This window comes from Vidua chalybeata, chromosome 15 (assembly GCF_026979565.1).
Source record: "Vidua chalybeata isolate OUT-0048 chromosome 15, bVidCha1 merged haplotype, whole genome shotgun sequence".
Lineage (NCBI taxonomy): Eukaryota > Metazoa > Chordata > Aves > Passeriformes > Viduidae > Vidua > Vidua chalybeata.
The window spans coordinates 7717904-7785484 of NC_071544.1; the positions used below are offsets into that span (position 1 = coordinate 7717904).

Below are 67581 nucleotides of genomic sequence, written 5' to 3' on the forward strand. Positions count from 1 at the left end.
AGGTGTGAGTGGCCTCCTGAGAGCCCCTCCAGCTGGATTTTCCGGTGGTGGTGTCCATGTCCCACTGGTGAGCCCAAGCCCTCCCAGCCCATGGTCCCACAGTGGCAGCAGCTTGCATCTCCTCAGAGACCATCAGTTTGGGGAGGACACACTCATCACTGGCCTCCTGGAACCTTTCAGGTTTGGGAGTGAAGAACTAAGGTGTTTCTTCAGAAAATAGTTTTTCTCATTAGTAAAGGCAAAAGCCTGAACCAGGCTTGAGCATTATCTTTGCAGAGTGAGGTGTGGCCCTGTGCACATTAGGTGCCCTGAAAGCAGTGCTGGCCCCAGCCCAGGCCCTCTCCACTGGGCTCCCTGCACAAACAACTGCTTTAGGACTACCTAAAAATTCAGAATATTTAAATGTCCTGGTGGAGAAGCTCGTCTCAGCTGGAAGAGCTCTGAGAGTGTTTGCTGGGGAGAAACAGAGACAACTTGCAGATAAGTTTCTCTAGAATCAGGAGCAGTTTTCTGGGTTTTACTATATATGTAGGGAAGATTTTTTTTTTCCTCCCTAAAGTAATGAAAATTGCTTCTTTCATACATGAAGGGGGGCAGAGAGGGAACTTTTCCAAAGAGCCTCTTTCTCTCAGTCCCCCTCCTATGGCACAGGACATTTATCCTCAGATAAATGGACAAGCTGAAATGTTTTCAGTCCCTGGGGCAGACCAGTAGTAACAAAGGCAAAGTTAAACAACTCCAAACAAAAGCTGCAGCAGAACAGGGGTGTGGTGGTGGAAATAACGCCTGGCTAAGTAAGAAACTTTAATGATGATACATGGAAAAAGTTAAACAATTAAAACTTGAATCAGTCTGGCCCTGGTCCCAGCTCATTTAGTTAATAAATGCTGCGCCTCATCACGGTGGAGCTTGTGCCTCTTTTTCCTGCAGAAGAGAGGAGGCTCCCGGTGTTGGGCGGGTCAGAGCAGCTGTGTGGGTAGCAGAGGGTCTGGTGCTGCCCAGGCTCTCTGTACCCCTCAGTCTCACATTGGGATCACCCCAAGGGGCTGAAGCCCCCCAGCATCAATGCCCGGGGCAGAGGGGCTGGGGATGGTGGTGGCTAAACCACAGAAACACATCCAACACCTGTGTGTGTTCAAGGGTGAACAGAAAAACCACTAATTGGAGAGTCATAACCATATTAATTATCTGAATATGTGTACAAATTAGACATAGAGTCACACAGACCCACACTGGAAACTTTTTCTTTCCCTTATGGAAACCTATTCTGCCACATGTGGATCTGCAGAGATTTTGTCTTTTAAATGTTTTAGGCACACACAGACAACAATTTCCATATATGAACACTTGCCAAATAAAACCTTTCAGGTTAAATATTGGAGGCACTTACCTCACACCCCTTCTGACTTTCCCATACACCAGTGATTTCAATCCCAATCAACTATTAAAACCAGACCCAGTGAGACTGAGCTACAGAAGCAAACATCCCTCTGACACAGCTGCTAACCCCAGCCTGCCCTCACCTCCCAATCCCCCACACTCCCACCACCCAGCGGGCTTCTGTACTCCAAGGGTCAGCAGGAACATCTCCTTGGGAAGGAGGCCCAGCTCACTCCAGCAGTGACAGCAGTAACACCCCCAGCACTGCAGAACTGTGGATCCCAGTCTGACCACAGCCTGGTGGGAGAAGGCTCCCTCGGAGTGTCACTGTGGCTGATTAAACATCACCAAAATCACTGATTCATCAGCCCTGTGCAGGGGCAGATGCAGCAAAGCTCTGGACCATCACAGGGTGAGCTGGGTCACACTGGTGGAGAGGAGCCAGCCACCAGTGGGGGATCACACAACAGGCAGAGACACAGTGGCCTTTCCCACGTCCACACCCGATAGGATGTGGGATCCCAGGAAGGTCTCAAGTTAAAAAAAAACCCACCCCAACTCCCCCCAAACCTCAAACAAGCTCTCAATTAAATGTGGAAAGCAATTCACATTTGCAATTTGCACGGAGATGCAATTCTTATCTCCAAGATGCTTTTTGATGTTTACCCAGTGTCCTTCTCACCTGGATACCAGGGGACTCCCACACATATGGACCAGGCAAAGGCCAAGTGATGTGAGACAAAACCCATAATACAATTTTATTTTTTGTTTCATACAAACAGTACCCTCCCCACATTTTACAGAGTTTAACAGCATTGTCTAGTGACAGAGAAGGTGACATTTGCTTGTAGCTGCTCCTGCAAGCCTCACAACAGGAACAGGGTGGCCTGAAGCCAGAAAACCATGTGCCCTGGGATGGGCCTGTGTGAGGCAGCTCCAAGTTCTGCAGGGGGATCAGGTGAATTGATTCCTCCTAAGACAGGGTATCACGAGATGCCATGTGGAAATACTGATTTGAGGGAACTTGGGATCATTAGAAGAACAGCTCCAGCATTCCCACTGGTGTGGCAGCCAAGCAAGACCACCAAGGATGCCCTGGCAGCATCCTGCTCAGCTGGGTGTTTAGAATGAGGGCAATGAACCAATTTATGAACTTCTTGGTGCTCCCTGTATCAGGGCTGCAGATTCCTGGCATCCTGCAGGACATGGCCACCATGCAGGTAGAGTCAAACGGGGACAAGAGCCCCAGGGAGTGACAAACAGCACCACTGGCAGCTCCAGCTGTCTGCCTAGAAAACAGGGAAAGGCATCCTGTGCCATTCAGGTTGTGAGTCTTCAATCATGCAGCCGAGCTGTATTCAGTCCTGGATTTCAGTGAAGCCTGAACTCTCAAGCTACAGGCACCAGAGCTCAAACCAGCAATGTATAAGGATAACAGAGGAATTCAGAATAAATGTTTCTGACAAGGCCAACCTAAGGAGCTCCAAGCAGAGCCCTGCAAACCAGGGCAGTAATGCTTCCCACCCGATTACCATGTCTCCTCATTTACACTTGTCCCAAACATTCCCTCCTTCAGAGGGTCCAACTGACCAAGCAAGGCCATGCAAATGTAAGAAAAACATGGTTCAGCATTGTGATAAAAATTTCCACGTTTCTTGTACTTTAATTATTAAAAATTCCTGATGGCAGAAGGAAGAGGAGTGGATGTCCTGCTGCTAGCAGGAATGCACACAGCCAACATCTCTGAGGTACCCAGCTGGAGGGAGCCCGGGCTGCTGGGAGGCTGCAGGGCAGGGGGCAGGAGCTGCTGTGTCCCTGTAAGGCACTGCATGAAGAGGTCTAGATGGAGACCAGTAACACCCTAAAATCCCTTCTGCGGTGCAGAACCTGTAGGAAGGAATGACCTGCTCAGCCCCAGCTAGGATCATGCTCCCAAGCCTCCTCCAGTCTCCAATTTTCCATCTTACGGGGACCCAGGAGGGAAAGGGGTGCTTTACCCATTACCCCATTTCTTATTTTCCTTTTCCATGGAAGGAACACAAGCACAAGCATTTCTTTTTCTCCCCCACATCCTTCCTCTCTCAAAGTGAGGAGGAAGAAGAGTGAGGCTATTGCAAAGCAGAAGTAACCTCGTGGTACCAAAGACACAGCTCCCAGCACCTTGCACAGGAGTACCCAGCAGCTGAGCAAGTCAACTCCCTCTCTCCTTCCTCTAAGTACTAATGTGAAAAAACCCACATTTCTCTAACAAAGAAAGATTTCAAGAGCCACAAAATCTCTTCTCTGTCAAATAAAGTGGATGATGGACCTGGCTGAAAGCACAGCCTTGAGAGACGGGTATAAACACAGTCCTGCTGCCTTGGGACTCACCCAAGCTCTGGTTATTCCCTAAGTGCTGGAGGGATTTTATCAACCCCTCCCTACTGGGAGGCAGACCCAGATAGCAGCAATCTGAGGATCTAAAGGACTGTAAAATTATAGCAAAAGCTGAGGAATAGTCACAATGGCCAAAGCAAAGGCAGCTGTGGGCAGCAATGTAGGAGGTGGGGATAGTCAAAAGGTGCTCCAGACTACTGCAGTGCCCTTTCAAGGTGTGCTTGAGTCATTACATGACAGAACCATTGAATTAGGAATAGAAGAAGGAAGAAAAAAGCCTCATCACACACCCAGTGTGAAATCTCTTGTGAATTCAAATCAGTCCTTGTCAGCCTCAAACTGCACTGCCCTGGTCCAGAGAGTTTCACTGTAATTACTGTTTTAAGAGACCACCCTTCCTTGGCACATCTGCTGGGATGCAGCTGAGTGAGGCACCCACTGGTATCATCCTGACTCTCAGGGGTTGGTTTTTAATCACCAGGGCAGCCACAGGACAGGAGATTAGGGTCAGGACATCAGAGACAGCTTCTTTTGTTAAAGTGCCTTATTTTCTTTGAGCTTTTAAAACATCTTCAAAAACATCTTCAGTAGAAGGAGGGCACAAAAAAAAAAAAGAAAAAAAAAGAATACAGGTTTTATATGAAAGAGAGTAGAGAATTAATCAATATTTACAGAGATCTTGGATAAGATTACAGCACAGACTAATAACCCAACACAGCAAAAAGCAGAGTGTCAAAAAGAAGGGCAAAACCTGTTTGAATGCTTTCAACACCATTCCCCAGAGATCCCAAGTGTAAACGGTTTTATCTAGGAAAAGGCATTTTAACTTGGGCTTTGGTAATCGGGGTTGATTAGAGCCCCGCGCTTGCAGCCTGCAGGAGGACGTGGGTGGGCCACCCGACCTCTCCAGAGCACAGCCCAGGCTTAGACGAGTTCAACTTTCGCGTTTGGATAAACAGCCACCACGTCATATCCTTCGGGGGGCTTGACCCTCTCCTTGGCGTGCGTCTCGCAGTACAGCTGCTCCTCAATGAAGAAATACCCTCTCTGCTTCAGGTTGAGGCCACAGTCGTCACACATGAAGCACTCGGGGTGGTAGAGCTTGTCCCGAGCCTTGACGATGGTGCCCCTGGGAGAGATCAGGAAAGCTCAAGTGAGGAGAAACAACGAGCATGAACAGCTTTTCCTGCTGCCACAAGTAAAACAGTAAGTGGAGGAAAGCAGCGTGCAGGGACATGTAAGGGTGTTATCAGGGGTTCTCAGCCCACCCAAAGCTGCCACCTCACTCCAGGTGTGGCTTCACTATGCTTCTGCGGGGAGGGATGCTCCACACCCAGCAGCACTGCTCCACAGCTTGATGCAAAACACAGACTTAAATACCTACGCTCAGCCCGGATCTGAAAATCAGGAGCCAGCATCCTGCAAGGACTGGGGCTGAGCACCTGCAGGAACCATGACTTGTGGAGCAGAGACCCTCACTCGCAGCTCCAGCAAGAATATGGTCGCAGGCATTTGCACAGCTCCCAGTCAGCCAGAAAATTTGGCTTGAGCAGGATGTAAATTACAGCAGAACATAAATTACAACAGGTCATAAATTACAACAGAATAAAGCAGAAAAACACCTATACTTTCTGAAATAAACATCCGTCTGTCAGAGAGTAACTCTTCAACAAACAAACAAAACAGCTCTCTTCTGCTCTACACTCAAGGTGTTTCTCCTACCAACCCTTGTAAGGCAGTGAAGGAGTGCTTGGTGCTATTCATAGTCCCTGGGCAGCTACTATGATAGGCAGGGCACAAACCATCCCATAAATCATCCCTTGTGAGATTCCCTTAAAAGGGGCAATCCAAACTGTATTGCTCAGGTTTAGGTATGGTTATAAAAATCCAGAAAGGGATTCAAGGTATGCTGCTATAAATGCTAACCCATGTGCCTGGCAGGACCCAAGCCCACGTGCCATGTCCCAGTGTCACCGTCCCCACTGCACCGGGGGCTTCGGCGAGGCATGACACTCACACGATCCCATTCCTGCAGCGGGTGCACTCGGGAAGCATCTGCAGCCCAGACATGGGGCCACCAAGCTTTGGCACTGGGGACTTGATGTTCCGGGGGTTGCTCAGTTTGTCGAGTTTTTCACCTGCCAAAAATTATAAAGACACAGATTAAAACTTGGCCTCTCAGGGCTGGTTTTTTTTTTCCCCCTCTTCTTCCTTTTTTTTTTTTTTCCTTTTCCCTTACAGAGTCAGACGAGTCTGCCTGTCATAACAGGACCTGCAACTCCCTTGGAAGTTCCAGGACAGCACCAGCTCAAAAGACATGGACCTTGTCAAAATGCAAAGCAGCTGTGATCTAGAGATGAGAGGTTCATTTGGCTGTAATACTGCTTCCTGAGTTAAGAATCATAAATAGTGAAGAGCTCAGAAAAGCTTCCCCCCTCCCCCCAAAAAAATTAAGGTTCCATCACAGCAACATTTAGGTACACTTGGCAGACCCACCATCTGTCAAGGAGATGTAGATGAAAGAATTTCAGAGAATGAGGCATATTGAACCAAACAATAATAGAATCACATGCACTTTTCTTCCTAGAGCATGCATTTAAACTCAAATAATCTAAACCAAAATACTGTGATAGAGGGTAAGGTCTTCTGAGGCACCAGGCCTTCTTTCATGAAGGTCCAACAACGGGAAAGGAAGCAATGAAGATTTTGTGCATGTGAAAAATATCATAGCAGAACATTCAGAGTTGCTCCTCCCACTCCCTACAGGCCATCTACAATCTGCCCTCCGATTCTGGACAACACCAACATGCTTCTTGCCAACTCCTGGGATACTTAAAAGCTTCCAGTATTGACTGCATGGTTTTCCACAGCTGACAACTGACTGGTCTGTTTGGCATATATTGATCTACAGTTCCTCTGTGATTGCCTAAGGTTGTAGAAAGGAAAAGCTCATGAAGAAGGACCAGTTGGCTCACAGTTTGGAAAAACAGCAGAGGAGCTCTTGGATAAACAAGTCATTCTCCAGAGTTCTAATTTGCCACACTCCCTGAACTTCCAAGGTGTTTCAGTCCAGGGTCCATTGTAAACATGTGCTTCAAGCCCTGATGCCCAGAAGGTCTCTGTAGGCCACAAGCTCTTTCTGATCGAGGTATCTGCACATACTCTGTGCCAGTTTTGGCAGCTTCAGAGCAAAATCCAGTGTAAGTGCCTCCCACGACTGCAGGAGCATCTCTGCCTTTCCTAAAGGGAACTTTTAGTGCCTGGAGCCTGATACAGCACTGCTGCTGGTTGCTCACAGACCCCGGGCAGGGTCACACCACAGATACATTTTGAAGGGTGTCACTGGGAAACGCTTCCTTCCATGGAGAGACCCCTGCTCCCCTGTCCAGCGAGTCTCAGGAGTGCTTATTATCCTGGGCCCAGATGGGAAGGAGGGTGCACACCTGACTCATCCCCTGGGGTGCACAGGCACCTTCACACCACAGCCCCCCTCTCCAGCCATGCCTCTGACACAGAGGCCAACGCTGTCAGCAGTTCCAGCCAAGTGGGTAAAACCAAAAGGACCAACTTCCCACCAGACCCCACCTCCCCAAAACACAAAACGGTGCCTGGCAATGCCAAGAGCTTTCATACATGCAAGGCACTGCCCAAGAGCAGAGCAGGGCTCCTCCACCCCACGAGTTCCCCCAGTACTTGGCTGGCTCCAGGCAAGCCCCTTGTTGAATCCTTCCGCTGCCTTGCTGGGAATAAACTGAAGCAACTGAAGCTGTTGGCTTCCCCCAGCGTGAGACACAGCGTGCTTGGACTAGACAGGCTCATCTGCCAACATTTAACAGTTAAGCTGTCACTGCCTCTCATGCAGAGTGCTTGGATAAGCTGCTTAAAAAAGGAAAGAAGGAAAAAAAAAAAAGGGGATTTTACAGCAAAATGAACCCTGCAGAGAAGGCTGCTTCCCATCTTCTTGAGCTGTGTATCATTTCCTTCTATTTATTAGCCCAGTCTCACGGTGATTTATGGTCTTCAGCAAGGCAGCAAAATGCTTTAACTCCACAGCCTCAACCATGCTATCCCCATTATGGCTGAAATGTTTGTCCTTTCTGGGTCATGGGTGCCTATAAGGGTGGGCACTGCCATTCCTCCAGCCTCCACCTCAGCACAAAGCATTCCTCCCTAAGGGTGTGGGATAGGGCTAAAATGCTTCCAGTAGGAACATATTCCATATAAAACAGGTCCTTGTCCAAGACACTCAGTTCCTTGGGAGAGGAGAGCTTGACTTTAAAAGGACAATGCAGATCAGGCTCAGGTCAAAATGTGTAATTTTAGGCTTAAGGAAAAAGGAGCAGGGATGGCAGCTGTAAAACAAACCCAGCAGGAACACTTGGGGTTGAAAACGTGCTGGAACATCACAGAGCTCCACGCCAAGCAGAGATGCTTTTCACCTAATTTCTCATCCCTTGTGAAATAAACAGAGTTGGAATGACCAAGGGTAAGTGAGGCTGTGCCTGCAGGCAGTCACACATCCCCTCCACACTACTGAGAGGGAGAATGGTAGAACCCAGGTGACAGTGACTGCTCCAGCCCGTCCCATACTGCTGGTACACGAAAGCAGCCTGTCAGGCTCCAGTCAAACACTCAGTGTTGCACTGGTGACGGGCTAGTGCCAAGAGAATGCTGATGAGCACACATCCACGACTGGCTGGACAGTCCCAGCACGTGGGCACCTCTTTCTTCCCCAGCCTTTTCTTTCTCCCTTCCTCCTAGCACTGGGTTCCTGCCAGCCCAGGGCTGTGGGATACAGGGGGAGGCAGAAGCAAACCAGCAGAGCTTGAATTTTGTTCCCTTTCCCTGGCACAGAGAAGGGAGGAAGGCAGCAGCATTACTAATTGGGATTAACACAGTCACTTCCCATTTGCTTCTTCCTGACAAGGAGACTGGGAAGCAGCAGATTTGTCCTTGCTCTTGGAGGTTTTGAAGGGCCTGAAGGTCCAACTGGGGCCTGTATTTAACATCAGTTTTTCTGCCAATCCAGGGGCTGTAATACTAATATAAAATATAATAATATACCCAGTGCTTCTGAGGTTGATCCTATCTCATGCTTTGTAACTATGGCTCAGTCCCACTGAGAAAACCAATACTGGTGGAATTCCACGATGATCAGAAGTTACCTGCAATTGTGCTTCTTGTGAAGCAAAAAGCAACATCCTTCTAGTCAAAGAACAGACCTCTCCAACATTTTAGACAAACAGAAACTGAAATGCAACAGCCCAACTCACTACCTCTCACGGCTCCATAATGAGATTTACAGCAGTTGGTATTTTCTTATAAAAGATATGTTCCTGGATTCACATGATTGGAGTATGGGGCCCTTGGAAGGAGACAAAAAGAGGAGTCTTGCCCTGTAAGACTGTAAAGCAAAGCCTAAAAATTTGAACATAAAAGCCCCAACAGACTTAACAGTGAAAGGGAAATAAAAAAAAAAAAAAAAAAAAAAGACACCGAAATGTATAGATTGGGGATCTTATTATTTAATGTGTTAACGACATGGGCAGGAAGCTGTGACAGACCTGAGAAGTGAGCCAAGAGCTCCTGATCTCTATCCCTGCCTTGCTGAGGACCATCCCACGTCCTTATGCAAATGCCATTTACTTAACCAGACCAGGCTCTCCAACAGTGATCTTACACAACTGCTTAAGGCCATCACATTTCATAAACCATCTCAGAAAACAGCTGCCACTGGTTACAAAGCCAGCTTTCACACAGTGCTCAAATCAGCCACAAAATTTGGTAAGCAGGAGTATGTGAAACGCTGGTTTGAGACCTGCCATCCCGGTGGTCTCCTCACAGGAGGGTGCTTGGGTGCCACTCTCCTTACCATTCTCACTGGCCTCCAACATGCCCTGTAAGTAGCGGAAGGATCCAGACTGCTTTGGCTCTGAAATGGGCTTTTCATAATCCTGAAGCATCTTGTAGACATCTGACTCCACATCAATCCCATTTCTGTTCCGTGGGAGAGACTTCACGGGGTCAATGCTGGTTTAAAGCAAAGAAAGAAAGGCTCAAGTCAAACAGAAACAGCTACTGTCAGCTCATCAGGGAGGTACTGAAATCTCTACATTCCCACAGATTCAATTAAGCACCTCTGTTCCCATGTGCTTCCCTGCCTGGAGGTATGTCTGGCACAGGAACAGTTGCTGAACCAAGGAGGTTAAACTTGTTCCCTGTTGGGCTCCAATTGAGCAACACAGCAAGGGCTGGCCCAGTTACCAGATGCCTTCAGGAAAGAGGGCAGCTCTTGCAAATGCTGTAAATTGCTTTGCCACCTGTGGAATTTATTGATAAAATGGGAAAAACATGCATTTCGTTAACTATGTAGGGCCAGGGCATGCACCCACCCCTTGTAAGGGCATCTGGAGAGTGTGTGCCAGGCAGGACACCAAAACCCCTCACCACCCACAAGTGCTTCCTGTGAAGCTGGTGTTACTGTAGGCACATCACAAACACAGACCACAGCTTAACTGAGAAAACCACCTGGGGAGGGGGACACTGGGGCTGCCTGTAACCCCCACCTCCAGCCTTCAGCCTGGAGCTGCTCCTGGTCTGTATGAGGAGTATTTGGGATGCACAGACAACAAATAGCAATTTAAACCATTATTCCACTCCAATACATCAAAACATGGAAAGCATGGTCTGGAATCAAATATATTTCAGGTACATGTTTAAATGTCCTACAGAGAAAAGCTGAATCCAAGTGTTGTTGTGCTCCAGAGGCCCCATCACACTGCACAGCTCCAGGGGAAGGGGCTCCTCTTCCTTTTTATAGAGCAGGTCATGAAGGTCATTATAAAACCAATAAAAAAACCAAGAGCCCTGAACTCCATCAGCTTCACATACTTTAGCCATCATCTGGATAATTTTCTCTACCAGTGTTATATTCATGTCTGCTTAAACAAATAAACAAAAGAAATAACATTCACTTTCAAAGAAAGAGAAAAAAAAAAACCCAGACAAAAATCACTTTCAAAGAATGGCTAGAGCTCCATGTTCTGGTAGAGACTCCCCAGCAGCTCTGCTTGCTGTGGGAGGTGAGGGCCAGCCTGGGTGGGGGAGCTGAGCCATGGACCCATCCCTGTGACTCCCAGCCAGTCCAAACCCCGCAGATGTGCTCCAAGTACTTCTCTACCACGCTACAGCTCACTCCTACATCAACTCACAGATTTTCAATGGGAAAGGGCAGGTTTTGGCCAGCTGTGTTCACGTGGCACAGCCTGGTTTGTTGTTAGTGGTGGGGCAGGGGGCCCACAAGGGGAGCTTCTGTGAGAAGCTGCTAAAGGCTTCCACCATGACAAAACCAATCTCTGATGGCTCTGAAGATGGACATGCTGCTGGCCCAATTAGAGATGTTGGCAGTGCCTCTGTGATGACATATTTAAGAAGAAAATCAAAACAATGCAGGGGCAGATTTTCCAGGGATGGCGAGGCCGCTGCCAGGGGCCATCCCTGGCGCAGCGCACGGCGATACGCGGCTGCCGCCATCTCGGCACGGCCCGTGGCGAGCCTTGCCTTGCCTGCCCAGCCACACCTGCCCAGCCACGCTGTGGGCAGAGGGGCAGGGGCAGCAGTGGCTTCTCCTTCCCCGTGCCCTGCAGGGAAGAGAGGCGTTAAACAGCGCCAGCGCCGCGGCCACCACTGCTGGCTCCATGGCGGCAGGGCCTGGCCAGTGGTGGAATATGGCCAGCGACTCCCCAGCGAGGAAGCTAGACAAAATCTACCTCTCAGTGCTATGGGATCTCCTGCAGGAATCTTTGAATTAGTGGACTTGTTTGCAATGGTATCTATGAGCAGCAGCTTTTCTTCTAGTCAGAGAAGAGGAAGAAGTGAGGACATTTGAGTGAAAACATGGTGGCACCAAGGGAAGTGGAAAAACAAGGAGGGGGAGGAGGTGCTCCAGGTGTTGGAGGTGGTGGTGAAGTCTGTGATGAAACAAACTGTCCCCCTGAAAAGCAAGAAGTCCACAGGGGATGCAGAGATCCACTCACAGCCCATGGGAAAGTGCTCACGGCAGAGCGGGTGGATGGCAGAGAAAGCTGTGATCCAGCGGGAGACCCGAATGGAGAGAGGGCTCCTGCTGCCAGAGAGAGAGAGAGAGGGACCTTGCTTCCAAACTAGAGCAGCCTATCCCAGAGGACTGCACCCTGTGGACAAGTGACCCAGGCCACAACAGTTTTGGGAACACTTGTTTGCCCGTGGGAGTGACTCACAGCATAGCAGAGGACAGACTCCTCTCCCTGAGCAAACAGAAAATCTTGAGTGGCAAACTGACCAAAACCCCCACACCCTGTCTCCCTGTGCTGTCAGTGGGAAGGAGGGAGGGGCTAGGGGGAAAAAAGGTGTTTTAAAGGCTTATTTTACTTCTCATTATCCTCCTCTTACTCTGTTAATAATAAATTTACTTTATACTTTAAATTTGAACCTGTTTTGCCCTTAAAGTGCTTTCTCCCAGTCCATCCCAACTCATGAGCCCTCCGTTATTCTTTTTTCCCCTCTCCTCTACCCAGCTGAAAGCAAGAGAAGGTAAGCAAATCACTTTAATGGTGCCTGGCATTTGGCCAGTGTCAAACCATGACACCAGCCCAGCCTCATCAGAGAAAATACATTCCAATTCAAAGAAAATACACTCCTGCCCCAATTCTACTCAAAGACTCAAGAGAATGTCCTGGCTTTAGGCTCATTTGCAGATAACACCAGATTTTGTTCTCTGTTTTCTGTGCAGTTCTCCTCTTTCCAACTTCAATAACTTTCCCGGAGCAGCACAGGGAATGAGCTGGCTTGCTGCATCACTGAAATACAGATTCATGCAGACAAAGTTCCCAAGCTGAAAAGAAACTCTCTTTGCATGTGATACAGACATTACTTTCTTGCAGGACATTTTGCCAGTTTGGAGGAACATAAATCAAGATCCTCATAAGCCATGTGAAAGCATCCCAGTCCACAACCTGGCTTGTCTCAAAGTCTGAGTTATTCACCCAAACCATTCTTGGCTACACAAAAGCCTTTTCTTTCCTAGGAGCATTATTTATTTCTCAGTCTCCCGGACAGCTGCACTGAGCAGATCTTGCACTTATAAAAATCCCAGTTACTAGAGTTCATCCTTTCAGCCAGTACCTCCAGCTTCTAGGGCAAGTATTGGCTCCTGGGTCTGTGGCAAGGTGATCCCCACTCCTAGGAGGGCAGCACCCTCTATCCTGCCTTGGAAATACACTTTGAAAAAACAAAAATATTGTTGTCTGTGACATTCACAGAGCCATGGAATTGTTTAGGTTAGAAAAGCCCTCTAAGATCATCAAGCCAAACCATTCCCCCAGCACTACCAAGGCCACCACTAAACCATGTCCCCAAGAGAATCATCTACATGTCTGTTAAGTCCTTTCAGGTATGGTGACTCCAACATTGCCCCAGGCAGCCTGTGCCAGGGCTTGACAACCTTGCTGGTGAAGAAAGTTTTGCTAATATCCAATTTAAACCTCTCCTCCTCTTGTCTTCCTTGGCATTATCCCCAGCTGGGGACTGTACCTAGGAGCCACTAATCTAACAACTCACATCAGCAATAGAAGGCTCTTAACAGAGATCTAGAGAATGAGCACCTTCACCAAGATTCGTACCTGAGCTACAGCATCGCAAGCTTCAATTCAATGCTGCAGTTGCTACCTATGTAGATGTGGTCATTTTGTTCAGAAATTGGTATCTACAGACCTTTTTAGCATCCTGATGGACTTGGCAGACTTAGGTCAATGGTTAGAGAAGATGATCTTGAAGGTCTGTCCAGTTGAAGTGAGTCTAAGATTCCATGATCTCAGGAGCTTCAGGAGCACAGAGGCCCCTGTGCACTCCCTGAACCTTAGTTTGCAGGAGCAGCAGCAGATGCAGAGCCAAGCCCTGCCCTGGCCCTACCTGTGGGCAGGAGAGATGTGGAGTCCACTCAGCTGGCCTGGAAGGGCCGACTCAGAGCTGTTGTTGGTGTAGAGCCGGGTTGGTTGGTGATGCTGCATGTTCAGCACCTGCTTGCTGTCCACGGGGCTGCCCCCAGATCCATGGGGCATCGACCTCCTGCTCTGGGCAGGGCCACTGTCCTGGAAGAGAAAGAAAGCAGAAAACCTGAGATTTATAGTGTGTGATGTACATGGAGGGGCTGTATTGGGACATGCAGTTTGCAGTAATAACATTTTATGTGTGCTGTGGAAAACAGGGATGTGCAGCAGGAAAAGGAAAACTCAGGCTTGACCCGCAGTTAAATTGTGCTGAATCTACACAGCTTCCCTTGGTCCCCAACCAAATGAATTTGCTGTTTCTCCTGGTGAGCGACTGCCAAATATTTTGCATTTATTTTTCCTGCATTCATTTTATATTTAAAAGCATATGTGCTGTTTCTTTAAAAGAAAGGCTGTGAGTCTACTTCTTATTCCACGTTCCATCACTCTGAGCACACTTGCTGTGCTCCTGACTTCAGGGCCATCCCTTCCATTTCTATCACCAAACAGGATAAATCCATGCTAGGCAGCTCCATGTGCAGGATGGGCAACACCTGAGGCCAAGGGACCAGTCCTGGTATTTTCACTTGCAGCTACCCTTGTCCACACAGATCCACATTCATTTGGGGAGGTCTTCTCCCCAAATAAGATTAGTCATTTACAGCGTGAGAAACACATCAGTCAAGGGTTTAGCTTGGTATTCATATTTCCATTTGCTTTTTAAGTCCCAAGGTAAACTGTGGAAATCTTTTTGTCATATGACCTCAAGTCAGGAACTCAGATGCCATTAAACGACAAATTTTCCACATTATTTTACCATTTTACCAATGTCAAACATTACCTATGTGTTATTCCACACACATGGAATTCCACATACATGGGTGTGCTATTAGTCAGTCCCATCCACACCCATAAACCAAGCAATACCTACTGCTAATGTCACCTGAGCCAGGCTTTGCCTGCAAAAACTCAATATGGGGAGAGGAGCTAACTCCAGCAAGTGGGGAAAGCAGCAGGAAGCTGGACACAGCCCATGGACACACGCTGGCTGCTATTTCCAGCCTGCGAGTCACAAACATGCCTGGACTGATGAAAGACATAGATGCAGTGTAAGAGGCTGGAATCTGTTTGACCTGGTTTAATTTGTTCTAGGGCAGCTCCCCAACAGAGCTGCTTTCCACCAGCTTTCAGTAGATTGAAGCTGATAAAAAGCCAAGCAAGGAAATAAAACACCATCCTGTGAACAAATAATGAAGTGTATATTGTGAGGCTCTGATACAAAGCTTATTTTTGACTAAAATAATCCAATAAATACTAATTAGAAACAAGTGTCTATCCCTGGTGCACAGGAGAATGCACTGGCACTCATAAACCTTGTAAAAACAAAGAGCTAAGAGAAGTAAAAAACAGATCCTGCTAGAAAAAGATCTTGAAAGTCCAAGTTCTTCAGTTCTTCCTAAGGCAAAATGTCCATTGATAAGACCAATCTTACTTAAGAACTGAAAGATGGTGTCTTCAAAGTTTTTTTCCTACCATCAGCTGAAAACCTGCAGCCTTCAGTAAGCTCCCAGCAACTTCCCCTGCCTCAGAAGCTGCCTGGAGCCCTCTTGGCAAAGTTCCCTCCACACCACACATGCACAAACACGTGGGGAAAACTGCTTCCAACATAGTAACTTCAAATTGTCTATTAAAAAAGGAATTTTGCTGCCAGGAATAATATAATTTTAACTGTTCCCCAATTTATGGTCTCAAAAAAAAAAAAAAAAACAACCCATATATATATATACACACAAGCAGGCTATGGGTTCCCAATTCCCAGATTTAGATTATTATTTCAAGGGAAATAAAGAAAACACTCAACCATGACACAGGGAGGTAAAGAAGAATCATAAACATTTTTTTTTGGGATAAAAGCAATGGCCCATATGGGTGGCAGCACTGAGAGCGATGCTTTTAGAAAGCCATTACCTTTAATTATCTGGGCCAGATCCACACTCAGTCCAGGGTGCCTGGAGGAGAGGGCTGGGTCCTCACGTGCTCCTGCACACTGGTGCCATCCAGAGCTTTGCAGGGGAGCATGGAACTGCTGGTTGTTTCCAGAATGGAAACCTCCTCCAGACCATCATCTCCATGGACTTGCTTAAATCCAGGGTAGTTTGTAAAGCGTCGCCTCTTTGTCCCTGTTAAGCTCAGCAATTTGTACATCAGGACCAAATGTTGCTATAAAGCTAAAACTTATTGCTTGGGCACTCTCCAAAAGGAGGCCCTTGATGGAAGGGAGGAAACAGAGCCCTTCCTGCACTGCTTGGCATCCCCATCTGCCACCAGATCCCTGTGCCTGTGGGAGGAGCATGTTCATGGTGGTGGCAGCTCACCTTTCCTCTGCTCAGCCATGTTATAAAGCCACAGGTGACCCAGCAGCATCCACAGGGATCAAGAGGCTCCTCCTGTAGCACAAAATGCTGTTCCCAGGCCAGAGCTCAGTCTCCTCTTCCTCAAAGGCTGTGAGACCTCTGCAAGGCTTCACTTTGTGCAAAACACTCACACATTCACCCTCAGAAACCCAGAAACAGATGCATTTCTTTCCAGTTGTCAAATTCAAGATCAGTTCAAATTTCCCCCCTTTGAGGCCTAATTTGCTTTTCTTTGCTGGATTTTCTTCCTGCTTTTTATGGCCTTTCTTAAACTGAGTTTGCAAACCCTTGTTACGAGCCAGCCTGTGAACTCTCACCAAGGAGAACTCTTTCAGCCTATAAACCAGAAACTCCCAATTTGTTTCTCATGCTTGGCTGTTTTTTAAATGCATTTTGCAAATTGTCCTATTTGTCCTCCCACCCTTTTTCAACTACAAGTCCTTAGCTCTAGAGACCAGAGAATTAGAGAACTTCAGACTTCATATTCTGATCCAAAGCAGTTAAAGTTCATTTACTTCAGTGTGTTATAAATTAGACTTTTAAAAGACAAGAAGTACAAACAAAATAACTAATATCCTTCTTCCCAACTAGGAGAGATTTTAACTGAAGATTGCTAATTTGATAGGCCAACATTGGTTCCTAGAACCTCCAAGCAAGCCCCTCCACCATGGCATGATTTGGATAATCCACGGAATTCTGTACTCTTTGGCATGTGGCAGCGAGATGTGGGACCCTCAGCACCAAGAAGACCAGATGGAAGGGAGCAATGAGACATTGTTGGGACCCTCAGATAGGTGATATGCTTCCATCTAACCCCTGTCTCTCTCTCTCTCCCCCCCACCGCCCACTCACACTTCTTTTTCTCTCTTTTTCTTTCTCTTTGCTTCTTTTACTATTAAATAAAAAATACATCAATTTTTTGGCACCAACCTATAACCTCATTTGGTTTTAATCTAGTTTTTGGGTATATTTTGAATCTTCAAAGTTCTTTGTGGCTTATACACAGGAACTTAGCTTTCCTCACTTTTCTGGGTTTAAACCGGATTGTAACAAATGTATACCACAGTCTGAAGGAAAACCTTATCCATCACATCCTTCTCACTACAATCCTTTCACAGCTGTCAGCTAAGTATCAAATTAGTATTTCAGATCTCTCTAAGTAAGAGACTAAACTCTTAAAATCAGATGATCTTTTTGTATGAAGGCTGCTGACAATGTTCACATGAAACATGAATCAAGCTGGAGCCTGGTGGAGCCCCAGCCCGCCCATATTCCCAGGACAGGCTGTACTGCACCAGGGCATGTAGTGACAGGACAAGGGGGAATGGCTTCACACTGACAGAGGGCAGGTTTAGATGGCATATTAGGAAGAAATTCTTTCCTGTGAAGGTGATGAAGCCCTGGCACAAGTTGCCCAGAGAAGCTGTGGCTGTCCCATCCCTGGAGTGTTTAAGGCCAGGTTGGATGGGGCTTGGAGCAACCTGGGATAGTGGAAGGTGTTCCTGTCCATGCAAGGGAGGTGGAACTAGATGAACTTTAAAGGTCCCTTTCAACCCAAACCATTCTGTGATTCTGTAGAGCACACATTTAACCCAGGGACAAATCTCTCACACTCAAAGAGCAGTAACATTTCTCCACCTTGGAGCAGCCATGTGGATGGCCATCAGCAAGGCTCCAAGGGATGTTTCCTCCCACAGCTCCAGGGAGAAGCTGCACCCTCATGTGAATTAAAGAGCTCAGGAGAGACTCGAGCTGCAATGCCAGGGCTTTATCCCTTAACCTACCTGGCTCCACAGCAGTCTCTTAAAAATCCACAGCAATGGAAAAAAGACTGTCAAGATTAAAATGTGTTTGCATTTATCTTGCCTGCACAGTGCAGAGAGCACATTTCTAACATCAAGTGTGAGAGGGGCATTTAGCCAGCAGACAGAGGAGAGCTCTGCATGAATGTCTTGGCAGAAGAGCCTTGAAATTTCCTCCTTTGCCCAGCAGCAGCAAGCTCCTGCCAGGTGACTACCTCACTGGAGCTAGGCTCAACAACAGTCTGAACCCTGGAGAGGGCTGTCCCACACCCCAGTGCTCAGGGTCACCTTCCAAGCTCAGGAACAGGAGGGCGTTGCTCAGTGCAGGTGTCAGACTGATGCCCTCCCCACCATGCACAGGCTGCTGCTGTTGGATTAACATTCCCACTGACAGAAAGTAATATCCACTAAAGCTGGAAAAAAAAAACCTGAAACCATCACAGCAAGTGCCCACCCGCCCTCCTGGCTGCCCCCTTTCTCCCAGGGAAGATGCTGCTGTTCCCATTTCAGTCCACGCTTCCACTGAATCACTTTACTCAGCATCTGGTGTTTGGCTGGCAGGACAAACCTGGTGAGCTTAACACTAACAGACAATGCCCTGACATCATGTTTCCCAGCTTACTGTCACTCTTCTCTCTCATTTGGGGAACTGTCGCATTTTCAGATGTTAACATATCACACTTTCTGATTTTCTTTCTATACTCATTATCAGCAGCTAACTGAAACTAGAAGTTTCATCAGCAACAAGCTAAGCTTCAGGCTACAAAAATATGACATGCTTAAAACCAAAAGGTGCCTACTCCATCAGCATGGCTTATCTGAACACCTCCTTCTGTAAAAGCCATGGTAAGGTACACCAGAAAACACAGCAAAAGCAACAGGATGAGATATTTTTTCATCTTGGAATGTCCCAACCTTTTGTTTTTCCTCATTAATTAAAAAAGATAAATTCAGGTAGATTCAAAAACATGCCTCAGCCTTTCCCAGCCCTCTGTGGCACGAGCTGCTTTAGGGGATGGAAGCAGCTGCTTCAGCCTGATCATCCTGAGGGACCACAGTGAGCATCCCTCCAGCATCCCTCTCTGCACCACTAGGGATGTCTCTCTCCACATGCTCTCAACCCCAGCAGGTCACTCAAGTGACCTCCAAGAGCAGATAATTCCTCTTAAGTGAGCCACAAGGAAAAGTGAAAGGGGATAAGCTGTTTTTCCTGATGGACAGGAACAGAAACACTGAGCTACACCTGTGCTTCCAAACACCTGGCACTTCAGAGTACACAAGCAGCAGTTTCCTTACCTGTGTTAATGGAGTCATCACTGAAACTGATGTTATCAAGTAAAATAACACAGTATATGTCTGTGTTAGCACTTAATCCAATAGCATTTTGTTTTGTCCTAAACCAACTCCCACTGTTATTATTTCAGTATAATTCCTCTGTACCTTCAATGAGAACAAATTATTCAAGTTATCTGGACAAAAGAAAAGACTGTTTTGAAGTTTCCATTTCCATTTCCCCCTCCTTTATCCTAATACTGTTTTTACCTCTTTCATATACCAGGACTATCAAAACTCACTTAAAGATGCTAATTTATCTAAGACATACTCAGAGAATCTCACACAAAAGGATACAGATTCAAGATGTTACAGTAGTACTCAGAAAAATCCTTTGCTTTCAAATGATGCAATATTATATCCCTGGCAAAAGTAAACACAAGTGCACATGCTATGTTTGTGTAACCTCTTCACCCAGTAAATTAGATTAGTGGCTTTTTGTAGTGTAAAACCCCAGTATCTGGGTGTGAAATGTTGTCTGAGCACCCGGAGCTCACGGCTGATGCACCCACAGTGGCTGTCAGGATTCAGCATGTTTCTGCTATTAAATCAGTCCTCAAACAACGAGCAGCGAGTTCCCATGGAAGGGAACCCGAGTTTGTGCCAGGGCATTAGCTCATCCTTTGTTTTCCCCAAGGCAGACATTTTCCCTCCTTCCGTCAGGAGAGGTTGGTGCCCCGCTGGCTGGGGCTGGGGGTCACAGCAGGAGCTTTCCCAGAAGCAGGCATGGCCCATCCTGCCACAAGAGCAGGGGAGGAAGGATGGTCAGTCTCCCTGAGAAAGGAAATTCCATCTCTCCAGCTAGGAGGCTTTAACCCCCAGCTCACAGAACTCAGCATGGCCTATGCCAGGCTTTTGCAAAGAAGTACATAGAAGTTTCCTGCTTGGCAGCAACCCACAGAGAACTTAAAACAAATACTACATCTAATTAAAGTTAACTTAAACCCATTACTCAGTTAATTAAATAAGGAGACATTCACCCTTAGTAGAAAAAAAATATATATAATCTAGCAAAAAGTAAATATGAGCATATTTAACACATTTTTAAGGGTGTTAACATCAGTTCTAAGGGACAGGTTAGCAGCCAATTACTCTCCCTGCTTTACTGTGGGACACCACTGCTGTCCCTGGGTGCCCAGAGCTGGGGCACCAGAGGCTCAGGCTCCCCTGAAGCCCACATGTGATTTCATTTATGTAATTAGGAGCAAGCACGATCAGCAGTGATACTATTTGTGAAGTCAGGGCAGGTATGAAAAACTCCCAGGAATGATGCTGAAGAGTCCACACTGGGTGGATGCCACGTGGAATGAGAGGTGGCAGGTCCTCAGTCCTGCAAACACACCTGAGCGCTGTGACAAAAGCAAATGAAGGTGTGTTCACCTTCAGGTTCACACCAGCACTGCCTGGGTTTCCTGCACTGCCTGGGCTAGGCTGCTCAAACAGTTACAGTAGAGGCAAGTTTGTCCCAGTTCCTCCTCTTCACCCCATTCTAGCTGGCATTTTCACATAGCAAGCCACGCACCTTGCACCTGATTTTAGTCAGAGCAAACTAACAACAAATCTCTGTGGATTGAGTGTCAAGAACAGAGTAACACATAGGAAAAATAATTCATAAGTGATGAGCAGAAGCACCTTCTCATTGCTCCTGTGCAACTCCCCTGATGCTGTGGCTCTTCTCAGTCGGGTGGTCAGGCTGGGAAAGCTGCTCAGGACACAGCACGAGAGAGGAGCAAGAGTGCTGATGCACCTCCCTCCTCCATCTCCTGAGAACAACACAGGGGCTGCTCTGCTAGCTCAGTAGCACCAGGATGCTGTTCCCATGGACTACTGTGGGAAGTGCCTCTGCCTGTCTGCACTGCCAGAGGAAACCCAGCCTTTCACCCCATGTAGCTATTTCAGCCAAGCATCCAGGTTTGGGAGGACTTGCATCCTATTCCACACTGGCTACGTGCTGACAATTTAATTTCTGCTGCAATTATTCTCCCACCCACACACTTGATCTATTGTCAGTTAGCACTGACAGGGTCCCCAAAGCCCAAAGCCCACGTTTCCAGCCCCCCTGGGCAAGAGAACTGCCAATTCTGGCATTTTGGGAATGAACAAGAAAACAAACATACTCTCTTTTTATTAGCATTGCATGGCAGTATTTTGACTGCCATGCTCATGCTACAGGAAGCCAAAAACTCCAGAAACTGATGGATGGGTGCTCCCACTCTCCCTGTCTGCTGGGGAGGAGTGGCTGGGACCAGTGCCCACAAGGACACCAACACCACGCCAGGTGAGACTGGGGATCCCAACATGTCAGCAGCAATGTCAGTGTGCATGATGGAAATCTTGACTGCTGGCTGGAAAGCTCTGAGCTGTCCCCAGCATCCCTGTAGGTCCCACCTCCACCCATCTCTGGGTCCAACACACAGGCAGCCCTTCTTTAGGTTGCAAGTCTGAACATCACTGCATTTGTGGCCTCTTCTGTAGGTCCTTGCTGTTAAGGACAGACTTGTCTAGCAAAACCAACTGATAACCAAAGCCTGCTTTAACAAAAAATAAAGTTATTTTTCCCGAAAGTTACTCCTCATCCTGCTCAGTGTTGTTCCTGCTAATTGTGAAAAAGCAGCTCTCCAGTTCCAGCTTCCTCAGTTTGAGGGCAGCTACTCCCCACAGCCATAGCAATAATCAAAAACAGAAACAAAACCAACCAAACAAAAAAACCCCACCAAAAATAAAAAAAATAAGGAGGATTGATTACATTCTTGGAGTCTGAGTAGGGGTTTACCAGAAAGCTAAACTGAGAAACCACAACAGATTTAGGAAAGGGGAGAGGAAAACTCACCAGCTACTCCACACCTTCCAAGTTCTTTTGCACAGAAGGTAACTACAAATTTCACCACGTTCAAGACAAAGATTACACCTAAAAACCTAAATTGTAATAACAGAAATACAGATTTTCCTACAAATCATTCAGATTGAGGCATTCTGCTTATGCTCACATGTTTCAGGCAAGAGTTACTGTAGTCTTAAGTCAAGATTTTCAACAGATCTTTGCCCAGTATGACAAAAAAGCATATAGAGTAAAACCTGGAAGAAGAAAGGCTATGTGCTCCACATTACTGCAAAGGCCACTTGGGGTAAAACTCTCAAAACCCTTTTCAGGGACAAACCCCCAACCTCTTTTTGTGGTTTGAGGGCAGGATTCCAGCAGAAAATTTTCCCTGTGTTTCAAAGCAGATTGCTTTTTTTCCAGATGCAAGGGAAGTGCAGCTAAAGGTTGCACATATTGAGCCAAGTTACTTTACAATGAGATTTTTCCTCCTCACAATCTAGTACGTGCCTTTGCCAGAGGGGCTGAATGAACACGGCATGGGACAGCCCTGGGTCACCTGGCATTGCCCCACAGGGACTCCAGCCATGCCTGGGAGCTCTGCTCCCAGGGGATTGGTACCTGCAGCAAAGACTGGCTCTCTTTGGGTGCTGACGGTCACCTTCAGCCTCACACGGGTCAGAGGACATCAGTGATAACACTTGGGTTAGCACAGCTGCTGGCATCTGTTCCAGGCTGTCAGCATCAACCATATTGGAGGCACAGGTGGTTTGGGGAGAAGAGTCAACAAACACATCTTGGGTGCAAGCACAGCAACGTGGAGGTGTGCATGGAACCACCTTCACCTCCTCTCTGAGAAACCCAAAAAGCCACTAAGGAAGACAACACATGGATACAGGCACCAAAAAAAAGAGCAAGAGCAGGAACCTGCTGCCTGTACTTGTGTACCCTTGTTCACACACCTCTCTCAGTGCCCTACCACAAACACATCTCCTTTACACACCTACTCCCCTGATTTACATATTTTCACTGTAGGTCTGGATTCAGAATAGTCCATTCCTACCCCCTTCATTATATTCTATAAAACTGTCTAATTTTTAAAAAGATCCATATGTAACATATATTAATAGTCAGATTCAAATCCAATCTGCATTAAACCTCAGGAAGTTGTATCTGGCAGTGGAACTGCTGCACATTTGTTCCCCATTTAATATTATTCATAGGTAAAGTCTAGTAAGAAAAAATATCTGTCAGAAAAGATGGCTGTAATTGATAAATGAAGCAAACATGGCCAGAATGCAAGGCCCAAACTCACACATCAGCCTGTGCTGTAAGTCAGGGCAGGAAAGACAAACAGCCCCACGTGCTGCTGGTGTGTGGTACCGAGGCAGCTCTGCCAGTGCTGCTGTTGTGCCAGGCCTCTGCCCGCTGTCCTGGGCAGAAAAGCAGAATATCTGCAAATATCTGCAAATTCCACATCGCTGGAATGGCCAACAGACTCAAAGGCCTCATACTCTGGTCCATTTCTCACGGGGTTTGGAGGATCTCACCCTCGTCCTGAGCACTCGGTGGGCTCTCTGCTGCCAGCACTTTCTCCTCATTCCTCACTTCCTCATACCACTCCTTGTAGCATCATCCCCTCTCTTCCACCCTTGCAGCTCTTGTATTCCTCCTGAACTGAAGCAAGGGAGGGCTGAGGGGCACCCTGGAACCCTCATCAGGACACTCTAAAAGCCTCTCTGGAAAGGAGCAGTTGAGCTAAACCAGCAGATCCTGCACACAGGCATTTTGTAAGGGCTGGAGAAAAAAGCATGGAAAAGCATATGACATAAACCACCTCTGTGGAGGAGACAACCATCTGAGCAATATTTGAACACCCAGCATCAGCCAAAGGGAGCTCACATGCTTTGGGGGCAAGCACAGGGGATTCTGTCAGCCTGAACTGACATACTTTGATGCTCTGAAGGCTGTAGGCAGCCCCAGGGTCTCCACCACAGCCCTGGGAGAGGCAGCCAACCTACAGCAGTGAGAAGCCTCAGCAGGCTCAAGCCCTGCCACCCATGACCTCAGGTGCCCTGGGAAAGCTGGCAGCATGTGCACCAGCTCAGCACACTTTCACAGGGAAGCCAGACAGCAGGAGCTGCCCTCTGCCTGTCTATCCTCCTGGTCTCCTCCTTGTACCCCAGGTGTCTCCACACATGGACCAGCACATGCAAAAATTGACACTCCAGTACCTTAGAAGCAGAGAGGGAGAAGAGAAACCCCATTTCTCTTTCCATCAAGAAGCCAAAGGAGAATGAGAGTCACCTCTGACCTTGCTAACAAGCCATTAGAGATAGGTAGGAAAGATGAGGAGACCTGCTCAGTTCCATCCACCACCTGGCTGCTGCAGGAGACAGGGTAGTAAGGCAGGGCAGGATACAGGTAGAAGGCTCCAGGGAACAGAGCTAAGGACAGAGGGAAGAGAGAAGCTGCAAAACAGAGAGAAAGAGTGAGAGAGAAAAAAAAGCTAAGAAAAAAAGATGAGAACATTATTTTAAAAAACCCAAACAAACAAACAAAAAACAAACAAACAAACAAAAAAAGAAATCCACCTTCATAGGAGGTGAATCATTGCCATGGTAGAGTAGGCAAAGTGCATGGTAGACTGGTAAAGTGCAGCAGATTTTGGAAGCAGCCAAGGTAGAGGCACACCAACTGAGGCAGATGCAGACAGACCCTGGGCATGCTGTACCCCAGGAAGGGCAGGCACTGGACAGTCAGAGGACTCCCAAGAGCTCCATCCAAAATAACACTAACTCTGAGCTTGGTCACGGCCTCACGGGGACCAGTGCTGGATGCCACCCTCCACGTGCTGCCCAGCCATCCTGTGTCCCCAGCAAGCTGACCCAGCACAGCCTGGCTTGGCTGGAAGGCAATGACACAGATGGGATCGTGCCAGATCTGCTCAGGATCTGGCCCACTGTGGGAACCAGCCCAAAAAAAGCACAGATAGACCTGCAGAGAACTTTAAAAGCACACGTGGAAACTCCTTCACTTGTGGAAGGACTGCAGGCAGAGCGCAGGGCTGTCCAGACATGGATGTGCTCTCCTCCAGCAAGCTGGGAGAGCAGCAGATGTGGGGCAGGGCTGCAGCTGCCATACCTGTGGGTCTGGCTCGATGTTGATCCGGTATGCTTGAGCCTTGCCATCTTCCAGGACAGCAGGGGACCAGGTCTTCCCTTCAGCTCTGCAGTGGGAAATTAAGTAAACTCCACTTGAATTGCTTTTAAGAAAGCCCAAACCAAAACACTCCCACCCAAACAAACAAAACCCACAAAAATCCCAAAGAAAGAAACAGGCTCCTTAAACAAAACAAAAAAGCAATTAAACAAATTAAAGAAAAAAAAAGCCAAAACAAACAAGCCAAAAAAAAGAAAAAGCCAAATATATATATAGCATCTATTAATTCCTTAGCAGGTTTATATTATATTTGCATTTGTCCAAAATTATGCTCAGAAACATTACAATGATAGAGAAGATGAGAGTTTCATCCTATTAAAACCATGAAGCTCAAAATCATCCCTGAACTACAAGGTTCTGTCTGTCTCAGTTTGGGGTTAAAGAGACAAACGTAATTTGGTTCAAGAAATCAGAATAGAGGCCCTTGGTGGCTCCTGTTTTGCATATTCCTGGCTTTGTCCCTTTATTCTGGCCCTGAATCCAGAAAGTATTCTGATTACACATGTGTACAGAAATATTTATACATATATACATGCAATCCCTGGCAGGCCTGTGTACTAGACCACATCAGGAACTCTATAAACACCTTTCAGGGAGAAGGCTTTCACCACCCTGTATGAATCATCCTGACCCTTTCAACAGCTGCCAGATAGAAAAAGCCCTAAAAATACAGTTTCCATTCCCAAATGCATCTTCAATCCTGCCAAGGCAGAGCAGAATACTGTCACTGTCCAAAGATTTTCCATGTGCCTGATCATTTTTTCCCCACAAAGGCATCTGGGGACATGGTTGGAATGTGATCTCCAGCATAGATCTCCTATCAGGGAGTCACAGGGGCCTGGGCAAGGTCCAGCAGGTACATCCACAGACTTCTCAGGATGCAAGAAGGTTAAGTTGGAAGATGGAAACTCCAGCAAGTTCAAGATAAAGCTTTCAACATGCAAACTATTCTGTTTATCATCACCGTCTGTATATGCACCACTTCATAAAAATAGGTGTTGTTCCATGGGCACAGATGCATCCTTTGTGGACTCTCACCCCTGCCACATAACACATTCACTTTCAGTTAAATTATCTGCAGAGTCCAAGCTTGAAAAATAAGGAGCATGACTTTAACCCAGGAATTCTCAAGGAGATTTTTACCTTTGTTATTTTGCAGCTACACAAGTCAACATACAAAGCTGTCTTTAAAAATCTAGGGTCTGACCCAAAACCTACCAAATGCAGGGACTCCCACTGACTTGAACACACTTTTGATCCAGCCCCTGAGGATTTCAGCTTTTTTTTCTCATTACTGCCATTACAGCTTTTTCAACAGGGAGTGATTACTCTCATAGCTAGGTATCTTGTTCTGGTAATTTATCTTTATTGTTATTATTTGATTTTAGGCTGGGACAATTCACTTATAAATTGGTCTTTCCAACTGGGACAAAGGAAACAGTCCCTCCCAGGAACATCAGCATTCCCAGCAACCCTGACTTGCTTTCTGCCATGATCTGGTGCTGTGTACATTGCTTCCACATCGAAAATCAAATCTGGAGGCCCAGAACAATGGAAATGCCTAATTACATTGGCAGGGATCACCATTGTTATTTCTGTGCTTTCCCCTGCACTGAGAGCCTGTGGTGCCCTTTTGGAGGGTCCATGATGACTTTCCCCCACTCAGCTCTGAAGCTCACATGCCAAACAAACACAGCTTAAAGCACCCCCAAAGACTTCAACCTGCCAGTAAATAAGAACAGAGCTTCAGCAAGTGATTCTGATTGCAGAAGATAAGAGCAATTGCAGTAAATTCATTCTGTGTGCAGGTATGGCATTCAGTCACCAGTACTGCCAGCACTTCCCAGTTCTCCAAATCCCTGACAGAGATCACACTGTCTGACCAGAAAGCAGATAATCCTGTGCTTTCTAAAAGTCATCATGGGTATATTTACACTTAATGACAGACATGGACAGACTTCAGTTTACATGGAGAAGTCCATTCATGGTTAATGCTTTAATGATTAAACTCAAGGCTTCACCATCAGCTCTGCAGAGTGACAAGAAGTTCTTGGTATAACTGAGACCAACTCTGACAGCTTCCAGCAACAGTCTGAACAAAGCCAGGCTCACATCAGCCCCAGCTTCCACCTGAACTACATTGAAACAAGCTGATACAGCACAACCTGGGCTCCACTTGGCACTTTGAAAGGCAAAGCTAAGGTGAATGGGAGAACCACCAGCCTCCCAGAAGAAAGTCAAGATGTAAGTGTAATGAGCATTTATGCTTACACAGGGAGAACCGCTCTTTTCCCTGGGAACAGCAAAATACCATGTAATCTGAAGTAATCCTAAATAATTAAGAGATTACTCTGCCTGAGAGAACAATCCCACAGGCAGCTACTGTAGGAGGGTACTGTAGGAGAGGCTGATGCTTGGAGCTCATGCCCCAATCCTGGCTGCCAGGAACATCCCATGCCCACATCCCCAGCAGGACTGGCAGCACAGGGGTCCCTCTACCCCCAGAACAAGCCTCAGAGCAGTGGGGACTTGGGGGCCAGCAGAGTAACCCTGAGACACCCTCCAGCAGCAGGTTCACCCTACCAACAGTCAGAGCTTTGTGTTCAGGCAACAGCAAAAACCCAGCACATTTCTCATACGTCACAACAACAGATCAGGCATCACTCAAATGTTCCGAGTTGTTTAATTTACAGCTCAAGGACAGGAAAAGTGTTCTCAGATGTGCTATAGGGGATTAAAGGCAGCTCTGTGGAAATCATTACCCTGCACTTACACCACTCTGCTCTCTTAATGGCATCTAGGACAATCCCAAGAAAAATAACTTGACCTAGGTTAGTGCAAGGCCTTCCACACAGGGCTTTGTAGGAAATGGACCCATAAACAGGACATCACAAAAAAAACCTGAAGTTGCAGACACCCATTTATCCCACCATTTGCTTTCTAAAAGTTTCAGTCATTCTTGAAGGATTACTTGCATACGCTCACATATTTTACCAGAATGTTTTTTCACCTGGTAGTGATCTGCAAGTCTCACTCTCAACATTTGTAAAGCTGCTTTTAAGTTGCAAGAATTCCTGTGTCTTACCAAATTTCTAATTTCTCCATCCCCTAAAAATTAGCATTTATCACTTGGGGAAGTGCCAACCTGGATCCAGGTCACTGCTGTTACCATGCAGCCACAAACCATCAGAATAATCATGTTGCTGTATTTTGCCTCCTTTCTCTGGGAGGTGACTCCAGGGTCCTGCTCATCTCCTGACTGCTCTTCACCTCCCACCTGGCACATCATTGTGCTCACAGCTGATTGTTACCACTGATATGGCCATCAGCCTTCTAGAAGCTGAACTTGGTCCAGAAGAAGCTACAGCTGATGCTTCAAACTTCCCAGGCTTGTGCACCTCACCACAATACCCATGAGGTGTTGGATCCGTCCTCTGCAAGGCAGATGAGCAGCATGGGAGCTGAGCTCTGCTCAGCACCCCAAAGGACACAGCTCATTCAGTCAATGTGAAGAAGCTGTAGGATTTCTCCTCCTTCATTCCTCTCAGCTGAAACCATTGTGTATTGCTCTGGAAAGCTGCCGGGTTTCCTCTCTATTAGTCTTCAAGGAGTCCAGAGGGGAAGCTGTGATTCACTTTTTCAGTTGTACTTTTACTGGAAACTTGAGAACATACATTGTCATCCTTCCCATCTTCCAGCAGCTTGCCTGTGCTGCTTACAGCTAACAGACCCCAATAAAATCCCCAGGAACTGGGGGGGATGGGAGGAACATAAACTACGTGAGGTTCCAGGTTCTTTTGGGGCTACATGTCCAGCAGATTCATTACTGGGCTTTCTTACACAGAAACTTTCAGAGAAACTCCATCTCTTTACACAGAGCAGGAACAGACAGAGAATCTTCATAGTCAATTCTCCAATCAGACTCAGCAGTGACATACAGACCAAAGCAAGGGGGAAGAAACTGCTTCCAGGATTTAGTTTAGATAGGAGAATTAAAGCTGAACCTTTGAGGATTTATTCTTTCACACCATAGTTAGGAAATAAACTCAACTCAACCACCCTGGGGTTCTTGGCTGCACCTGGGGCCAGGCAGATGCTCCCAGTTGTCCAGCACCCACCTGGCCCTGTCACCAAAAGAAAGGGCTGGAATCAGATTGGACTGGAAATCATAAAGTGTGAAAGCTGAAAAAGCCCTCTTAGACCATCAAGCCCCACTGTTACCCTGGCATTGCCAAGCCCACCACTAAACCATGTCCCCAAGTGCCACATCCACATGACTTTTAAACCCCTCCAGGGATACGAGGTCCCTGGGCTTGAAAACCCTTTCAGCAAAGAAATTTTCCCTAACAGCCAATTGAAACCTCCACTGGCACAACACACTAACACACTTCTTGCCTCTTAAGGAATTTGTTGTGTAACTTGGAAGCAACTTCACAGTGAGTAAAAAGAACAAGTTTTACCAGGTGTTTGTGAGTAATAGTTCATGGGGCTGCTCAACACCCCGGATCTTTCTCCAACCAGCTGCCACATAACTGGCCTGACCCTTCCTGCACTAAGGCAGGCAAAGTACATCTCATGCTGCTTTGGCTTGAGATTCAACAGCTGGGAAGATGATGATGGAACAGCTGCCTAATTTATCACCAGAGCAGCCTGAACTATCCCACTAAATCTTAATCAGCACCATCATTGCCTTCCCCATGGCCTCACTAAGCCCATGGGAACTCCTGGCCTCCCATTTTGGAGCCATTAACCACAGCCTGAACATCCAGCTCTTGTTCCAGGAGTGCCCAAGTAATTCCTCACATCTTACATCAGTGCCCACATAGGCATCAGTTACATAAATCAACTCCTTTCGTAAACCAATGAGGATTTTCAACCACTTTGTTTCAGAACAGTGAGGCCACTGTGCTGCTTTGCCTTTCACAGCCTCACTGCCCAAAGACAGACTTGCTACATGTTGGGGAAAAGCAGGATCCAAAAAAATCCAGGGACAAAACACCCACTAACTTCAGGGAGGTCAGGGGTCTGGCCATGAAAGGAGGTAGAAAATGGAGGGTGTGAAGAAAGAAGTAAAACCCCCTCAAGAGATTTGTCCTTGATAAAGGACAAAGAGATTTGAAAAAAAGGAAATGTCTGCTAGTCCAGCCTGAGAGCAGGGGCAGCTTCACAGATCCCAACACTGACTGCGGGCTCCAGGGGCACAGGGGAGCCATGGAGCCCAACATGCTTAAAAACCTGTGACATCCCCTCACCAGCAGTTTTCCCAATGTGGGCATAGGGCCAGTTTGTTCAGGAAAGCTGCAGCACAAGCCTTCATCCTCCCTGGCAGACGACAAAAGGTTCAGAAAAAGCTGTGGGGCTCGCCCTGGCCCTCTGGCACAGATGGGCAGGTCTGGACAGTGCTGCCAAGGGTTTCCTGGCAGTCTGTGTCAGCAGGAACAGCGATGCCATGAGGGCTCCCATCCCACACCCAAGGTCCTTGCAAGCAGTGATTTCAACAAAACACAGCTCCAACCCAATTTTATGGCTGCCTTTATTTGATGCATGATACTTGGTCTTGGTCAGGCCACTCAGTATCTCCCCCTTCTTGTTTTCCCCACATTCTGACTTTCCTACTGAACTTCCTAGTCTAAGGGCATTTACTGACCAGAGTCTGAAAACAAAACCCATCTTGTTCTTTATCTCAGTAGCACATAATGTCAAGGGTTGATGGAGAAAGGGCACGGAATGAATCAGTCCAGAGGGCACCAGGGGGATGGAAGCACTGCACAGCTCCCTGCCCTCCCCTTCACTCATGCCTGGCTGGAGGAAGCCTGCTTTGACAAAACAGTTCTTCACTAAAGACATGCAACAAACAGGCTTCTTATTTCAAATGTATTTCAGACAATCGCATTTAAAAATAAATCTTCTTGTGTTGGCTTGCAAACTGTATTTTGTTGAAGGCAGTGTGCAGAAAAGATGTTACTTGAAGAGCAACCTCTGCCCAAAGGAACAGATACTAATCCACACCACCACAGGCAGAGCTTTCTTGAAGCTCAGTCTCAGAGCAGGGTCCAGGGTGTTGATCCACAGCTGTGACAAACAGCAGCGGCTGGACATGCACACAAACCAACAAAACCCCTCATTACTGCCCCAGGACATGGCTCCCTGAGCAGGACCAGGTCACCCCACGTTCTAGGAGGCAGATCCTGGAGCAGGGATCCACTCACACCTAGAGTGAATGCCAGATGTGCTTCCATCAATGACTAACAGCTGGGCAACAGGATCCAACAGGCCACTTGGGAGACAGGAGAGAAATCCAAGAACCAAGTCACTGTGCACCCACTTTGGGCCAAACTAAAAATAGACCTAATAGCTCATCACTGGAGCTGCTGTCCCTGCTGCAGAAAAAAACAAACTACTCAGTTCTTCCTGTCAAGAGAAATGCCACTCTCATGGACATCTCTGGGCACAGCCAAGGTGAGTTCTGCCCTTGGAGAAGCCACCAAACTGACCCAACAGTGTGATCTCCAAGAGGAGCCACCCCAAGCTGAACAGCTCCTCACCTCACCATCTGTTCCTGCCTTGCAGAGCCCTGAGCATTTATTTTTGCCTATGAGATACAAAAGTCTTTAAAATCTGTGTTTATGAAGACTTTAAGGCCTGACAAAACCATTGCAATCCTACTGCTTAGCGAAGACCAACCATGTTGCCCACAAACCCTGCACCACTGAAAGGCTGTGAGCCAGCAACATCTCTGTTAGCAAATTCACCTCCTCTGGACACACCACAAAGTCTCACTGTTAAAAATATCCACACCTTGCTGGGTACAGTTGGGAAAAAACAACCTGAAGCCACAGACCCTCCACACAGCATCTTTCAGATCACCCTGAGGTCACGAATGACCATGGAAAGGGAAACCAAGCAGCCAGACCGTCCCTAACCCCAACAAGGCACATACCAACACTGCTGTGAGAGCACTGTGACCACAACCTCTGCCCTGCGCAGGAATCACCACCTGGGAGAGGAGATGCACCTGCACAGAGATATTCAAGGGTCCAATCTGATCCAAGAAACAAACACCAGTTGATATCAGTGGCTAAAATGAAGTGTAAAGGCGGGAATTCAGTCCATCAATTCACACAGGAGAAACCCTCATCCATGAGAATAAACACTGCCATGCTGCAGGTGAAAGCTGCTTTCAGCAAAACATGGCTCTAACTCCCAGTGAAGCTGCTCTGCTGCCACACCACCCCAGCAGCTGGTGGCTCACCAAAACCTCCTGTCACTACACAAGGACTTTCACCTCTCCCAAGGACAGCTCCAGTAGCCTGCAGACAGTCAGGAAGGGAACCCTGGTCCTGCCCTGGGCACAGGTCCTCCTGGGGGTAGAAGATCACCTAGTCTCCCTAAAACTGCTCCAGATGGAAAGCAAAACAACTGCCCTCCTTGGCTGTGAGAAATTCCACCTGTGTGGAGGGGTTTTGCTCGCTTTCCTTCTTTCCTTCTTTTGTAATACTGAAGCCACATCATCTGTACACCATGGGCTGAGCTCAGAGGACTTTGCTTTAGCCAGGCAGCTCAGAGATGCCTGTCTGAGGAACCACGAGGAATCACTGAGGGTTTGCTCCATTTATGGCAGCGCTCCTTCCCCACTGCCCAGGCATCCAGTCAGAACTACATGGTTTTCCAAGAAAAGTATAAACAGTAAATGATAGCTCTTTATATCAGGAAATGCCTCTTTAATCTGAAGTGGAAAACTGTATCCTCTTATTTAAACTTATGCCAGATAGTATTAGCCATTTGTGAACCTTATAAGGAGCACTCATTTTGCTTGGGTAATTTGTGATTTTGTTATAAAATTAATTCCAATAGAAATCAAAAAAAGACCAAGACAATGAAACCAACCAAACAAAAAACCCACAACACACACACACAACACCCCAACTAAAAAAAAAAAAAAAACAACCAAACCAAAAACACCAATACCAAACTCATACCTTCATTTTGCTTTGAAATATCCTAAAAAGCTAATTTGGCAGGACCTTCAAATGTTTTTTTTTTTTATTGAACAGATGCTTAAAACAATGGGCGGATGTTAATGAGATGAAAGGGTTTGTCCAAAGGACATTTTGATTCCCATGCTGTTCTTGCTTGAGTTGACACAACCACAAAGACTCAAGTCAGGCCACAGCCTGGACAAGCCTTACAAGGTACAAATGATAATCTACATGTAAAAATGAACTGAACCCACTTTTTCTACCAGTGAACTATTAAAAATCATTTTGTTTCACTGTTTTTGAAAACACAGAACAATTACCCAGACCATGGGGATGCTCCAAGAACCCAGCCTGAGAGCACATCTGCTCCAGGGCCAGCCAAAAGCTCTCTGAGCAAAACTGACACAAGAGCACATCAGAGAGAACCAACCTGTTCACAGAGAGCAGCAGCTGGTCCACACATGCTTTGATCTTGTTTTGAGCTTCTAGATGTGTCATGTTGTCCGTGTTCTCTCCGTTAATTGCCAGAATAATGTCTCCTGGGCACAAATCTGCCATGGCTGCTTTACTGCCAGGGTTAATCTGGGAAAAAAAGAAAAGGGTTACTTAAAAGAATGCTGGGTTTCTTTAAAAAGAAGTCAGTTTCTTGGAATAAGATGCAGGTAAAGGGAACAGTTATTTCTGGAGAATATGTGTTTTCTCTACACCAACGTCACCCACCTGAGCTTGGATGTCAGCGCTCTCAGGTAAGCCCCAGGTCTCCAAGGGCCATCCCCTACAACAACACTCTTTGAAATGAGGAATTTCAATCAACTCCAACCACTGTGTGACCAGGTCCCCTCTTCACATTTGTCTCTTCCTTAAAATGAATGCAATACACTCTTTCCAGATGCTCCACACACCTCTGGCTTGCAGACCTTTCATGATGACGCAAGAGTCAGTCCCTAAGTAGCACATGAAAGCCTCCTGTCTGGTTAACCACCATCCCCCTGACTGCTGCCTGAGGAGAGGTCATGTTTGACATCACATTTTCTGGACTGACATCCAAATGACTTGTCTCTTTCTAGCCTTGCGTGGTCACCAGCTCCAGAGGGATTTAGCAGATATGGCACTTGGGAACATGGTTTAGTGGTAGCTTTGGCAGTGGTGAGGTAACAGCTGGAATCAAGGAACTTTAAGATCATTTCCATCCTATACGATTCCATGATTTTATTCTATAAATATCACACAGCTCTTTAAGCCTCCACATTTCTTTCCTGCTGGTTTTGTCAGAGTGCCAGAACCTTATAAAACTTCTAATTTCTTTCCTGAGGAACTAATGACAGGTCCAGGTACAGTTTGTGGTCAGCAACAAGACCAATCCTTTAGCCCATAAAAGAGGTTCTTCGGAAATTACCATTTCATTTACATCATTCTAAATGTGGTTTTAATTTTTACAGTAATATAGAATGACGCAAGGCATATTCAGAACAGGTAAACCTGTCTGGTTAAACTCTGTGCTATGTGTTTTCCCTCTAATTTCCTCTTCAGTTTATTCACAGCATCTCCTAACCAAACACATTTTATCAACTGAGAAGTTACGGCAAGCCTGACTTTTGGTTATTCACGTGTCACTGCATTAAAGCAAGCTGGTGCTTTCATTCTGTTTACTCTTGGTTTACACAGACATAATTCCCTGTCTCAGGTGGTGGGTCCAGACAACACTGGATTTCCAGGAGCGCTGCTCTACCCACCACCTCCCCTTGGCTTACAGCGGTGCAGAACAGCAACCAGACAGACCAGGCATAGCTTTTCAGACAGTCAGACTGAGTGGGGCAGTTCCCCAGTGCCCAGAAGCCCCCCAGCCACAGGTCAGCATTAAACAGGTGGTTCTTTTAGAAAGGGGGCATGCACATGCACATCCCAGCTTTCATCTTGATTTCATATAATCCTACAATGGCTTGTAGGATTAAAGATCACCTTAAAGATCATCTTGTTCCAACACAGAAGCACCTTCCACCCAGGTTGCTCCAAGCCCCATCCAACCTGGCCTTCAACACTTCCAGGGACAATTTGTTCTATTTTTGTAGGGAATTAGAAGAGGATTTAGTCTTACCACAGCAGTCCCTGTGGGCTGCTCTAGAGCTATCCCTGGTGGGAAGCAGAACAGCCCCAGTGTAACACGGGCCTGCTGCACTGCTCCCTGCAGGACCACAGCTACTGGCACTGCTGAAACACGAACCTGAAGGTGTTTGAGAAGCTCCAAACCACTTCTGACAGTTAAGTAGAACTGGCAGGCCAAGTTACAGCTTTTGTTGCACTGTCAGAGTAAATCAGTATTTGCCACTTGCCCTTCAATAGTTTCAGCTATTTGGCTGTTTGGCTCTAACAAACCCGCCCAGGCCAACTGCTCAGGGCTGCCCTATGACTCAGCTGAGGGCAAACAACAGGAGATGTCTTTCAGCTCCACACACATTAGCTCTGACACAGGACATTTCAAGCCAGGACAGGATTATTTTCCCTTGGCAGTGTTAGGGGTTTTTTGACCCCTGTATCTATTCACAGGGCATTAGGGTCCTTTTACAGCCACAGAAGCTGCCAGACTCATCAGAAAGACAACCTAAAGCTCAACCAGCAGCTCCAAGGAAGCACCTCCATGCTCTTGCCTGCTGTTATCTGCTTCCCTCAGTGTTCATCCCTCAGCTCTGGCTGCCAGCAGGCTTTTAGACCAACAGACCTTCAGCTTGACCCAGGACAGCTGTATTTTGTTCTTGTCTATTCATTGCTGTCTAGATGTCTGATGGATTTTTTCCACCTGTACTGATCTTAACCATGTTGTAGCTTCCTTGAAGAATAAGCTGTTCACAAATGGGACTTTTAGCTGTTTCCTATTTTAAGCTTCTGCTTTATTTCAAATTATTTTGGCAGTATTTTCATGCTAGCATTTTATGCTAGCTGTGGAGATGACTCAGGGTTTGAAATGGAGCTGTACTTCAAGAATTCATTTGAAATACAGCATCGGTGTCTCAACAGCTTGGGAATCATTATTGTAATGTCTGTCAGGCCCAAAGTTTGTATTTTAGTGAATAATATTTAAAATACTGTAGACTAAGGTCTCCTAACCCACAGCTGTGCAAAGCCATTGACACCAAACACTCCACAGAAAGCCTGACAAGTCTGGTTATGGGTCGGTGCTGTGCCTGAACCCTAGTGCAGGGGTTCTACCCGCTTTGGACATGGTTTCGTGGTGACCTCAGCAGTGCTGGGTTAATAGGTGGACTCGATGGTCTTAAAAATCTTTTCCCATGAAGCATTCTGTGGTTGTATGACATTGGAGCCCAGCAGTGCATGGAGGCATTGGGATGGAGCTTGTATCTGAGGCACTCACTTGTGCCTCTCTCCAGAGAGCCCTCAGGTCTGCCCTGAGCCAGAACCACAGTGTGTGGACATCAAGGAAGCAACACGAATCTGAGAGTAATCAGATACATTATGAAGTTAAAAACATTGCAGAGAAAACCTGCACCGAGTCACTGCAGCCCTGTGTTCTTGTAAGGGGCCTCCAAAGGAGCTGATGCTTGAAAACAGGAGATAATTAAGAAAAACAGTGGTAAGATTTTATTTGGTTTTGAAGTTTTCCATCTGTGCCAAGAACAAACCATTTCAAAAATCAATGCTGAATGAGCAGAGCCCAATCTGAGACAAATGGATATATAACTCAGGGTGATGTGAGCTGGCTACCCACCACAGGCAGCAGAGAGTGCCCTGAAGCCAAGTCCCAGCTCACGCACCAGGGCCTAATGTGGGTTATGTGCCATGCACCTGCTGCACCCTGCATGTGCCACACCTCATCTTGCCTGGGCTAGGTGCCTGCCAGGACTTGGGCTGCTTGTGTCCTTTTCTCCAGGGAAGAGCTTGGGCAGGGCAGTTACACAGCAGCAAGGAGCCAGCCCAGTCCCTCACACCCTGCTAAGCCCAGGGCAGCAGGGCCCCACACAAGTGCTGGTGTTTCAGGTGGGGAATTCTGTGGGTGGATGGGGTGGTCTAAGCCCTCGTGCCATCAGCAGCTCAGTGGGGTCTTGCTCCCTGTGAGGCCATGTAGCTCCCAAAGATCCCTGCTTGTGCCATGGGGTGACAGCAACAGTCAAGTGTACAGCACCGAGAGTCAACACCACGGGCTTCAAGAAACATAAGTATTTGTATCACAATTCCCCTAAAGGTTTTGATTTTTCAATCAGACAAGAATCCTGCCTAAGCTCTGAGCTCCCAAAGACATAACTTCATGAAGCACTGAACCATCTCTCTGTATGTTCCTGCTCCAGGAGTACCATCCAGCCTCTTCCTTTGTGCCATCCCTGGTGCTCAGCAGGTTCTGAGGCACAGCCTGGGATGCAATCCAGAAGAGCTGAATGTTTTATAGAATCACAGAATGGTTTGGGTTGGAAGGGGCCCTAAAGATCATCTTGCTCCAACCCCCTACCATGGGCAGGGACACCTTCCACTAGACCAGGGTGCTCCAAGCCCCATCCCACCTGGTCTTGAACAGTTCCAGGGATGGGGCAGCCACAGCTTCTCTGGGCAACCTATGCCAATGCCTCACCACGCTCACAGAAATAATTTCTACCTCTTATCTAATCTAAATCTTTCTTACTTCAGCTTAAGGCCATTCCCCCAAGTGTTCTGTGAGTGAATCAAAGCAACTCAGAGGAATGGGTCCAGTGCAGTGGACCTGTCATCAGGGACCATAGCAGGGCTGGAGTGAGCTGGTGGCAAGCTCTTCATGAGATGGCTAGGCAGATCCCAGTGCTACCCACCACCTAAGCACTGCTACGTTTTCAGCAGGAAGGAACCAAGCATGAAATATGTGCAGAACCAGTTCATGTGCTGGGGAGGTCACTGGCACTTGTGTTTTCACAGCTCCTTTTATGCCCATAGAAGCTCTGGTGTGTTCTCAAGGCAGCCGTGCACGCACAGCACGGCCTCCGCTCTGAGAATGTGGTGTGCACGCCTGCCAGCTTTACTGCTCTCCCAAAATTAAATAAAGAACAATCCTCTGAGTTTAACCCCTCCACATAAACAAGCAGCTGCCTCCTCACTTCTCCCTCTGAAAAAATGAAAGATGCTTCAGAATGCTTATAAACAGAAAGGACTAAAAGAAACAAAGCACTTGCCCAGCAATGACATTGTAGAGCAGAGCACGAGGGGGTGTTTGCAGAGCACGTGCCCCAGGTAAGCAGCTCCAGCCTCTTGAGATCCCAGAGAGCAGCCCCTCCCCACACAGCATGCCTGTGGAGGGTGCGTCCTGCAGGGATTTGTTCCCCTAGGGAGCCAGAATGTACTTCCCCCCCCCCCCGCTTTTCTAATAAGAATATTATTCTTCCTAATCCCATCAGAATATGTCTCATTTGTGACATCTTTCCATGTCCTCCACATAGCACTGCGCTTCAAAAAATACCAGAGATCCAATATTGGTGTCTGTCTCAACCCTCTCTATTGTTCCAGTAAGAAAAAGACAAATTTAAAGAAGCAGCTCCCAGTGGACAGCCCTTCTTTCACTGTCCTCTGCCTCTTCAGTCACCACAGAAGGTTCAGTGACAGCACTGCAAGCATCACCTCCACACTATGCCTTTTGCCAAATCATCATCCACCAGGGAACTCTATCTCAATAAATACAACCAATTTTTAAAAGGAATTTTTTTCAATCATATTCCCCACCGCTTTTTCCATGATTATCATCCATCTCTCCACTCTCCTCTAAGAAAATTACCCTCCAGGAGCCCCCTTCCCCAGCCAAGTGGATATTCTGAATGCTATGAAACAGACTGGGATAATCCCAAAGCCAGCAGCAGCTCTCTTATCTGGCCACTGGAGCATCACTAGGATTTACCGAGTGCTGGCATCTGACAGTGACAGGCCATTAAAATAAAGTACACTGGGGCAACTGCCTTGTGCTTAACCTAAATTGGTTGGTGTTGGAGCCGTGCAATCTAATTTAGTAAGCAAGATTATTTGCACCAAGAGAATTTTGCTCTTGAAACACAGTGTTCTACTGTCTCCTCTGGAGCTTGGCCACAGAAGGGAGCCAGGGCTGGGAGAGCATTCAAAGCAGGGTGGAATCCCCATGCCTGCACCCCCTGCTCTCACAGGGACAGGAGCCCTGCCTACTGCAAGGACGGCTCTACTCAGAAACAGCTTTGCTCAAGTCAACTTTAGAATTGGGCAAACACCACAAACTGAAACAATCAATAGTTTAGTAAAAGGTTAATTTGTAACATTAACTTAATCCCTTTTTATTTCTACTCTTTTCCCTAGAAAACTGCGTCTACAGTCACCTGTGTCAGGACTGAAGGAAGAGGGATGCAGCTCCTCACTGCCTGCAAGGCCTCAGCACAGCCATGGGAAATATTAAGTTAGTCTTTATTCTCACAGAATTTTTTTATCCAAATCAGCATAAGGTGCCTATTCAGGCCATTCCCATCTACATAATGACGGCAGCTTTATCTCTGCCACACCTTCACTTTTAATAAAAAGTGCTACTCTAATGCATCCCATCAGTTAGCAAAGCCAGGATTTAATGGGTTAAAAGGTGCAATCCCAAACAAGCCTACACAGACCACACCATTCTTCTCTTAAATCAGTGGTAGTTTGTTGTAGGCACAGCTGGGGGAATTTTCTGTTCTGCAACTGTGATCAAAAGGACTTGATTAAAGTCTTTGAGACACTTTCAAGATAGTGTGACAAAATTCTCAGCTTTTAAACAAAGCCTGTCTGTTCCATGCTATGGGGTAGGGAATGATCTTACATAGCTACATCTTTTAAACAAGAACCAAGATTCAAACAATTAACTAATGAAAATAAATTCCCTAAACCCTTTAAACATTCTTTACAGGGATTCTCTTCAGCTTTTCAAAGCATCCTGCCTTGAATTCCTTGCCAATTCATTTGCATTTTTCTAGTTGCTTATATAAAGTCTGATGTATCAAGACATTATTTAGATAAGCTCACAGCCCAGTACATGAAGAACACTGTTCATGCAATCTGAATTCATTTAACTACTGAAGAAAACAAGCTTAAAACAATAGAAGGGAAAGAATCAGAGTACAAGTATTATAAAAGGCAAGACAGTCAAAAATCCTTTTGAATCCAAGTACTAATGGATCCAAATCCAAATTTAGAAACAGTTTCAGAGAGTAGATCCTAACCCAGCCCAAAATATGAGGTCTCTCTACAAAGAGGCTGAGAATCAATGAAATTGGACATGTGTTTTAGAGCACCCAGCCACTAACCCATGTGCAGACCTCAAAATGTGTATTGAGAAAAACAAGGAAGGGATCAACAAGGATGATCTGGTGTATCTTGTCAGCAGCTCTCTTGCTCAGCCCAAGGCAGGCAGCTCTGGCAGCACTCTCCACAGTCACAGCCACCAGGAGCCCCTTACTCCCTCCTCCAAAGACAAGTTAAAGATTCTGCACAGAAAAGCCCAATTGAGGAATATGGCTGCTACTACACTTCAATCTGCTCTATGTTTACTTTGCCTTGCTCGGGAACAAGGCCAGGGAGGGACAGCTGCCCTGGGGACAGCAGTGAGCCCTTGGTGTGGGTGTGCTTGGAGCACCACTGCAGTCCCCCGGGTACTGCACCTCTGCACAAACCATACTGAGCAGCACCACAAAAAGTGTTTATGGCCAGAATTGCTTCATCTCCTTCAGGGGTTTAGAAGCCAGCTCTTCAGTGAAGTCTTCCCCCTCGGACACCCCCCAATAAGCAGCAGGGCTTCTCGAGCCCTTCTCAGCAGCAAGCCTTAAGTGCTGTGCAGAAGACATGGAGGAGCTGCTTAGAGTTTGCCTTCCAAACCATCTGCCTCTTGGCCAGGAAGGCAGGCTGACACTTTCCTTCCTATCAAAAGGAAAATGTACACAGAGTGATCTCCAAAGAGGAAAAAAATTCTTCAACATAAAAAGTTTAATCCAGTTGGTGAGCATACCTGAAGTTCCATTCTTGCAGCACACTCAGGTGTTCATCACAGAGTGCAGGGATTTGCAGCTTTGCTACACAGCTGCTTTAATGGTGGATGTCACGTATTTTGCAGGGTTTGGTCTTTTGGACCAGAACCTTTACGCATGCTAAAGGTTTCTGAAGTGTTGTGTTGCTTGTGGTAAACAACAGCATTCAGAGCAGTGTCAGCACCCTGCAAACCTCCCCTCTGACAATCTCCTCTGCTGTTATCAACCAGTCCTGGAGTCAACTGCTCAAGACCGCTTCTCTTTTAGCACTGCCCATATCTAATAATTAAAGAATAACAACTTTAAATAATCTTTATTCTGGTATATTTTGTTTTCTGAAGCTCGGGCTGTAAAATGTCATTGCCACATAATCTGCTATCAATCCACACAACCTGTAAAACTACTTAAGGCTTAATGGGTGTGAATGCAAGTTGCTCTGATTGTCAAGAAGGATTGAGTGTGGCTGTGAGGCATCTTTATGGTGTTTGGAAAACTCATTGGCTGAAATTCTCTTGAACAGCGCTCTTATTTTTTTTTTTTTAATAGAGCTGTGTTTTCTGTGTTTTGGGCTTCTCCTGGCTGTAAAAGTTCCTCAAAAGCCACACTGTGGCTTGACATCTTTGCTCTTGCTCAAGTAACATAGTGAAACCTGTGTTTGCTTGAAGTTTTTGTGTAAATTTTGAAGTAGAAACCAAACACCACCTTATCTACCAGGGCCTGGGGCAAGTGGGGTGTTAGGGGCTGTGTACAAACCCACTACATGAACAAGCTCGGTGAGATAGGAGGTTTGCTCTGGCACACATCTGGCACTGATAACAAATCAAGCAGAGTATTTTTCTGTGAACTTGTTTGTTTTAACCTTTTCTATCAACACTGGTAGATCTTGAGAGAGCTACTGTTTGCTTTCACACTTTAGAACCTGTGGTTACAGATGACTTAAAAAATAAAAATGTTTTTACTAAGTGTTTGGGTATCCAAGAACCACAAGTCAATGCATTTTGAGAGCTCAGAAACTGGAAAACAAATTCAGTTAGAAATACTATATTGATCCTTCTAGGATTTCCTGCAACATGTATTTCATCCCCGAGCTATCAAAAATGAAATTAAATTGCATTGGTCTACATTAATTCCACACAATTCATAATGACATATTTGTATTAAAATTAAAGGACTTACCAATTTCAGGAGGACCGGGATTATAACCATCTGTTGTGTTACATAGCAAAAAAAAGTTTAGGACAAAAAGAATAATTGCACATAATTCCCCCTGTATGCTTCTTACACCAACAGGGATGTTCTAGTAAGCCTGTTATCTAACTGTTCTCTTTAACTCACTTTATCAAGTGGGATTTAAGTGCACACTTCTACAAAATAATTTTGAATACCTGTTCCAACAGGCAATCTTTCAATCTTCAAGGAAGACTGACATCACCAGCATTTAAAACAAAAAGAATGGGGAAGGAAGAGAAACCCCAAACCCCTAATCCCAAATACCCAGGGACAATGAACCTATGCTGCTTTGTCCAGCCTGGCAGAAGCCTGGTGTGTTTTCACTGGTGTGCTGTGTTTATTTTGTTAACTTGCCCCAAGGTCAGACCTTGCCTAAATGGATCTACATGAATCACTCTTTCCACCTGCTTTCCCACTCGGGATTATCAGTGTGCTTAATTACGGTAATTAGTATTAGGTTTTCATTCCAGTATGTTCCACCATTACTGTCTCCTGAACCAGCACGAGCATTTATTCTTCTCTTTCAGTTATTAAACAAAACCTCAGCGACAGAAACACTTCAGCAGCAAATATATTTGTGACATATTTCTGTTAGTTCTTATCTGTAGCTCAGATTAACTGCTCTGTGCCAGCACAGCTTCACACTTAAACACCCAGACCTCTCGGCCCTGAGTTTATAGGAATGATGAGAAAAACAAAAACTGACTAGCAAAAGTATTTCCTTCCACTTGAAATAATCCTCCCACTTGAAATACTGTAACAACTTTACTATGCAACCAACTGAGGGACAGCTTTCATCACTCAGCTCTACACAGGCAGCAAACCCACCAAAAGTCAGCAGAAATCAGGTGGGGCCGTAGTTTTGGGATTCAGCACCGCAGAGTGGTTTCTTCAGTCCATTTGGGAGCTCTGAACAGAGAGTGCATAATTTCCATCTAATAAACTATCAAATACATAAGAATTATGTGAAACCAAAAGAAAAAAAAAAAAAGCCTTATGGAAATTAAAATCCTCCTTACTTGTCTCAGAGACAAAATTCCTGTTCCTTTTGCTGCTGCCTCTGATCCTTGCCTTCTACACCGACACATGTGGAGTTCCTGGGGTAACCAAACCTGTTACTCCCAGCCTAGCTCTGGGGAGCCCCTTCCATCTCAGCCATCCCCACCCACACAAGAACAAACCTCCCAGGCCTCCCCAGATATTACACCACTGAGTGGGTTCTCTCTGCATTCACACAGGATCACAGCACAGACTTGGGCATTTGCTGGCTGCCCTGTCAGAGTCAACAAAATCACTTTTACTGGAATTCCTTCCTCAGCAGAATTCTTTCTCGAGTATCCTAACCTTTAACAGGACACGTCTCTGCTCAAATGTGAAAGCTGCTTAAGTTTAAAAGTCAACCTTAACTCAAACAATACCTGGATAATGGATTGCAGACCAATTATTTCTCATCCTTCTTGTGTTACAGTTCCCAGCCAATGCTGAAACTTGCATTTTTGCTGCTCCACTAGAGACCAGTGGGTAAATTAATGTTGAAACCAGCAGATAAAGGAAAAATTGTACTAAAATCTCATTCAAAAAATACTGGAATTGGTCCGTTTGTCAATTATCTGTTTATCCAAGTAGTTTATCTATGATTTCAAAAACAGCAAGTGCATGGATTAACACGGGCAGAACTGGGCAGATGATGACATCAGCTGCTCCAGGAGCAGGACAAGCAAGTTCAAGTGATTAAATGCATTCAGCTCCTCTAGTTACGCTAATGACTGATTATCTTTTAATCCCAGGCAAGGGGTAGATCAACTGTGATCCCACACAGAGCCACAGCACTCACTGATGTGGTTACAAGCACAACACTGAGAATGGCCAAGTGAGTTATTCCATTCCTGCTCCTGAGCCATGGCTGCTGGTCAAAAGGAATGTTGTCACTGGAGTAAGAGCCACAGGGAACCCCCTGTCCCACAGAGGGCAAACACAGCACCCAGTATTAGCCTGCTCCACCAAGGAAAAGCAGCTACTAGAAATTTAATTAATCTTAAAACCACTTTCTGTCATGTCATTAAGGTCAACTCAAAGCAGATCTTTTGGATCATCTCCTAACCACATAAATATCATTAGGAGGGGTAACCATTAATGATGTGATGTCCTACACCTAATGTTAGCTTGCTGTAACACTGGGTATAAAACAAACTGTGTTCCCCCCAAGAGCATAGCCTGGGGCTACAAATCCCCCCCAGCACTGTGCTGAAAACAGACCAGTATCACCCTCCAGGGCTGCGTGCCCCCAAACCAGCCCAGCAAACTCCAGCCCTGCTAACATGGGTCCCCCTGAATATACAGGAAGAAACAGGAGATAAAAGGGTAGCTATAGCACACCTAACTTTTCATGTGACTGCATGAGAGAGATGCACTAAGCATGCCCTTCTGGATTTGCATTTATCTTTAATACCAAGGAACTCAACACCCCACTTGGAGCCCTGACCTCTCCAGGGCAGAGTTCAGCATCAGCTGCTCAGCAGAGCAATCAGATCCTTACCCCTTGTCACTTAAGACTTATCAAATCACAGAGGGAAGTGACCTGTTTTCAAGAGAAAAAGACCATTGCTTAATGTCATGAGCCTATTTGAGACAGCTACAAGGGACAGACTGAATACCACCAGCACCACAGACACAGCCACCTCACAGAGGCCAAAGGCCAAAGTAACCCTTGTGAGCAAGTCAAGTTCTGTTCCAAAGCAGGACAGGGTCATTGTCATGTTCCATGCTACCAAATCCATATATTGTCATTTGTCTCTTGACAATATTATCACAAGACACTTTTGTGGACCAACTTCAGCTTTGTCCCCTGCCTGACACCTCTCTGCCCTGCACCACTGTGCCTCTTCCTCAGCTCACCCTGGCAGCTCCTTTCATTATTTCCAGCCTCCAGCACCCAGAGCTGAATGTGGGTGCCCTTGGATGCCTCAAATCCCAAACTGCAACCTGATTTCTCAACATAACCAGTCCAGGTAGGATGCTTGCAGGGCTGTACAGCCCAAACACCTTGTGACACTTTGATCCCCAGCCCCCTTTGGGCCAAGCACAGGGACACAGAAATCCCACATCCCTCAGGCAGCCCTGCACACCAGAACATGTTGGCATCTTGGGCCCACAGCTGGATGTGGGAATCAGAGTGTGGTCCTGCCTCCCAGCAGAATTTCTGCTTTTCCAAAGATGTTTGTAATTAAATGGCATTTTAGTATGAAACAAATAAAACTGAAATTAAAGAAGAAAGGCACTTTGAAAGGAAGCAGAAGTCAGCCAAAAGCCTCTACAATTAGCAAGAATCTCGTGCCATGAGCCAGGCTGGGCAAAGGGGATGGAGGCTTCTCAATCCTGGAGACGGGAAGCCCCCCAGCCCCCTTGCCAAGATTTAAAGCCAGAAAGAACTGATTTCCTGGACAATTGCAGAATAAAAGGGAATATAGCATCACAACAGCCACGATCAGTCTTCTGCACAGTAGTAGGGTTGCACAGACCCACCACCAAGCAAAGCCCAGGCTCCCCAGGGAGCCCTCCAGCAGATCCTTCCTGCACCCCCATAGCCAGGAGCTGCAGCAGAAGACAATTCTTCCCCAGCTTTAACATTCTCAGGCACTATTTGCAAAGCAAGCGAGGTCTTTTCTTGTGTCTAGAGACTAGAGCCCAAGCAGAGCACCCTACATCTCTATTTACATCCTAGTGATTTGTTTACCATGCTCTGGGAGCAGGCGTTAGAGTACAGCACATCAGAGCATCAGCCCACTCCTCGGTGGGAACAGAATTTAAAAAGGATCCAATTTAAAAGGTTGCCAAAAGGAATAACACCCTACATCTGCTTCTTGCATTACAACTCCTGGTGATCTACAGCAAGACTGGCCTGAGGAGAATCATCCTCCTCACACCTCCCAGGTTTGCTGAATCAAATAAGAAATTTGGCAAGCCACCTATCTAGGCAGAAGCAGACTTATGTTTTTCCTGTTTAATATTAAGCCAGTTTTTTTTTTTTCAAAGTAACCAGAAAACTGGCTCCTTCTACTAAGTTCAGATGTTCACTTCTACAACAAGAACATTGCTACAATTGCTGGGAAGTGATTTTTGATACATCCCATATTACCGGGGGAGAAACAGAACTCTCCATGTCCAGGAGGTTCAGGCTGAACCCCTAAAGCCGAGTGTCCCTTGTCACAGCACATTACCCCAGCTGTGTGGACACCTGCCCACTGTGCTGCACAGCCTGCACCACCCTGGCCTTCCCTCTCCTCCATCCATCTCCTCCTGTTACTCCTCCAAAACAGCCCTCTCTGGAGCTGGAAAGGGACAGGCCAAAGTAAAAACAGAAACAAAGCCATGCAATAGACATGTTTGAACTCAAAGACAAACTAAATCTCTTTAAAACACGCCGTCTTCCGCGATTATTTATTCGAAGCTCAAGATACACGTTTTCTCTTTTCTGTCACAGCTTTGGTAGATGAATGAAAAGACGGCAAACAGCTTGTGTGCATTACAACAGTATTTTAAAGTTACAGCTCCTTTCAAATGCACTCAGTGTTTGTTCCAGAAATTCAGCAGCAGCTGCCCAGGGGAGCTCGGCAATGCTACAGAGCCCGACATGCCGGGAAGGCAAAGCAGCTCAGGGCACCCAGCCCTTCCCGGGGCAGCTGCACGGCCAAGGAAACGTGAGTGCCCAAAGCAGAGTGCCCAGCTCACACACAGCACCTCATCCATCACACAGCCCATCACACCGCCTCGCCGCGAGCCTTCCTGCATGGGGGATGGTTTGTTTTCACGTATGTCTACACACAAAGCCTATTTCAAGCTATCTGTGGCGTCTTAGCAAAGAATTTTCCAGAATACACATTTGCGAGGTCAAACACAAGTGTGAGTACACTTACACAGTAATTATTACCAGCCCACGTAGACCCCAGAACACTGCAGCCTGCATAGAGAAACTTCTTTCTGACTTAACTCATGCCTTCTTTTAAAACCCCAACAGCCTGTGAACTCAGTCCAGGGCACAAATCCAAACCCTGTGAACACTAAAAACTTTGAAAGCAGAATCCTTATGAATTAACATCCAAAAAAATAAAGCATGGAGAATGCTCTAACACTGGGAAAAGCAGCTGAAACAGTGCGAAGCTCAGAGGGAAACACTTACTGGGGTGTATTGAGTGTCTATAGAACAATTTGGGGCTCAACAGAGCCCAAGCGCCGCCACCCGCCGGGCCCGGGCAGAGCCCGCCCGCCGCCGGGTACCGCCCGCCCGCCACCCATCACCTGCGGCCGGTCCCCGCTCCGCTCCGCTCCCCCTCCGAGCTCACCCTGGAGATGGTCAGCGGGGCGCTGAAATCTTTACCGCCCACCAAACGAAAGCCCCAGGGCGAAGGGCCACGCAGGACCACCGAGTGGGCCATAGCGGCGGCGGGCGCTCCCTGCCCGCGGACTGCTGCAACTCCGGCTGCCGAGCGCCGGCCGCCGCTGCTGCCCGCCGGCACGGACCGAGCCCGCCCCCGGCACACCCCGCCTTCAAGGCGGGCCGGGTCCAGCCCGCCTCCCCGGCCCGCCTGCCCTTCGGGGAGCTTTAGCACGGGTTTAGCCCTGAATCCTTTTATACGTGGGGTTCGGAGTGACTACTCGCCGTGGTAAAGTTGCAGTACCTTGCTAGTAGTAAAGCATACGTTTGGTGTGCTCAAAGCCCCCCCTCACTGCAGTTTCACCCTCTGCAGTGGAAGAAAAATGATGCAATAGGTCAGTAAACGTTTGGTTGTGACTGTTTTATTCATTACAATAAGTCTCCCGAATGAGAAAAAAGTTCAAGGAAATAATCAGATTTGGTTTAAAGCAGTTTGTGAATCTTCCGTGGTTGTCACTTGGGCAAAAGATAAACTTCCAAGAAAATAATCACAGAATCACAGAGTGGTTTTGTTTGGGATGGACCCGAAATGTCATCTCAAACCAACCCCCCACTGTGGGCAAAGACACCTTCCACTATCCCAGGTTGCTCCAAGCCCCATCCAACCTGGCTTTGAACACTTCCAGGGATGGGGCAGCCACAGCTTCACTGGGCACCCTGTGCCAGAGCCTCAGCACCCTCATAGGGAGGAATTTCTTCCTAATATCCAATCTACCCCTTCCCCCTTGTTCTGTCTCTCCAGGCCCATGCTCCAAGTCCCTCTCCAGCTCTCTTGGAGCCCTTTTGGGCACTGGAAGAGACTCTCAGTTGTCCCCAGAGCCTTCTCTTCTCCAGGCTGAACGCTCCCAGGTGTCTCAGTCTGTCCCCACAGCAGAGGTGCTCCAGCCCTCAGAGTATCTTCATGGCCATTGTGCCCCAGCATTACTGTGTCCTTGCAGGGGTCTCTGGAGCAGCACCTGGCACTGCAGAGGATCTCAGTTTCCTGGTGGTACAGCTGCTGGAGCACCATGGAGATGTCTATGCTGCCAGTGATTGTTTAATGGGATGGTTTGCAGGCATACAGTGGTGTGTTGGAGGTGGGGTGGGTGGTCAGCAGAGCTGCAGAGCATGTGCCCCAGAAGCTGAGAAAAAATCTCCAAATATCTGTAAAATTTCCTTTTCTTCCTGGAAAGGGCTCGACCAGAATATCCCACTTGAAAAAAGAACCTAACAAAGGATTCATTGTTTTAAAAGTCCAGTTTCATTGAGCACCTTCTTGCTGCCTGGTTTCTGCAAGTTTGATTTATGTGCCACTTGCTGTGAATGCTCGTGACACGTTATTGCTTGTGGCATGGGAAGGTTTGTGTTACTGGGTCATTGCTGTGCCCATTTTCTGGGCTTTGGTCTGGGACAGGGGTCACAGCTGTGACTTTTAAATAGGCTCCTGAGCTGTCCTGCAGCTTTGGGATTTAGCAGCATGAGTACAGTCTACATGCTGTGTCGTGAACCTGAAACACAATAAACTTGGTTTGCTTTGCTCCAAAGGTGCCTGCAGAGGAGAGGTCCAGCTGCAGCCAATACCAGCAGAGCTTTCCCCTACTCTTTGTTCCTCCCAAATGCCTGCCTTCACCAACAGAGGCTACACAGGCAGACTTTTGTCTGGGTGGTGAATCATACCTCCTTATTCCTGCATGATATCACCCAGCTTACAGAAGCCTGGGAGTAGGCTGGTCTGAGGTTTCTTGCTTGTGTTAGAAAATCCACCCAGCCAAACAGCAAAATTTCTCTCGCAGAGAGCTGGGACACTGGTTGTGTCCCACCTCTCCTCCTGTTGCTGTTCAGTGGTGAAGAGGATTCTCTGAAGGACAGAGTTAAAAATGTGCACAAATGCAGCGTGTCAGCAATGGCATCTCCTTCCTCTTAGGAGGGAAAAAAAAATTCTTTCTGTGAAGGGCACTAAGTTTACTGGAAAGTAGCAACAATAAACCAGTGCTGTGCGAAAAAAAAAAAAAAAAGAAGAGGAAAAAACTAAACCCACAGTTCAGTAGAGTCAAACATTTCCCACTGCCTTCGCTGGAGCTCCATTCCCTGGGTGGGTTCTGAGCTGCACCCTGCTGTGAAGGGCAGCTCTGCTGTGCAGCAAAGCTTCAGGGGTTCCAAGTAATTTGCTGGCAGAGGCAAGAGATGATCAAAACACAGAAATCCCCTCCATTAGAGTGTTCATTTCAAAAGCAGACAGGAAACTGCTGGCTCCGAGGCACTTTCTCTTCAAGGCTTTTTGAATGCTCAGCCCAGATCACTCCTTATGGAACTGATGCCTCATCTGAAACTTAACCCAAGTAAAACAAAATGAGCCAAATTGGTTTAAATTTGTGGGTGTGTTTATTCCAAATGAGACTATATTCCAGAATATACTACACTGTGTGTAGAGGCAGTTTTACTATGAAGAAAGCTATATGCATTTGAACTGCTCCTGTTTGAAAGTGTTCACATGCAGAGCAGCTCTCAGGATTCAGAACTGTATCAGGAAATAATTTTGCACCCCTCTGTCATAGATGTTTTTCCCCAGGACGCAGGGAATAAGAAAATTAGCTAAAGAGGTCCGTGGTTCACAGGTGCCCTGTGTCCTTTCAGCTGCTCACACACCTTTCCACATGTGCTTTCTTGGAGCAAAGCAAACATGACTCTGCAGTCTACAGAGGACCCAGTCAGCTCTCACTTCAACCACGAAAAGTGGGCTTATAAATTTCTGGTTTTGTCTTTGATAGAATAATAGAATCACAGAATGGCTTAGGTTGGGTGGGACCATGAAGATCAACTTATTCCAACCCCCACTGACAGGGACACATTCCTCTAGAACAGGTCGCTCAGTGAGAATTTTTCAATTCTATTTCAGGTCATTTCTAAAATCTAATTGGAACCAATTTAGAGAAATTAACAGGACCAACAGCAGCTGAACCTTGCTGTGGGAGCAAGCCTCAACGTCAGCTGAAATACAGTATTGCCCATGTGCTCATTCTTCAGCTGAGTGCTGAAACCCTACAGCGAGCTCTAACAAAGACCACACATAAGGGAGGTCAAACATATTCATGAATTCAATCTCATCACTCTGTTCACTTTATCTTTCCCCTCCCTGATATTTTCGTTGATATTTGTTTCCAGTATTTTTCCACCCCAGAGACTTATCACCTCTTTGTTTCTGTTTTTGACTATTCCATACTTTGCCACCGGTGACATTCTCAGTTTCCTTCCTTTGTTATCACAGACCGACTGGGTAAACTAGGGATCTTTGTGTCCCATTTTGAATGAACATTCACGTTTTCCATCTGCCACCCTCCCAATATATAGCAGAGGTCTGCGTTTATCTGAGAGTCCTGATAATGACCCTTCAATGCTTTGTTTTTGAGCATTTGTCCATATGAGAGTGATTTAAAGCATCATTATGGCTTGATAGTTCTTCTTCAGGTCAGGAGATTTTCTTGCTTTTACAAATTGCCATCAGGGCTCTGGCTGTTTCTGCTTAGAGCCATTTCAGTGGCTGAAGTTAGTCATGAGTTATCCATCCCTGGAAGCATTCAAGGCCAGGTGGGAAAGGTCTTGGAGCAACCTGGTCTAATGGAAGGTGCCCCTGCCTTGGCAGGGGATTGAAATGAATTTTGAGATCCCTTCCAACCCAAACCATTCCGTGGTTCTATGATTTAAAAGCAGCTTTAAGCACCAAACTAGTTGTTAGCCTGTGGGTTGGCCTTACCAACAGCCACACTACTATTAAAATTGTGTGTCAGAGGCTCATGGTTTGTGTTTGAAAATCATTTGTTGTGAATGGTTATTTGTATTTTTTAATGCTGGTTACTCCTCTTCATATTTTTGATTGGAAAAAGCCCCTAAAAGTGATGTTGATCATATGAATTCAAAATCCTTGTGGGAATAAAAAACTCCAAGCAATGTTTCATAGCATTTGTGCAATTTGCCCTCCCAGTAGTCAGTGTTTCTCAGAGTACAATTTCTTTTCCTTTCCTACATAAATGAGTAATCCTTGATTTTTTCATATTAATTTCCATTTCCATTGCCTGAATGAGTCCTTTCTGGTGCCTTCCTATCCCGAGAGGATTCACATACAACAGATTCTCAGGGGTTCCAGTTTATTCCATTACTTAATAGTTAAAAAAAGAAAAAAATTCCAAAGCCTCAATATCCTGTGAACAATTAAATTTGAAACTCCTTACTTGGATTAAGTACAGGCAAATCTCAACCCTATGGCAGCTTTAGCTGCAGGTTTCCAAAGGATTACTTAATTTATAGGCTTTGCAGAATCTCTCAGATCTGAGTTATTATTTTGGCTTTTGAAAGTTCCTTGGCAGATGCCCAAGTGTTGGGAACTGTCATTCTGAATTCTGTTTAATTCATTTGTTTGTCTAAATCATTTCTAAGAAGTTTGTCTCATGGATCTAAGCATCCCACAGAGAAAAATCCAGCTGTGATAGAAACCATTAGGATAATGAAAGAAATCTCATTCCTCCAGTAGAATTTATTCTCTGTAATCACATTCAGGCAAAGAAGCCAGCTGCCTCCCAAGGCTTTGGAGATTTAAGAGATTGAAGCAACCTGGTCTAATGGAAGGTGTCCCTGCCCATGGCAGGCTGTTGGATCAAGATGATCTTTAAGGTCTTTTCCAACCCAAAACATTCTATGAGTCTATAAAAACTAAGAAACTTCACTGTACAGGGTCAGAGTCATCTTTGATTTGCAACACTGTGCAGCAGGAGCAGAGTCACAAAAGGGACAAAGGCAAATCCTTTCCCTTTGTAAGATGCAGATGCCTTTGTTCAGAGAGTAAAATGCAGCAGGGCCTGACACAAAATGCAGTTTATTCTTCTATTCTGGCAAATGTTCGTGAGACAATATTCTAAGTTATTCTAAGTCTTGCTCATCAGGCTACCAGAACTTCACGTGCTGGGGTTTTGCGACCTGCTAAGCAGCAAGGACAAGTCCCTACCTCCCAAACCCTGCAGACTAAACACAAGATAAGAGCCTGTGATGGATTTCCCAAGGGGAGCAACAGGAAGCAATGACACAGTGTGGCCAGCTCACATCAGAGCTCAACAGCAGCCTGCCCTTGATAATGGCAGCTCTGCAGAAGGCTGTGGACAAGGACAAGGCTGACATCAGGGCTCAAAGAAAGGTCACAATGCATTCAAAATGTTGCAAATAAACCACTTAAAAAAATATATATATTTCCTTCTTACCAATTTTGCTGGAAAATGAATTGTTTTCATGTTCACCCTATTCTCAGTCTCACTTTCCATCTCAGAAGTCAGAGCAAACAGATGAGCAAGTGCCTGTTAGGTCCCATCTGACCTTTCTCACTTTAATCCCCAGACTGAGACTAATGCTGTGACGAGCCAGGCAGCACAGAGCTGGCAGGTGGGGACTGTCCTGCTGCCCTGCCACACTCACTGCTGCCACACCAAAGCAGATCCTTGGGTCTTTTTCACCTCACTTGTGTAGCTGCAAGCCTGGAATAGAGGGAGCAGATGGAAGAAGCTGGTCTGTTTGCTTGGAAGGGGCATGACCTCCTCTCGGCGGGTTCAGCTGCTGCTGACAAGGGCAGGATTAACCCTGGCTCTCGCCCTGCCAGAGCTGTAACCTTTTCACAGCCATGCCACTGTGACCAGTGAATGGCATTTGACAAAATCAAAAGAAATATTGGCACAATATTGTAAGCAGAAGATGAGATTACAAGTGATTTGCTTTTCCTGCAAGGATAATTGTTCCCATTATGGGATTAAACTGATTGATTTCCCATCAGAAACAGTGCCTGGATGAACAAAGTCAAAACCCCTGGTCTAATGTGAGTCACTTCACTGAGCAGCTAAACACTGATATTTTGTTGGTTTTTCTCTTGTGAAATCATGACAGATGTCAGCTGTTGCTATAGTCTGCAAACAAATTTGGCACATTTTTCTTTCACACAGTAGAATCCAAGTGATTGTACCTATCCAGCAGAAGAGCTCCCCAGCCTTTCCAGGGGATTTCAGCATTTATCACCCTCTCTCTTGACTCTGTTTACAGTGATGCATCCTTTTTTGGGTCTTGTACGGCCCCAGAATGCAGACAACTGGAGAGAATTAAGCTGAATGTTCCCAATTTATGCAGGTCAAGGAGAGTTTGCCTTTTATCGTTCAGAGATAAGTACAGCAAACTAACTCTTTTTGAAAGGCTGAGTTCCACAGATGCCGGCATTAAGATTCAGTGATCACAAAGGTTCCTGTAGATGGATTTCACAGGAGTTCTCCCATTCATTTCAGCCTTAAACTGATAGGGACAGAGGGACAAACAGTACGCTAAGAAAGAGGGATAAGTTTTGTGATATCTTATCCCAGTATGTTCTGCTGGAATTCATTTAGCCCAGTCCATCAGCTGCTGTCTCACCCCATGGAAAGCATTCCTGCTGTGCTGAGGGTGTTCCACACACCACCTGGGGAGGATCCAGAGGGATCAGTCCTCATCTCGTGTAAGAGGCTGTGCTCTGCAAAGTGTAAACTGCACGGTAAGGGCGAAGCAATGCTGGTAGCATAGCTCAGGGTGTGAGAACAGGACGTGAGGCACACAGCTCAGCTCAGCTCCTGGAGCAGATGCTTTCTCCCTCCACTCAGGCTGTTCTTCATCACTTCCAGGACTTTTGCAGACGTGTCTATAGGGACCCAAGGCACCTCCTCACACCAAGGTTCTACTCACTAATGCACGTTTATGTCACATCTTAGGGACTGAAGGGAACATCTCCTAGAAGGACATGGAAAATGCAGTGCATAATTGGGGGTGTTTATCCTGGAGGAGAGAGGTATGTTTAACAGTTTGAACTCTCCCAATTTCCTGATTCATCAGTTCATCAGAGGAGGATTTCCAAGAATCTTTTGAAAAATATTGTCCTTGAACTTTGAGGTCAAATGCTATGGGGTGCTCACACTGGACAGAAAAGTAAGCATTCATCATCCTTGAGCAAGAAATGAAGAAACTCAATAATACAAAATGAAGAAACTCCTTCCTGATGTCATAGGCTTTAACTTATTCCTTTGGTTTTTTTTTTGGTTTTTTTTTTTGTTACAGTAAAGAAACAAATAGACTAAGCAGTCATCTCACTATTAGGGCTTGCAGGCCAGAATTAAGATGTTTTGGTGTCCAAATCCTGCCATTTCTGGGAGAAAATCTCCTAGGCACCAGTTGAGACCAAGAGCAGGCAAATAACATGCCAATAGAATTTTAAAGATTGCTATAACAATTCAAGATTGGTCTTCTGAATTACTGTCTTGTCTTAGATCTTTCTTAATATTCCCAAAGTTTGCACTTGTGCACCCAGATTTCACAAATATAACAGCACAAATTCCAAACCCTGAGCACAGGCAGTGACTTTATTGAATAGGCAAAAATAATTCAAAGTAATTGCCAATATTTATATTCTAGCACATAAGTAGGAATTCATAAATGCTTGCAGGAATGTAACATATCAGCCTCCTTAAACAGCCATATCCTGTTTCTTTTGTTTCCTTTTTTGCCTTTGCAGTGACTGTTGCTACAACACCATCCATCACTGCTCCTTTCATCTGTCAGGCCCTCCAGCCACCCGCCCACAGCTCCATACCTGTTTCCCCAGGTCTGAGCTGTCTGGATTTCCCCCGTGTTTGTTGTTTCAGGGTGTAGATGCTCATCCTTTGCAGCTGGAGCTGTGTGGGGACTGAAATTATGGTTAAATGGACACAGTCTGGGCTGAGATTGAGAGCCTGGTGGCTGCAGTCAGAGGACAACATGCATCAACATCCCTGTTCAGAGAAGTTCAAGGACATCTTTGCTGTTATTAAGTCCTTAGCACATTAGTTTTGTGGGTGATCAGCTGCAGGATCCTGCTGCTGAAGATGCTCCTCTGCTCTCTCCAGAACATTGCCCCAGGATATCTTCTGGAGCATATTCCTTGAAGAAACTGATGCTGCACAAATGCTAATTTAATTTTCTTTTACCCCTCATTCCAAGTATCCAATTACTGGGTTGTGGAAAAGCTGAGCCTGAAATAAACCTTTAAAGTATTTTGAAGGATTTGTCATTACTCAGAGAAATAGGTCTGACATTCACTTGAGTGCAAGGAAGTAGAGGGAACAAAATGGGTTCCTCAGAAACTGCTTCAGCCAGGCCAAAGCTCTGCCTTCAGCTCCATCTGGGCAACTCATTTAGGCTGAGAGAGGTGTGTCACATGATTTGGAGTAGGGTTTGCCCTTGGAGCTTAAAGAACCTGAATGATATTTAAGAACCTGCAAGGCTGTTTGGTGATATTGCACAAAACCTTACCTAGCAGCATTGCAAACTTTGATCCAAGATTCAGTGATGTCAATAGAAAAGATCCCACCAGTGATGGTGGGAAGGTTGATTCAATGAGCACTTTGGTCATTATTCCAAGTGTCCCATGGGCATTATGATCACCAGGGATTCCACCTAAAAAAGGGTCAGGCCTCACTGTTTTTTTTGTAATACATGCGGCCCCTTATGTTCTTCAGCCTTTTTCTGCTTTTCTTAGGAAAGGGTATGACCTGACTATGGAATAAAATGTCTTATGTCTGACAAAATAATAAAAATAATTTAAAATCCAAGGAGCATGAAAAGCAAATGTTATTAACATTGAACTGTGTGTCTGCTTCAAGCACAGTATTACACTATATGATGAATATACACTACATAATGAATATGTCTGTACTTTAATTTATTATTAAGAAAATAGCACCCATCTGCTTCTCTAACCAAAGCACTTAAGAGCCTTCTGCAAACATTAGCTCCAAATTTGTCCTCACGCACAGAATAAATGATGTTTAACAAACAAATGAGACTGTATCATCAAATGGTTAAATAACCAGTTCCAAGACAAACAGTCAGACTAGAAATTGTACCCAATCTCCTGGTTCACTCTCCTGTGGTTTAAGCAAATGATGGATGTGTCTGAAAAACCCACTAGGGACTGAGGGTCCTCTTCTGTCCCATCAATTGTCCTGAGGTCCAACTGGATATAACAGCAGTTAGCAGAAAGAGCTAAAGATGTTCCACCAAAGGTATTTCATCTGTTAAAGATACCACAGAAAACAACACTTGGTTGCCAAAGAATAGGATATTTTATGAATGTTTAGGCATGCAAGGTGAGGTGTCACAAGATCAAACAGAACCTAGCAATTCTGATGCTTGTAAAATTAGGAGGAAGGGTGAATCACTCAGCTTTTTAAATTCTTCCATGACTCTGATTTAAAGATTTAATATGAGGTTGTTTTGGTTTTTTTTTAAGTTGGCTTTAAATCTTTACAGTGCTCTAAAACTCTTTATTTATTCTCAGCAACCCCAACAACAATGTGTGAATGGTTCTGCTGAGCTTAGCCAGAGGGTGGCCCGCTGTGCAGCCCTGTGCCATGGCCCCAGCTTGCCTGTTCCCAGGAAAATCTCACCCAGCCCAAGATCCATTGTTTTTCTTTAGTTCACCTCAAAACCTTTCACTGCTTCCTTCAGTATCTTAATTTCAGAACTACTTTTAAAACCATCAGTGTCCCTTACCTAGGGAGAAAGAATACAAATACTTGGCACAGGTGGACATTTACTTTTCTGTTTTCATGGATGTGGAGTCAGTTGTGCCTGTTCAGAATGTCTCAGGAGAAGCATGAATAGTTTAAACATGTGTTCAAGGAAGATTTTTAGTTTATGGGTCCCCAGGTATTATTCCAAGTTGTGCTTTGGTAAAATTTTTCAAATAGGTGTACTATTGTTCTTCTAAAGGAGACTGAAAAAATAATTGAGGACAGAAGGAATATCCTTCAGAGCACACTTTGCAGAGGAAGTGAAATTGCTGAGTTAGTGTTGGAGGCAGCCCGGCATGGCTCCAGCCCCTCACCCGCCCCGCTCCCCAGGAAGCCACAGTCCAGCCACACGGCAGCCACACGCATCATCCCAACACAAGGTCAGCTTAGATTAGATGTTAGGCAGAAATTCTTCCCCAGGACGGTGCTCAGGCCCGCCACAGGTTGCCCAAGGAAACTGTGGATGCCCAATCCCTGACAGTGTTCAGGCCAGGTGGGATGGGGCTTGGAGTAAGCTGGTCTAGTAGAAGGTGTCCCTGCACATGGCAGGGGATTGGACTAGATAAGCTTTAAAGGTGCCTTCCAACCCAAAACATTCCATGGTTCTATGAGGGAGAGATGTATAGTGCTCTTGGAATGCTACAGAAAGCTCGAGCATCGTGGTGGTTTGTAAACTGAAGCTGGGATGGAGCAAGCACATAGCTGAGTTAACAGCAGAGAGGTTTGTTTGCATCTGCAGCCACTGAGCTCAACTGCTGATGACTCACTTGGAAATGCTTTGCTGGCAGCTTGTCCCCAGCCAGCACGAAGCCTCCATCCCACCACTCCCACTGACCCCCTGGCTGCACACACCGTCTCCGTGATGTCGGGCAGGGATGCAGTCCAGCTGACAACAATAGATACCACAGGAAAAAATCCCCAAGAGTTTCTGCTCCTGTGAGGGATTTGACAATGGAAATCGGGGAAGTCCCTTCACTGGACTTGGCAAAAAAAATTTGGACTGTGCTGTCAGGAAAATATTCTTCACTGAATGAGTGGTGCAGCTTTTTAGGTCTTTTCTGTATTTTTGTGACTGTGAAGACAGAATTAATGAGTAAGAGGCCCTTACAGCTGGTGTCCAACTCAACAGTTACAACATGCTGAGGGAAGCACACTTTTTCTTTCCTTTTGGACAACCAAATGTGGTATTTTTAGCCTAGCCCCATAGAGAGTTTTCTCCTCTGTAATGATGTAAGGTTCCTGTTAGCTCATCAGATTTGGTTGCCCACTATAAAAAGCTAAAAAGAGATAAAATTGAACACCCCATCATGTCTGAGCCTTGGCTCGAGGCAGGATGTCAAGAGGAGACTTTTGGCTGCTGAATCAATCACACCCAAGTGGAGGAGAAGGCAGGACACAGAACCCAAACAAACCACAAAGCCTGATTCTGGTTTGACCTGAACTCCTGCTAATGCATCTCTATTTATGGAGTTGTTTGATGTTAGACAAAATATTAAGCTACTTTATGGTCGCTTCATTTGAGAGGAAATATGTGATGACCTAAACAAATATCAAAATCCACAAATTATACCCAGGTGGCAAATTTATTGTTCATGTTTTCAGAGGCCTTTTTTCTGTAATCCTCCTCGTGGGCGGCTGACTGGCGAGGCTGGATCGCTGGCTGGTGTCAGACTGTGTAGTTGTGTCCAGTGTATTCATCTCTGCTGATTTGTGCTAGCTAACAATTTGCCCCATGTGTTTTCATGTTGTAGTGTTGGATGGGGCTTGGAGCAACCTGGTTTAGTGGAAAATGTCCCTGCTTATGGCAGGGTGTTGGCTTGAGATGAGCATTGATGTTCCTTCTGGCCCAAACCATTCCATGACTCTGTGATTCTTTGTAGCTAGAAATCTAGAAGTCTGCCCTTCTCCCAGCTCCCACTCCCAGCACTGTGTAACTCCACTATAAAGTGTTATTAGGAAGGTTTTTTCTGTCTTATGTTTTTTCCTTTCACAGGCAACCAAATCACATTCACCTAAAGTTTTCTATGCAAGAAATTAAAGTAATTTCCTTTGAACATTAATTTGAGGCGTGTTAGTTTATAAAGAAATCTAGTTCTCTTCCATCGCCCTTCCCAGGCACTTCCTTTGCATTCCTGGGTGGTGTGTCAGTAGGAAATGCAGGTGCCTCAACCTTTGGCCGCTGGCAACCATCACCACAGGAGAATGAAAGTGTGAAGTTGTGTGCCTACAGTACTCAGACCAATGGTTTTCTAAATCTCCCCCGCATGCAAAGCTTGCAGCTTCTAATTATAAATGCTAAGCAGCCTTTTAAAACTAAAAAAAAAACCCATTTCCTATTGATGTATAAAACATAGAGGGTCAATTCCTGATATGCTGTGAGCCAGCATCAACCTGGGGACTTTTAACAAATGGCTGCTGTGCCCTGTTATGCATGACAACACTTCTATGATGCTATGAATAAAACTTGGGTTTTCCTTTTTGGACACATGGTCCCTTCTCTGCTGACCCAGTCACTAAAAGCAACAGGACATTTTAGGTGGGTGTTCACAGACAGACATGAGTTTCAGGTGACATGTCTTGCAAAGATGCCCCCAAATAATTTTGGGGTGTAGAAAGAACCTTTCTGGCCCATTGGAAGTGCCTGAGAATGAAGTTTCTGAGTGAAGCTGGAGCCTAATGGGGTTTACTTTTGCTGAATGCTCTGAGGGGCCCCTAAAGACTTTGTATTGGCTCCAGTCCAACCCATGTGAGCATTCCCGTCACTGTGGCTTTTGGAGCAGGCCAGGAGCAGTAATGGATTGCTTGCGATATTTCCCAGGCATTTGCTTTATAGTCACTGAAGACAAAGTGTACTTGGTTTCTAATGAAACAGGGATGTTTCTCAGCATAATGAAGTTCCTGCTCTTGTTTTGCTTTTTGTAGCCCAGCATTACGTGACATATAAAACCACCCCATTTGTTTTGCATTGACTGGAAGTAAATTCCCCTGTAAGACCACCACTGAGCAGATATTATCACAGAGGCCAGCCCCACTCCCACATTCCTGTCTCCCTGGACCCCCAGCCCTGGCTTATCTCGCTGCAGGGCATTAGTAGCTTGGTGATGCTGGGTGTGTTCACGCAGTGGCCACCCCGTGCAGGCACAGCACACACTTCCTGGCTTGGTGCAATGGTGTATCCATACAGGCACCAAGCCCCACTTCTGTCAGGAATGTGTCACTCTCATGCCACAGCACATGTTTATTCCTAATTTCATGGGCCTTTTTCAGCCAGATATGCCCATGCTCTATCCCACAGTACAGCTGGATGTGTAAATGCCTGTAACAGCAAATGCATGTGCTTTGTTGAGAATACTGCTTTATCTCATCCAGAAGCAAAACACAACATCTCATAAACCATGATCATAATAAATAATAAATCATATGGTGAATAAAATCATATGGTGGATGTGAGTGGGATGTTCTTGAATGGGGCTTTTAGTGCAAGGAGATTTCTTTTGTGGCAATAGTTCCTCTTTCTATGGCTGAGGGAGTCAGAGTTGTTCGCTTGGAGAAGAAGAGGCTCTAGGGAAACTCACTGCAGCCTTACAGTACTTAAAGAGTGTCCATTAAAAAGAGGGAGAGTGACATTTTACAGAGGCAGATAGTGATAGGACAAGAGGAACTTGTTTAAAATTAAAAAAGGACAGTTTTAGGTTTGACATTAGGAAGAAATTCTTCCCTGTGATAGTGGTGAAGCACTGGCACAGGCTGTCCAGAGGAGTTGTGGCTTCCCCATTGCTGGAACTGTTCAAGGCCAGCTGGGTGGTGTTCCATGGCAGGGAATTGGAACTACATGATCTTTAATGTCTCTTCCATCCCAAACCATTCTATCATTCAATGATTGTCCATCTGCAGGGCGAATGGTGGAGTGTTTTGTCACTGGGGCAGCTCTGTCAACCCTGGTGTGTCCCTTTGAGCCAGCTGCAGTCCTGGCTTTTCTTCCTGCCCTCCTGGAAGTAATTCAAGCCAGGACTGATGACAGACCTGGTCTCAGGCAGGAACTGATATGTCCCCCTCCCTGGTGACTCCAGGGCCAACAGATGGAGACCAGAGAACTTGTGAGGTGGAGAGAACTGTTTTCCAGGTTGCAAAGCTGAGACATGCAGAAATGAAGTGTCCTGACAGAGGCCTCTGGGGACAAAAGCATGGTCCATGTCTTTCCAATTGCAATCCTCTGAATTCATAGAAACCCATCCTTCCTGCTCCCTGCATCCAGTGCTAGCGGTGCCCTGGGGAGCCAGAGCCACTTTGGGAGGAGCAGCAGGACTCAGCCCGGGGGGAATGTGCCTGGAGAGGTTGGCAGCTCCTCTCAGTGCTCCCTGATCTTCCAGTTGGGTATTTCCAAAGCACACAGAGAATCTAGAATGCTGTGGTGGATGTTTTCTACACAAAGCCTGCTTGCAGAACTCACAGGCTGTGCAGGGTCTCCATTTCCTTCAATGTCTGGAAGTCATGTTAAGAGCACCTGCTTCTCTTCACGGACAATAACTAACACCCAATCCTGTATTTCTGCTGCATTAAATGAAGGGATTATTCCCTAAAGGACTCAGTACAGAATTCCTGTGTTGTTAAAGATGTGCCAGCATTTTATTCACAAATCTTTGGTTCCCACCGAAGTTAGTGGAAAGATGGCTTTTAACTTGCTGGGGCTGGCTGTGCTGGGGCCCTAAATGGAGTTCACTTCAGGATAACCCTGAGGAAACCTTTTTATTTTTTTCCTTAATGTGGAAAGAATCATATATTCCACTTGCTGTGATTACCAAGGAAAAAATATTAGGTTTTTATTTTATTTTTTAGCTTGAGGCTTTTTGTTTTTTTGCTCTAGCACCAGGTGCTCACAAATGTATGTATGCTGGTCTAACTGTTGATATAGTGCTACTATTAATAGCAACCTGACCAGAAAAAAGAATCTGATCCTGTTAAGAAATGTGTTACATTACTCTCAGTGTATCATGTGTATCTTGAGTTGAACCCAACCAATCTTGATTAATTTGTGTTTGACTACTAAATCTACATCTGGAATTAAATTCAGGACAACAGCAATGTCCTACAGAATCTGACTTTCTAATAAATCCATAAAAATGTTTCATTTAAATGAATGCATCTTCAGCTTGGATGTATTTTTTTTACTTTTGAAATACACTCAGAGCATCCTAAGGATTTGTTCTTTATTTATTCTTTCCTTGAGCCTAACCAGCAAATTTTTTTGCCTTTTGTGTGTGCAACTGTAGCCAAAAGGGACGTCATAAGTCTCAGACTGCAGCATTTTGGGTATCAGAGGCTGTCTTTACAGCAGAAGACAAGTTCAGGTTGCCATTGGAGTTGTTTATTAGGAATCCTGCCAATTAAATATCATGTTTATATCACTTCGTTGTACTGGGCTGTGCTCACCCTGGCTAAACACTGTTTATTTTCAGCTGCTGCCCTCTCCTCCCCTTCCAGCTGTTTGAATTGCTGTGCCCCAGCATGAAATGCATGGCAGCATTTTAGCAGAACCCCCAAATTCCTGTCACCACCTTCACGGTGGTGGCAGCTGTGAGTCCTGGCTCGGAAGAACAACGCTGAGAGGCTGGAGCCAGCAGCACTGACCTCGGCTGCTGAATCCTGAGGAGCAGTGCAGGGAGCAGCTCCTTCACTGCCCTTCCCTGGGGCAGGAAAGTGCCCGTGGAATTAGTCACTGGCAGGGCTCCTAGGAGCAGCTCACTCAGCCTCTTTGCTTGCTTTAGTCTGGAGAGTACCTCAGTTAATGAAGCTTTGCTAATTTGTCTCAGCTCACTGGTGGCCCCACGCAGTGACTCACTGCTAATTATTTCTTTGAGGAAATCAGAAGTGATTCTGACACGTGGGTTTTACTGGCACAGACAACACAGGAGTCTGGATTCCATTTAATGCAGGAACCCAGACATGACAGAGGGGACAGGCCCAGACAGGGACCCCAGTCAAGGAGGGTGTCCATCTGCATGGGAAACAAGCAGGTTCCTAAAAGGAGCCCAGTGGGTGCACCAGTGGGGACAGGACAGGCTGAGGAGGGCAGAGGTGCAGGGGCCCCAGCTGCTTGCCATGAAAGAGCAGGGAACACGTCCTCACTTGTCACCACTCCTCTCTAGGGTTAGCATCCTTGTCAAAGGGAGTTTGCTGGCTCTGCTGCAAACCCCCTTGTGCAAAGAGCTCCACACACTCAGGCTGCTCTAGTTGTGCCCAGTGCAGGGTGGTCGTGCAGGGGCTGAGGCAGCTCACAGCCCTTTGCCCTGCCTCCTCCTCCCTCTCCCTGTGGGACTCGCTGCTTCCTCCTGATAGAGTCAAGGAATGATTTGAGTTGGAAGAGACCTTAGAGATCATCTCAATCCAAGCCCCCTGCCATGGGCAGGGACACCTTCCACTAGACACCAGGTCACTCCAAGCCCTGTCCAACCTGGCTTAGAACACTTCCAGGGATGGGTCAGCCACAGCTTCTCTGGGTAACCCATGCCAGTGCTTCACCACTATCACAGGGAAGAATTTCTTCCTAATATCCAATCTAAAGCCAACCTCCATCAGATTGAAGCCATCCCCCCTTGCTCTGTCTCTCCAGGCCTTTGTCCAAAGCCCCTCTCCAGCTCTCCTGAAGCCCCCTTAGGCACAGAAAGGGTCTCTAAGGTCTCCCTAGAGTCTGCTTTTCTCCAACTTGAACAACCCCTGCTCTCCCAGCCTGTCCTGAGAGCAGAGGGACTCCAGACCTCAGAGCATCTTTGTGACCTCCTGTGGACGTCCTTTAACAAATCCATGTCTTGTTGGAAGGACCTACACCTATGTTCTGGTCTTCATCCTCTGCAGGAGCAGAGTGAGGCTTTCCCTGCCTCAGCTCTGCATCCTAGTAATTCCCAGCAGCTTTCCTGGGGTCCCAGCTCCCTGCATTGTTTTCCAAACTGCTTCTTATTAAAGTCAGGAAGACATAGAGAGGCAGAAATGCGCTTGACTCCACCTCCAGACAATATCTTGCAAACTTAGGAGCACTGGGACCTTATTTCTGCTCTCTGAAGTGGACAGCAGATGTGAGCAGGGACTTCAAGCTCTCCTGATAATTTAGTGTAATAATAGTGTTAGCAAGAACCAAATTGCTATCTTGTTGTGAATAAAAATAATCACCCTGACAGACCATTGCCATGCAAACTCTAAGAGCAATGAAAACAGACTGGTCTGGAATGAAACCCACTCATTGTATCAGAAGCATCTTGTGCATATTCATTGCCAAGTATGTTGGCTTTTGGGTTGTTTGACAAAATATGGCCTCAGCTGCTCTCTGCTGTTTGGCACAATGTCAGGGAACATGGAAAATAGGGAATCCTATTCCACAGACTTTTAGAAAGAAGGTGAGGAAAAAAAGGAGAAGAAAGACAAAGGATATTTTATATAAATTTTAATTTTTTTTAGTAGTAGCAATGATGCAACCAAGTAATTGGATGGATTTTGTATGATTTTTATTTCCTGGCTACAAATGGGACTTTTTTGTGGGGGAGAAAGTTCTTAAAGCCTCTCTGCTATTTATCCCTTTGACCTCTGCATTACCCCAGCTGTGGCTGGGATGACAGATATACATCCATGCAGTTGGAATTGTGAGGTTAAAAGGAAAAGTGACTCATTCAGTATGAAACCCCCAGGAAAAAATCCCTTCAGAACAAGAGAGATGTTAGACCAGCAGCTGAATTTTGGCCAGTTGCTGGACTGACTTATGGGTTAGTGTTGTGCATCCATGGCTGCTTTGGGGTGGGCTTTCTGGACTAACTCTTTAGGGGTACAGCTGCTCACTTCTGTTGAGAATGAGGGGGGGCAAGCAAATCCCAGCTGCCCAGGTCCTGTTGGGACACACAGCACAGTGCTGGAACAGAAGCAGATTGGATGTGAGAGGACTGAAGGAACCCTTGTTCTGTGCCTGCTGTGGGAGAGGCCCCAGCTGGTGACAATGTGTGTCATGCAAGCTGGTCCTTTTTAGGGCAGAGATACAAAATAAATGGACTTTGACAGTCTTTCATTGACAATTCCACTTTTTGAAACACCGGGAATGATCTCTCAATTTCTGTGGTTTGTAATCAGTGTTTGAAATCAGGCCTTTCCTTTCTGTGCTTTTGGGGTTTAAAAAAAAAATTAATCTGTTTTTTAGGGAGCAAAAATGGCATTTACAGCTCTCTCTGTGTCAATCAGCTTTATTATAACCACTCTGAGGACAGCTTCATCCTCTTGGTCACAGTTCTGTGTAATAACACATCCCCAGCTTAGTGGAGGAGGGAGCATCTTGAACTAGAGAACTATCCTGAGGCAGGTATTTATCACTTTTCATGTGACAAATGAATGGATTACAAACGGAACTGCAACGGCAGAACTGACTACCACCACTTCCATCTTGTTTACACCTTTTAATCTATTGTTTTCAATGCTCTGTCCTGATGTCAGGCAGTTCTCAGCTGCCTGGCAGCCTAGGTTTGGGTATCAACATGAGAAGCCTCATGGCTCTGCCTGTCTGCCCAGCATGGTGTTAGGGTGTTACCACCATATCCTGGATCTCTGTAAAGCTGATCCTTTTAATTTGTTGCTCTGTTTGATCCAACACTTACAGTATTCTTGCCTGCCCACATGCTTGGATCCCTCGTCAGTCACAGACAGAGCCCTCTGTCCTGGGCAGAGGGAAAATTGCATGTTAAGATGGAAAATGCTGATAATGTTGTTGAATTTTGTTGCTGTGGGAACAGGAGCTGCCCATTGTGAAGGATGCCCAGAATTCTGTCTTTAAACAATGACATGGAAAAAGAATGAGACACAGAAGGCCAAGAACTGCTCTGGGGTTAGTTTTCTGTTTTTTTTGACCTTTAACTATAAATTGTCTCTCTTATGACTGTCTCATAATATAATCTTATATCGTACATAATTTTGCATGCTCTTGCATTAATAAATGGGATGATGTATTCCTCTTCTTCTGTCTCTCTCTCTGTGACCTTCTGTGACTAAAATACTTTGTTGAGAGATGAAAGATACTATTTGCCTTCAGCCCAGATAAATATCTTTTGTTAATGTACTAATGCATGAGCATCTGCAGTCTGCACCCAGATGTCAGCCCTGATGGCTTTTCATCTTTCTGTCTGATGACTGGGTCGCTTTTATGAGTAGGACTCAGAGAGGAGGTGAATAATTCCGTGGTTAATGAGCACATCTGGAGCTATAAAAAAGCCAAGCTATGAAGGAGTAGGAAGGTCAAACTGCTCCACACGTGTCCTGCAGACAGCAGGCCTCTGCTGAGCTCCCTGGTGCTCATGGAGGTACTTTAAATAGCCAGGGCTGATTCCCCTCAATGCTGACAGAATGGAGCTCAGTGTCATACCCAACTCCAGACCCAATGTTCTCTGTCTCCAAAGTCCTTTTCCACCATTGGGAACCACCCTCTGCTAATGTACAGCTGGTTTGATATGTTTAGAACAAACTAAGCTCCACAACGTTGCAGCCAGGTCATGGCAAGGAGGCAGTTCCCATAATTTCTTCACTGGGGCATCTCCACTTGCACAAATGAAGGCAGGTCAGTGCAAGGCCTTGATGCTCCAGTTCAGCTGCCATCCCAGCTGTGTCAAGGCACAGAAAACACCCAGCAAGCAACGAGGCCCATGATGAACACTCAAAATGACTGTTTCTTCAGAGCTGCTGGGAGTTTGGTCTTCTGCTGGCTTACAGCATGAACATCTGTGATGCATCCCCAAAACACACAGCCCAACACCGTATCAGTGGAGGAGGAGGAGCACAGAGCTGGTGTTAGCATACAGGAGAGGTTTTCCAAGGTAGGGTGGGGTGATTACACCATGAGTCCCTCGGCCTCGAGCCCGAGGGCTGTGACAGGCGCTGAGCGAGGCCTCGGCCGCCTGAGTCAGCCTTATCAGCTGGGCTGTGCCGGAGGGAGCAGCTTATGGATGTTATGGATGGGCTTGTCAGGGCCTCCCGGCACGGCCTGCCAGCACCA

At 46.2% G+C, this 67581-nt stretch overlaps 1 protein-coding gene across 1 annotated transcript; it reads right to left on the reverse strand.

Annotated features, from left to right (window-relative positions):
- Positions 1-2112: 2112 nt before the first annotated feature.
- PDLIM4 (PDZ and LIM domain 4) lies at positions 2113-48029 on the reverse strand. Its single transcript, XM_053956883.1, has 7 exons — positions 47897-48029; positions 33779-33930; positions 25292-25376; positions 13705-13883; positions 9629-9786; positions 5774-5894; positions 2113-4885 (listed from the first exon to the last, which is right to left on the reverse strand). Exons 1-7 carry the CDS (start codon positions 47987-47989, stop codon positions 4681-4683), a joined length of 993 nt encoding a protein of 330 aa, XP_053812858.1. The 5' UTR covers positions 47990-48029; the 3' UTR covers positions 2113-4680.
- Positions 48030-67581: the final 19552 nt, after the last annotated feature.

Excerpts from the sequence above, each read along its gene's own strand:
- PDLIM4 (XM_053956883.1), bottom strand. The coding sequence starts at position 47,989 with ATGGCCCACTCGGTGGTCCTGCGTGGCCCTTCGCCCTGGGGCTTTCGT. Across the intron at positions 13,884-25,291 it reads ACATCGAGCCAGACCCACAG|GACAGTGGCCCTGCCCAGAG; the intron begins GTATGGCAGCTG and ends TTTCTCTTCCAG. Across the intron at positions 5,895-9,628 it reads GTTGGAGGCCAGTGAGAATG|GTGAAAAACTCGACAAACTG; the intron begins GTAAGGAGAGTG and ends AATTTTTGGCAG.